Source organism: Mauremys reevesii, linkage group 2 (assembly GCF_016161935.1).
Source record: "Mauremys reevesii isolate NIE-2019 linkage group 2, ASM1616193v1, whole genome shotgun sequence".
In the NCBI taxonomy this organism is placed as follows: domain Eukaryota; kingdom Metazoa; phylum Chordata; order Testudines; family Geoemydidae; genus Mauremys; species Mauremys reevesii.
In genome coordinates this window covers 108,860,951-108,933,039 of record NC_052624.1, presented here as the reverse complement: position 1 = coordinate 108,933,039, position 72,089 = coordinate 108,860,951, and the positions used below count along the sequence as shown (strand labels likewise).

General features: G+C 46.2%; 1 long non-coding RNA gene across 1 annotated transcript; it reads right to left on the bottom strand.

The window, feature by feature from the left end:
- Positions 1–16,184: 16,184 nt before the first annotated feature.
- On the bottom strand, positions 16,185–48,220 carry LOC120398775. Its single transcript, XR_005594698.1, has 3 exons — positions 48,154–48,220; positions 17,440–17,552; positions 16,185–16,296 (listed from the first exon to the last, which is right to left on the bottom strand). It is a non-coding gene; the product is annotated as an uncharacterized LOC120398775 (long non-coding RNA).
- Between the last annotated feature and the right edge of the window lie 23,869 nt (positions 48,221–72,089).

Genomic DNA, 72,089 nt, shown 5'->3' with positions numbered 1-72,089 from the left:
GGCCTGTTGGTAAACGACACCAAGTCCACATTAGTCCTGGTGCAGTGCATAAAGTTCATTGAGGCAATTCTGTACATGACATTGGCCAGGGCCTCCCTCCCATTGGACAGATTTGAAACCCTAAGGGAGCTCATCAGCACAGTCACAAGGTTCCCCATGACCACAGCCAGAACGTGCTTCCAGCTCCTGGGTCATATGTCGGCGTGCACAAATGTGGTTCACCACTCCAGACTCAGGATGCTGCCCCTCCAGCTCTGGTTGGCCTCGGTATTCTCCCAATCCAGAGACAGGATGGACAAAGTCCTCACTGTGCCCGAACTGGTGATCGCCTCTCTGCAGTGGTGGACCTCCCTGGGGAACATACTCCAAGGGGTCCCATTCAGGGGCTGACCCCTGTCCGTGAAACTGGTGTCCGACACGTCAGACCTGGGGTGAGTAGCCCATGTGGGGAATGTTCAGACCCAAGGCCTGTGGTCTGCACAGGACCTTGCCCTGCATATAAACGTCAAGGAGCTCAGAGTGGTCCATATGGCTTGCGTGGCCTTCCGCTCGCACCTGGAGGGCAGAGCGCTCAGGGTTCTCACGGACAAAACGACTTCGATGTTCTACATCAACAGGCAAGGCGGGGCCCATTCCTCAGCCCTCTGCCAGGAGCCCTCAGGCTGTGGGACTTACGTATAGCCCACGATATTTGCCTGGAAGCCCACCACTTGCTGGGCACCCAGAATTCTCAGATGGATCACCTGAGCTGAGACTTCTCTCAGTGTGAGTGGTTACTACACCCAGAACTGGTGCACAGGATTTTCTAAACATGGAGCACTCCCCAGGTGGACCTGTTTGTGACACAGCAGAACTGCCAGTGTCCCCACTCCTGCTCCAGGGGTGGGTTGGGCGTGATCTCCGATGCCTTCCTTCTGTCCTGGTCGGGCCAGCTTTTCTATGCCTTTCCCTCGATCCCGTTGATCGGCAAGGTCTTAGACAGAGCCAGGGTCCTCCTGATCACCCCAGCCTGGCAGTCACCCTGCCATGGCCGTTGCCATCCCGCCAGGACCTGCTCTCCCAGGACCAGGGCCGCCGCCTCCACCCCAACCTAGCAGCACTTCACCTCACAGCGTGACTGCTCAATGGTTAGACAGGGAGGAGAGGACTTGCTCGGAAGGGGTTCAGCATGTCCTCCTAGAAAGCAGATGGCCCTCCACACATTGGGCCTACCTAGCAAATGGTCTTGGTTTTCCTGGTGGGCAGCTGATCAGGGCCTGTGGCTGCTCTGATTCAGCTTATATTAGACTACCTCCTTCACCTTAGAGCCCAAGGCCTAGCGCCCTCGTCTGTCAAGGTGCACTTGGTGGCTTTCCACCCACTGGTGTAGGGCCACACAGTGCTCCCCAGGCCATGACTGGCCGATTTCTTAAGGGGTTGGATCACCTTTTCCCATCTGTTAGGCCCCCAGTCCCGCAGTGGGACGTGAACTTGGTGCTGACCAAGTTGACAGGTCCCCCATTTGAACCACTATATGCTCCTGCTTGCACCTCTTGTGGAAGGTAGCCTTCCTGGTGGTTATCATGTCCCCTAGACGAGTCTCTGAGCTCTGGGCCCGACCTCAGAACCCCCATACACAGTGTTCCATAAGGATAAGGTCCAGCTCCCACCACATCCTTTGTTTCTCCCCAAGGTGGTCTCCACCTACCATATGGGTCAGGACATTTTCCTGCTGGTGCTCTGCCCCAAACCCCATGCATCCAGTGAGGAGCGCCGCCTCCACATGCTGGATGTGAAACAGGCTCCAGCTTTTATCCTGGAACATACAAAACTGTTCAGGAAGTCCTCGCAGCTGTTCATCGCCTCATCCAAATGCATGAGGGGGTCAGCCGATCTCCATTCAGCAGCTCTCCAACTGGATCACCTCATATATTCATACCTGTTACGACCTGATGGGAGTCCCCCCACCGCCGATTGTGAGGGCACACTCGACTAGGGTGCAAGCCTTGTCAGCTGCCTTTCTGGGCTATGTCCCCATGCAGGACATTTGTAGGGCTGCCACATGGTCTTCAGTTCACATATTCATCTAGCGTTATGTGATCATCTCCCAGACCAGGGAGGATGCCGGGTTCAGCAGGGCTGTACTCCGTCCTGAGTGTCTGTGAACTCCTACCCACCTCCAACAGACATAGCTTGGAATCAACTATTGTGGAATACACATGAGCAATCACTCAAAGAAGAAAAGACAGTTACCTTTTCTGTAACTGTTCTTCAAGATGTGTTGCTCATGTCTATTCCACAACCCACCCTCTTTCCCCTCTGTCAGAGTTGTCTGGCAAGAAGGAACTGAGGGTGGAGGGAGCACGCAGTGCCCCTTATACCGTGCCATAGAGGCCACACTCCAGAGGTCGCTAGGGGCACTCCTCTATGGGTACTGCTAGGGGAAAAACATCTGGCACCAGTGCACATGGTGAGCACGCACACCTACTGTGGAATGGGCATGAGCAACACATCTCAAAGAACACCAGTTACGGAAAAGATAACTGTCTTTTCTAGTTCTGAAGTTGTAACTCAGATTCAAATCAGCTGAACCAAGTTTCTGAATTGGTAGTATGTGTTCAGAGCACTACAGTGTAGTGTCACATCAGAAAAGTTGTGATGACTTGAAGCTAATCATTCCAGGCTCTATTTCCATATGTGCGTATACACCATGGTCTACGTGTGCCTAGGCAGGCATGGGTTTGCAGCATGTTTTGACCTGTTCCTTTATTGCAACAAACGATGAAAAGACACCTACATAAACTACGTACATGACTAGGGTAATGCAGTGAGAGGTTTCGTAACAAATCATTAGTCATTAAACTAATCCTAACTGACTTGCAGAGAAGTCATAATGAATCAGTGTTTGCGGTATTGTAGCTGTGTTGATCCCAGAGTATGAGAGAAACAAGGTGGATGAGGTAATATCTTTTATTGGAACAACTTCTGTTGGAGGAAGAGAAAACCTTTGATCTTCACTTTGTTTTTTGTTCTGGTTCAGATGAATCAGTAGCATTTACTAATGGCCATAAATGTTCGCATTGAGCAAAACTTGTTTGTGTGGCCTGGTAAAATTTATTAGACTTCGAAGATTTTTTTGTTTGTTTGTAAGGAAAACTCCCAATTGTCAACACGTGCTCACTTGGAGTTCAGCCTCTGTGATTACAGTGTATCAAGTAACTTCAGCTAATCCCCTACCACCCCCATGTAAGACTTCAATACATGGATAGGAATCTAAAGAGGGTTAATGATACTATTAACTGGGACAACACTCAGTTCAATTATGAGGAAGAGGAGGCAAGTTTTCCAAGCCAAAGAAAATTGCATGGTTGAACTTTGTTTCCAGAGATACAGCTGTTCTGCACCCATTCAACCCTTCTCCCAGCTGTCCTAACCAACGGACTGGTGATAAATTACAGAATGAGGGACAGAACAATTTCTCCTGGGAAATTACTATAGTTCTCAATCCTACAGGTGATTGACAGCTAAACAGAAGCCATTATAATTGCCAATTAACTACTCTAAATTACGGAAGCCCTAAAGGGCTGTATAATGGGCCTCTGTGGGCAAGGAGGCCTAGTCACTGTGCTCCTTGGGTTGTTGGTTTACCATCAAGGCTCTCTGATGCTTTTTAACCAATCCCATCACTCAAAGCCCTTCCCTCGCTGACACAGTTTTCTCCCCGCCAGGCATTGGGCTGCTTCTCACACTGACCCACTTTTATAAAAAAAACAAACAAAAAAAAACCCAACCCACTTTGGACCCTCGATCTTGCTGCAAGCAGGCATCTCTTCCCATTCTTTGTTCTCCCCAGTCTTCTGCTTCGAGAGCTTTAGCAGTAAGGGTATGTTTTCCAAAGGAAAGCCAAGAGCTTTATTAGGATTGGTGTCACCTTTCCAACTGGAGACAGGTCTATGGTGGAGTTAGTGTGCTTCCACAAATGGCCCTTTCCCTGGCAATCTTGTTAATCTACTTTTACAGCTTTAATTCAAGCCTGGTTCACACGCTGTAACACGAATCAGCATTTTTCTGGACAAGCTGAGCCTAGAGTTTGCCAGCTGGTGAGCAGCTTATTTGACTTCTCTACTCTTTAAGCATTGTGATGTAAGGGTGGGGAGGCTAGACAAAACCTTAGCAAATAAATATAGATACAGGTATAAAATCGATCTCAATATTTTCCTCATGGTATCCCCCAAATAATCTCTTAATATGGTAAATGTAAAATTTAGCTGATTCTTGACTCAGTCCAGAAAATCCCAACATGTTCATGGATCTCTTTCTAATAATCCATTGCCCCACCGTTTGTCTAGTCTTACTCCAACTTCAGTAAGAAACTGATAGCTAATAGATACTTCTAAAGCATTTAGTTAGTGTGTGTTGATCAAAGGATTTCAAAAAAGCAAACTTGAATAAAAATCAGAGAATGGGTAGATTAAGTCCCATAAGAACAAAATCTAAGAGAAAAAGGAATTCAGGAGAGCTGGCGGTTTGTCCAAGAGACAATATTAAAGATGCAATAGCAAACTATCCCAATGCAAATAAAAGATAGAAAAAATAATAAGAGGTCAATATGGCTGCATTAGGAGCTCTTTAATGATCTGAAACTCGAAAAGGAATTCCACAAAAAGTGGACATGTGAACATCTTACTACAGAAGAGTACAAAAGACTAGCGCAAGCATGTAGGGATAACATCAGAATGGCTACACAATAAGGTTACACTTAGTAAGGGACATAAAAGGCAATAATAATAGGATCTATAAATACGCTAGGAGCAAGAGAAAGACGAAAAGGTGTAGGTCCACAATTTACTAGGGAAGGAGAGCTAATTACAGATGCCATCAAGAGGGCCCATATGTTTAATGCCTACTTTGCTTCCGTCTTCACGAAAAAGGTTAATTGTGACTAGATGCTTAACATGATTAATATTAACAACAAAGGAGAAGGCATGCAAGCCAAAACAGGGAAAGAACGGGTTAAGGAATATTTAGATAAGTTAGATGCATGTATTCATATTGGCAGGCATTGATAACATCTATCATTGGGTATTTAAGGAACTAGCTGATGCAATATTATAACCACTAGCAATAATCTTCAGGAACTCATGGAGGATGGGTGAGGTTTCAGAGAACTGGAGAGGGGGAACAAAGAGGATCTGGGGAATTATACACCAGTCAACCTAATTTAGGTACCTGCAAAGATATTGGAACAAATTATTAAACAATCAGTTTGTAAGCTCCTAAAAGGATAATAGCATAAGTAATAGCTCACATGGATTTGTCAAGAACAAATCATACCATACCAATCTAATGTTGTTCTTTGACAGGGTTACTTGCCTAGTGGATGGGGGAAAGCAGTAGACCTGATATATCTTGATTTTAGTAAGGCTTTGGACAAAGTCCCATGTGACATTCTCACAAACAAACTAGGGAAATGCAGTCTAGATGAAATTGCTATAAGGTGCTTCATAACTGGTTAAAAGGCTACTCAGAGTAGTTATCAATGGTTTGCTGTCAAGAATGGATGGATCTAGTAGGGGTTCTGCAGTAGTATGTTCTGGGTCTGGTACTAGTAAATACTTTTATTAATGCTTTGGATAATGGAATGGAGATTATTCTCATAAAAAATTGTGGCTGACACAAAGCTGGGAAGAGTCACAAGCACTTTCAAGGACAAGATTAGAATTCAAACCAATGTTCAATTTGTCAAGAATTGGCCTGAGATCAACAAGATGAAATAAAATAAAGACAAGTGAAAAGTACTACACTTAGGCAGGAACAATCAAAGGCACAACTACAAAATAAAGAATAACTAGCTAGGCAATAGTACTGTAAAAAAGAATCTGAGGGTTATTGTGGAGCCCAAACTGAATATGAGCCTACAATGTGGTGCAGTTATGAAAAAAGGCTTATATTCCCAGGGTGTATTAACATGAGTGTCATATGTGGGAGGTGATCGTTCCACTCTATTCAGCACTTGTGAGGCCTCAGTTGGAGTACTGTGTCCAGCTTAAGAAAGATGTGAACAAATCGTGAAGAGTCCAGAGGAGACCAAAAGAAAATGATAAAAGGTCAGGGCCGGTGCAACCATTTAGGTGACCTAGGCGGTCGCCTAGGGCACTGGCATTTGGGGGACGCCATTTTCTTCAGCAGCAAACACGGTGGCCAGATCTTCAGCCACTCTGGTCACCGCCGGCATTTAGGCGGAGGGAGCTGGGGCAGAGGGGCCGCCTTCAGCAAGTAAGGAGGGGGAGGGCCGCACGCAGGGGAACTCCCCGCCCCAGCTCACCCCTGCCCTGCCTCCTCCTCGAGCACGCCATGGCTGCTTCACTTCTCCCACCTCCCAGGCTTGCGGTGCCTAAGCTGATTGGCACTGCAAGCCTGGGAGGGAGGCGGGAGAAGTGAAGCAGCCACCGTGTGCTCGGGGAGGAGGCAGAGCAGGGGTGAGCTGCTTCACTTCTCCCGCCTCCCAGGCTTGCGGCTCCAATCAGCTGCTGCCGGGGGGGGGTGCCTCAGGGTGGAGTGGGGGAGCTGCCACGGGGGGGGGGGAGGTGCTTAAGGCAAGGGCTCCGGGACGGGGGAGGGCGCAAGGTGGAAGTTTCGCCTAGAGCGCGAAACATCCTTGCACCAACCCTGTAAAAGGTTTAGATCACTTGACCTGTGATGTTAGGTTGAAAAGTTGGGCATGTTTAATCTTGAGAAAAGAAAATGGGGTGGGGGTGTCCTAACAACGGCCTTCAAATATGTTAAGGGCTTTTATGAAGAGGACAGTAATCAATTGTTCTTCATCGAGTAGTGCCCGTATGGGTGCTCCACTTCAATTGTGATGTGCCTCATGCACCTTTGATAGGAGACTTTAATCAGCAGGATCCATTCGGCACATGCATGAGCCCTACACAGCCTTGTGCCTTGAGTGGCGGTTATACAGGGCTGTGCAGGTAAACTGCCCGCAGTTCCTTCTCAACTCCCTTGATTTGAGATGGAGCTTTAGTGTGTCCACTTCCAACAGGCCGTGTCTTATTAGAATCTTTTCTTCACATTAGTTTAGCTTAAGAAGCTGTCAGTTAGCTTTTAGTGACAGAAGTGCCTATTTCCCTCTCTTCTCCAGTCAGGGAGACTTGCCTTCCTCCAGACAGCATGCCTGGCAATCTGGGCTTCAAATGATGCTGCACTTGTCAGGAGCTGTCACGGTTAGCGATGGCCACTCTGAGTGCGTCCACTGTCTTGGACAGCGGAACCCCCTGCAGAAGTGTAACTTCCATTTAGCCCTGAAATCTAGGGCCAGGTAGAACCATAAGATCAAAATGGGGCTTCTTACCGTGGAGCTCTCCCTTCGCCCCATGTCAGAACCAGGTCAGGAGAATCCATCTGTATATTGGTTTCCAGGCACATCTAGTGCCCCTTAAACCATGGCCCATCACTTCCCCATGAAAGGGAAGGCCTCACCGACCTCTTAAAGCCCCAGGAAGAGGAGCTATGAATTTTTTTTGTAAGGAGTCTGAGCCAAAGAGACCTCAGGTTTCCTGTGAGTCAGTGGTCTCTGAATCATTGACTTCTAGATCCGGTCCTGTGCATAGGTGCTGGGGTGCACCAGCACCCCCTGTCTTGAAGTGGTTTCCATCATCTACAGTTTGGGTTTACAGTTTGGATCAGTGGCTCTCAGCACCTCCCCTGTTCCAGCACTCCTGCGCTACTGTGGGGACTGCAGGCTTCTCTAGTGCTGTTGGAAGCTGGAAAACTAAAAAGCTCCTCCAAGAGTGAGCAAACAGCTCTGAGTGAGCTTGGTACTGACCAGGCATGACAGGGTCAGCAAGGAGAGAGATGCCTCCAGACTGGTTCCGTCAGATGCACCTCTGCCACTGGTACTGCCTTCGTCAGGTCTATTGGTACCATACAAATTAAATCATCTATCCTCAGTGCCCTCATCAGAACATTCTAGACCCTTGGTACCAACAACTTCCAGAGATACTGTTGCATTAGTACCAATGCTGCATTTAGGTACCACAAGAATTTCAGTACTTGAAGGACTTAACTGTAGTGGAGGAAACACAGACTCCATTGATAATGGACACTGAGAGTCCCTCGGTACTGAGACTAGTTCGGTCTCTGGACTTCCATTAATCACTTGTACCATTGGTTTCACCATTTTCAGTTGGGGCTCCTTCATTGTTCTATGAGAAGGATGAAGAGAACTTTCACTTAGTATATTCAGCCTCTTCAATCTTGGCATAGGGTTCTCTTACCCATCCCTATAGGAATCCTTTTTATGTGGGCAAAGAGATAGGGAGGAGTCCAGGAGAATATATCACAAGTGGTGAGAACAACCCTGCATGCCACCCCCCTCCTGTACGGATTCCCCCAATGATCATACTGGGATCCCTGGGCTGCTTACCATCAGCAATTTGCTAATCCACCAGGTTGAGAAGGAGCCAGTCTACCAACTGCCCGGCATGGGAGAGACATTTGAGGAACAGAAACCTAGAGCAGATGGGGATGCTACTTCTCAAGCCACTATTTCCTTGTCGTCACCTGACAAAGCAGTGATGATACCTCCTCCACCATCAATGGAGGAGGAGGTATCAATCAATTCCAAAACCTCATCAAATGTATGGCAGACTCCTTTCAAATACCACTCAAAGAGGTCAAGGAGTCACAGCACAGCAACACTGAGGAGAGTCACCCTTCTGATTAACAAAGCCATCTTGCATCATGAAAGGACAGTTTGGCAGACCCCAGCAACAGTGCTACCAACTTGCAAAAGGTGTGATAAGAAATACTATGTTCCCACCAAGGACTTTGAATTTGTTTTCCCATCTCTCTCCTAATTTTCTGGTTGTGAGGGCAGTAAATGAGCTTGGAAAACAGCATCAGGCCAAGGCAACCCCGAATGACAAGGACCAGAAGCGTCTTGATCTTTTTGGATGGAAGTCTCATTCATCAGTGATGATACAATTTTGGATAGCTAATTACCCGGCACTCGTGTTCAAATACAATCACATGAACTATGCAAAATGTAATGCATTTATTCAGCAAATTCCTCTGGGACAAAGAGCAATTTCAAGCTGTCACTGTGAGAGGGCAGTTATTAGCCTGGACATCCTTTCAAGCATCCTTGGATGCTGCAGACACCGTAGCCTGTTGCACCTGAATGGTAATAGTCATGCACTGGGCATCATGGCTTCACTTGTCTGGTTTCCAAAGGGAGGTCCAGAATATTGTGGAGGACCTTCCCTTTGATGGGCTTAAGTTGTTTTCAAAGAACATGAACAAGTCCCTCCATATGCTGAAATACTCCAGAGCCACTCTGCAATCCCTGAGAATCTATACCCCTGCAAGAAGGAGATGGTTTAGTAAATTGCACACTGCCCAGAAACCCACTGAACCCCCTAGAAAGCAGCACAGGTTCCAGAGAGAGAACCACAAACCCATCATCCTTTAGTATGCAAAGTTTCATCATCAAAGCACGGCCTGTCCCACCTCTACTTGGGGGGAAGGGTTTCTACTCGAGGTACTTCCTAGTACCAAAGGAAAATGGAGGGTGGAGACCAATTTTAGATCTAAGACTCCTAAACAATTTGTGAATTCCCAAAAATTCAGAATGGTGACGGTCAGCAATAACAACAAGGAGTCCGGTGGCACCTAAGAGACTAACAGATTTATTTGGGCATAAGCTTTTGTTGGTAAAAAAAACAACCACCCACTTCTTCAGATGCATTGAGTGAAAATTACAGCTGCAAGTATTATTATACTGACATGTGAAGAGAAGGGAGTTACCTCACAAGTGGAGAACCAGTGTTGACAGGGCCAATTCGATCAGGGTGGATGTGGTCCATTCCCAATAATTGATGAGGAGGTGTCAATTCCAGGACAGGGAAAGTTGCTTCTGTAGTGAGCCAGCCACTCCCAGTCCCTATTTAAGCCCAAATTAATGGTGTTAAATTTACAAATGAATTTTAGTTCTGCTGTTTCTCTTTGAAGTCTGTTTCTGAAGGTTTTTTTGTTCAAGGATGGCTACTTTTAAATCTGTTAGAGAATGACCAGAAAAACTGAAGTGTTCTCCTACCGGCTTTTGTATGTTACCATTCCTGATGTCCGATTTGTGTCCATTTATTCTTTAGTTAGAGCGCCTGGGCCGGGGCATGCCCCACACCCTGGATTTTAAGTCATGCTGCATTTGTAGGCAATCTATGCCACTGAGTGATCCACACGCGGACTGTCTGCGCTGTTTGGGGGAAATCCATCTTAGCAATTGCTGCAAGATTTGGAAGTCATTTAAGCCTTGGACCAGGAGAGAAAGGGACATTAGGCTCCGGGCTATTCTGATGGAGTCGGCGCTGACCCTGGCTCTGGCCCGCTGCTCCGAGTCGGCACTGGGCACCGTGGTGTTGGTGCGCGGCAACATCAACTGGTCGGCACCACTCCCTTTCCACGGGGCATGCCAAGAAGGCTAGGAAGAGGCCTTTTTTGCCGCGGCACTAGAGTAAACCCGGGACAGAGACTAGACCCACGTTGGGCAGTCCTCGATCCGCACCGGCCTCTAGGCCTCCGACTCAAGTCAAGCAGAATAGCCCGGCCCATTTGGAGCAGGCCTCTCTGGATGTCCGGATGCCCTCCGTGCTGGAGGCCCTGCAGGCTGCCTGGGATGTTATGTCAATGCCGGTACCAGGAGCACTGCTGATGTCGGCCCCACACTCCAAAGACAAGCCACCACTGGGATCTCCGCAGTCACGCCCGGCTCAGTACAGGTCTTGGTCGAGGGAATGTTCCCAACACTGTTCGCCATCCAGTGTCTGTTCAGGGTAAAGTCCATGTGGATCGCCCTCGATGCCCACCAGACTGTCTGGCTGGGTTCCCTCCAACTGAGACTCTTGGCACTGCTCTGCCTCAAGGAGCGAACACCGGGACTGAGACAGACGTCGCCAAAGGTCCTTGTCTTGGAAGGAATATCACAGCCAGTCATAGCATGGATGTCAGTGTTGTTCCCATTTGGCATCCTGCTCCAGGACCCCGCCACAGCACCGCCTCCACAGCCCTGGGTGTCAATCGCCGGCATCTTGCAGTCGCGGGTCCACCTGTCTGAGCTGATCATGGAGCAGCTGTTACCGATAGTACCGGTCCTCCATGTCGGGATTGTGGTCCCGTGGTCGGCATCGCTCCTGGCACCACCGCTCCTCCTGGTCCGGGGACAGAGAAAGGTCATATGTCAGCCCAGCCTCCCTTCGTAGTTGTCCATCGATGGGCCAGGCCAGTCAGGATGAACAACCGGCTCCACCGGTGACACAGCAGGTGCAGTAGCACTGGGCTCCATGGCCGGCCCAATGGTACCAGTGGGCACCATGGCCCCCGATGCAGCCTCCCTCAGAAGGACCATTTGCCTCCCTCTCCAGACCTCCGAGGAAGGAGTCGATGGGACGTACATCCTTGGCACCATGCCCGGAGACCGACCAGGTGGTGGACCCTCCGGTGCCAGTGGACGCTCAAAATAACGTGCTGGCCTCCTCGCCCTCCCCAGATGAGGTGATTACAGCCCCACCTCCCTCCCTCCCGCAGGAGGACTGTAGGGCCCACCAAGAACTCTTAAAAAGGTTGGCATCAAGCTTCCTCCAAGCAGAGGAGATGGAGGAGCCCTCAGACTCCCTGTTTAATGTGTGGTCCTCCTTGGCACTGGGCAGGGTGGCCTTTCCACAAAGGAGTGGCAAAAATTTCAAATGCATGAAGGGTCGTCTGATCTCCACTCAGCAGTTCTCCAACTGGATCACTTCGTGCATCCATACCTGTTATGGCCTGGCGGGAATCCCGCCGCCACCAATTATGAAGGCGCACGCAACTTGAGCACAGGCCTCTTTGGCTGCCTTTTTGGCCCATGTCCCCATTCTGGACATTTGTAGGGCTGCCACATGGTTTTCAGTTCACACGTTCATCTCGCGCTATGCGATCAGCCCCCAGACCAGGGATGACACTGGGTTTGGCAGGGCTGTTCTCCGTCCCAAGAATTTGTGAACTCCTACCCACCTCCAACAGATATAGTTTGGAATCACCTATTGTGGAATACACATGAGCAATCACTCGAAGAAGAAAAGACAGTTACCTTTCCATAACTGGGTGTTCTTCGAGATGTATTGCTCATGTCCATTCCATATCCTGTCCTCCTTCCCTCTATCGGAATTGTCTGGCAAGAAGGAACTGGGGGAGGGGTGTGTGCACAGTGCCCCTTATACCATGCCGCAGAGGCGCCACTCCAGGGGTCGCTATGGCGCTCCCCTACGGGTACTGCTAGGGGAAAAACTTCCAGCACTCGTGCATGTGGCGAGTACACACACCTATTGTGGAATAGACATGAGCAACATAATTACATCAGTTATAGAAAAGGTAACTGTCTTTTCTCCACATGTGAGGTAACTCCTTTCTCTTCATGAGTCAGTATAATAATGCCTGGATCTGTAATTTTCACTCCATGCATCTGAAGAAGTGGGTTTTTTACCCACAAAAGCTTATGCCCAAATAAATCTGTTAGTCTTCAAGGTGCCACTGGACTCCTCGTTGTTTTTGTGGATACAGACTAATATGGCTACCCCCTGATACCTGTCAGCAATAATTCTTTCATTAGCCTCAAGTGATCAGTTTTCAGCCCTCAGCCTATAAGTTACATGTTTCCATATTGTGATACACCCCACTCACAGAAGATACTTGCATTTTGTGATGCAGGCATAGAGTTCATCTGTTCTGCAGAGGTACAGCAGGTGTTATTAAACAGCAGGAAGGATTCTACCCATAGTGCTTACTTTCAGAAATGGAAAAGATTTAGTTATTGGTGTGAATACCAGCAAATTGCACCTGAATCTTCCTAACGTTTTACTTATTCCAGATTGCCTGAAACAACTGAAGGAAACAGTAGATTTATTTTATCAAGCGATTAAGATTGATCTGGCTGCAATAACCACCTTCCATTCTCCAATATTCTCTCACTCCACACCCATAACAATCATTAAAGGACTGTGGAACCTCTTCTCTCAAATAGAAGTCCTCACTCTGGGCTGGGATCTGATCTTGTTCTCAGAGCTCTCACAAGACCTCCTTTGGAACTATAGCGATCTGCTCATTATTGTACCTATCCATGAACATGGTCTTTTAAATGGTCATTACATTGGTTCAAAGAGTTGGGGAATTCAGGGCCTTGATGGTGGATCCTCCCATTAAAGTATTTTTCAATGATAAAGTTTTCCTTTCCCAAATGCCTTCCTAAGATACAGGAAAGTGAAGCAGTAAGCAGCGCAGCGCGCCCCGCGCGCGCCGCCTCCGCCCGGGTCCGGCGTCCCCTCTCGCCGGGTTGGTTGAGCGGCGCCTGGCCTGCGCCTGGTCCACACGGGACGAGCCGGGAGCGGACCTGCTGCGCCGGTCATGCGAGCGGGAGCTCAGCGGGAAGGCGGGAAGGGACCCCGCGCGCCCAGTGTCCTGCGGCAGGTCCGCCCGTCCCGGCTCCCGTACCTGCCGCAGCATGCGGGCGTGAGCTCAAGCCAAAAATGCGCCCCCCGAAACGGCCGCCTAAGCGCTGCTGCGGCGCTGGTGTCTAGAGCCGCCCCTGCTAAGATATCTGAGTTTCATCTGAACCAGACCATACATTTACTGTTTCTCCCTCCCCACCGACCCGAAAAAAATCACATAACTCGGGTCAGGAAGCTTCGTTCCATACCTTAGATGGCAGAAGAGAATTAGCTGTCTATCTCGATAGGCCCCCACTGTTTTGAAACTAGACTATTTGTCTCCATTGCAAAGAGATCTATGGCTTGCACTATTTCTATCCAGAGGCTATGAAGGTGGATTCTAGGATGGATTATTGCTTGGTTGCCAATGCACAACCTCCTGTTTATAGTTTTGGCCTACTCCACTAAGTCGCAATCAACATCTATCTCTAGATCTGGCGTGGTATTGGGCAGTACAGTTCTGTCTTCTGTACCAGACTTAAGTCTGAAGCTTCCTCCTCCTGGGGATACTGCTCAGAAGTCACCTGAAGTGGAGCACCCATAAGGATGCTACTCGAAGAAGGAAAAGTTACTCACCCTGGGCATTGACTGTAGTACTTCAAGATGTTCTCCACTATGTGGCCTCCTCACCGTCTGCTTTGGGGTTTTCTTGGTGAGATTTTGCAGTAGAGAAGGAACTGTGGGCAGCTCACCCATGCAGCCCTGTATCGCCTCAGCGCAGGGCATGAGGATGTGTAGGATGAACACATGTTGTTAACGAAAGTCTCTGATTGAACATGTGGGGCACGTGTGCACCTGAAGAGGAGCAATCAGCCATAGGGACACTGATCTGGAAGAACTACAGTTACTGTGCAGGATGAGTGACGTTCTTCCTCTGTGTCCGCTGAAAGTAGGACAAGAAATAATTGGCTTAATAGGCAGAAAAGGAAATTTAGGTTAGATATTGGTGAAAAATGTTTTAACCAAGGGTAGTTAAGAATGGGAGAAATTTACCAAGGGAGGTAACTGTCCCTGGAATTTTTTAAAACCAGGTTAGACAACTATTTGTCAGGGATGAGCTTGGTATACTTGGTCCTGCCAAGGAGGCTGGACTAGATGACCCCACTTCAACTTTCCTTTGAAACCTTTCCTTCAGGAAAAACACTTAGTTTGGTTTAATATACTGGTGCTGGTGACCTGTGCAGGAGGTCAGCTCAGATGATGATGTGGTTCCTTCTGGCCCTAAACTCTGACATTGTTTTAAACATTCTTCTATGATATGACAACCACTGAAGTCTGCATAAATCAGCAACAAGAATTAACATGGCTTTTTTTCTATGGCTTATATATATTTTTTTTATGTGCAGAGTCAGCTGATTGTCCATTGGTGTGTGTATGCAAAGTATTTTTTTGAAACATTTATAACTGAGCAATCACAATTAATACTTGTCAGATGATCAAATGGCCCACCTGACAATACCCTCCCAAATGTTAGGTTTCTACCACTGAGCCACTAATTGTTTTTTTTAAAATGCCAAAAGTGTGTAAGTTCCCCCACCACCTCATTATCTTAATTCTCAAAAAATGGGGGGACCACTACTACTCAACTTACAAAGAAAATTTTGTTCTTGGGCTTAAGAACAAATGTGCCAAATGTCATCCTGGTTATGTTAACTCAGTACAGGTTATTTCAACAGGGAGCTATAGATTTAACCACAAACCCCCACACTACAGATCTGTTCCCCCTCACGTATCTATCATCTGGGGTGATTGACACTCTACAAACACTAAGGAGGCAGGTATAAAGTACGAACAGAATAAGAATTTATTTAACAGGACTCCCAACAAGAATAATAAACAAGATATATACAACACAAAGCACTTGGCTGTTAACCCCACAGGCTGGCTTGAAGCCAAGGACCCCAAAATAACACTGGTAGATATACAAATAAACCAAGGAGATTAATACATGACCATGTCTGATGCTTTTACAGAAGGACCACCCATAGGTTTGGGAGCACAGCAGGGCCCACAGGAAATGCCAGGAGACAGGCACACAAGCACAGGAACAATGCAAGGGACCAGGAACACCATACCACAGGATCAGGAACAACAGGTAAACAGCTCTTCTCTTGACCTATGGTCTCGGCTAGGACATAATAGGCACTGGGCTGCCACTGGGGCAGACAGTGCTGTGCGCGTGGTCCTTAAATAGAGTCTTGTCTCCAGGCAGATTACACAGATCACATGACCCTGTTCCTGCCTTAGGTTGCCCGCCTTGAACAGAAAAGGGCACCAACTGGCAAACAAGAAGGGGTAACAATATGGAGGGCAATCCACAACTTAGACAAACAAAATGGCAAATTGGAAAATTAACCTTACAGTATGTAAAAGATGAACAAAGTTCTAGGCAACTGGAAATGACCCTTTGCAATGGAAATGTTTACACAGTTTTCATTATAGGCATTGGTGCTAGACAAGAACAAACATTAAAGCTAGTGGGCCAAATTGAACTCTAGTGCAAATGTATGCAGACCTATCATTGGAAGTAATCTGCTTACACCAGGGTTGAATTTGATCCATTGGTCTTTATTGACTTTGAAATAGCAATACTCCTTTGCACAGCTGAAGCCGTAAACATTCTATTCTGTGAAGATCAGGATCAGCTAGAAAACTTTCAAAAATTGCTTTGCAGGGTAAATGTCACAGACAGTTTGTTGAATTATTTAAAAAATGAATTCACATGCAGCAGTGACCTTTCCCTGTGTTCCACACATATTACTGTGTCTTTATGCTCCTATTGGGTCTTTCATGTGGTGGCCTGTAAAAAGAATTAATGGTAAATTTTAATAGAAGAGGCACCTAAAATTCAGTGGAAGTGCAATGCTGCCACTTCTGGGTTGGGGCGAGGGAAGGGAATCCAAACAGATGAGAACCTGGAATCGGTGAACAGTCCCATTTTCACCACAACTTCCTGCTGCAAAGGCCTGCCCATCGGATTCCATAGCTTCTACAGAAGACTCTCCAGACTGCATGTATTATTAATAAATCATTTTTCAGAACACCACACAGTAGCTTTCCTTGGGTTTAATCTTGAGAGTTTACTGAGCACCTGTAGCGGCGCCCACTGTATGTTGGAGTTGAGGATGCGCAGCACCTTCAAGATCGGACCCGGATTCTGGAGGATGAAACCTCTGATCTCATCTTGTCCTGACTGTCCCTGCTGGAATGGCCTGGCACCCACAGAGGAAGAGAACTACGCTGCCCCAGATGGTACTCAGACACTGAAATGACAAACCACTGTGCCTGTACTTCTCTGGTAAACAGGGCTCATCACAGCCTAATCTCTGTATCTAGCACATTTCATACTTGGAGCCCCATGTGCTCCTGCAGGAACCTACGTATTCAAATTAGAAATGACTAAGCCCTCTTAATGGACAGATTATGAACAGCTCTGCTCGCCTAGAGGACAACCTCTCGTCCTGGCACAAAATGCAGCTGGCTGAGCATCAGCTTCAGTTTGTGGGACTTGGTGTCAGAGGTGGAGCAAGCTCCCTTGCCAGACAAGAGTCAGAGGGTCTGTAGAAACATGCACAATAGCTATAAGAATGTTCACATTGGTTGAGAAATCTAATGAGCTGAAGCCCGAGGTGCTTTAAAAAGGTTTATCATCTTGCATCACTAGAATTGCAACATCCTTCTTTCTGACATGCAATCTTGACCCACCCATATCCATTCCCAATAGTGCTGCAAAGGTCATTTTCCTAGCGCACTTCTTTAATCACATCACTCCTCAGTTTGTACCCCTCCATTGGCTCCCCTTTCTGTACCACAGCAAGCATAAGCTTCCTGGCCTCACTTTCAAGGCCCATCTCCACCGTGCCTATCACCTCTCATTTAGCACTGAGAATCCTCCCACCCCACACTCTGTCAAATTCCAAAATGTATGTATAGAAAACCCTACCTAACCAAAAGGAGTAGAAGAATCACTGAAGCTCTTAGATCCATTCCCTGGCTTCCGCCAAGGATGCTATATTCAAAACACCTTCTCCCTCCAAATGATGGTTGTCAGACCACCTGCAAAACACCAAGAATCAAGGAAGCAAAGTCTAGCATCAGAAGTGGAAAACACAATCTGTTCATACTTAACTCCAAGAACTTTTTGCAGGTCCATGCCACTGTGTGAACATCGGCCGAAGTGGCAGCAGTACACAGACACCCACCTTACAGCTTTATATTGTTTCTTCTTTCTGAGGTTTGCTCAGCTTGGATGACAGTGAACCTGAATTGGTTGGTTTCACTTTTCATTTACAATCACTTGCATTTTCTGCTTCGCTTGCGCCAGCACAAAGCGATTGTTTCAGTTTCTTCCCTTTTTTGAAAATTAAAAATTAAATATAAAATGGCATGAAAATTTCTCTGTATGTGAGGGTTTATGGAAATTTTTTTTAAGCAAAACCTAAAATGTATGGATCTAAACTACCGGACAGTGTCAATTGAAACAATTATCTTTTTTAAAATTAAAACAAATTTTCATTTTTCACTTCGCCTTTCCCCTCACTGTACCCCTCACGCTCCATGCTCTTTCCATTCTGAATCTGAGTCCTGGCACTTACCAGGAGGCCAAGAGAACAGTCCTAGAAAACGCATCAGGATCCGAATAAAAACTTTGATTGTCTTGTGGCACAATCCCCCCCATATTTGCTGTGACGTAAAGGTATGTTAATCTGTTTTTAAAAAGTCCGAGTACAAAGGATGTTTTTTTTTCTCATTTTCACTAAAGTGAAAAAGCAAAATGAATTTATTTCAGATTAAAATCCAGATGTGTTCACAGGGTTCTAGTAAGTATAATTCTGCAGCAGAAAGGTAGCTGGAGAATAACCTTCCTGTTACTTACTAGTGCACAGGCATAAACTGATATGTTATGTGATGCAAGGGTTGGATGCTCAGTGGAAGGATGCATTTATTATAAATTTACCTGTAATCTGTTCAGTTATTTGCTAATCAATATTCTGAATACAGATGGGCCGACAAGGCAGTGTTCTGATTTGGATTAGATTTATTAAGGGTGGGGGTAAGAATTAAGGTTTGATACCAAATTAAGTCGAATGTTTATATTCAATGGGGCAGGACTTGAGACTTCCATCAGCCTGAATTGTGGCCATCTTCCACATTCAGCAGCACTCATGCAGTTTCTGCCATCGGGAGCTGGACTCCATGGGTGGCAGTTATAATAGGCCAGGGGAAGCTAAGCCTTCCCTGGTGCAGCCAGCGCTGACGCCCCTGCTGGATGCCTGTGCCGTGGCGGCCCCGCCTCTTCCCCTCCCTGCTAGGAGTGCGCTTCCACCAGAAGTTTTTGGTTATTTATTATGTGCCATGCAGGTTCCCAGGCGGTTGAGGAGGTGGTTCCCGGTCCCTTGGATTCCCCAGGTAGATTACTGATGAACCCAGGAAGCTGAGTGGCAGCTGTTGCTGCCTGGCTGCTCCACCCCCAGTCTCCGGAGATCCCCGCTGATGCTCGCCAGTTCCTCCTCGCCTCCCCACTCAGCCCCCGCACTGCTGCTTGAGCATGAAGGTGGGGGAAGGAGAGGAGGGATGGACGCATTGAGCTTGGGGGAGGGAGGATCGAGTGGGGAAGGGGTGGGCCCTGGGGTGGACGGGGGTGGGACCTGGAGCAGTGCTGGGGTGGAGTGTGGGCGGGTCCACAGGCCGAAGAGGTGGGACAGCTAGCCTCCCCAAGGGAAAGCTTCACTCGCTGCCCATGCTGAACTCTCTTTAGAGCAGGAGTGGGAAAACTTTTTGGCCTGAGGGCTACATTTGGGTAGGGGAAATTGTGTGGTGGGGCATGAATGCTCACAAAATTGGGAGTTGTGGTGTGCGAGTGGGTGAGGGCTCTGGCTGGGGGTGCGGGGTATGAGGTAGGGCCAGAAATGAGTTCAGGGTGCAGGAGGGTGCTCAGGGCTGGGACTGAGGGGTTCAGAAGGTGGGAGGGGGATCAGGACTGGGGCAGGCAGTTGGGGCATGGGAGGGGGCCAGAGATGCAGGCTCCGGGTGCCACTTACCTCAAGCAGCGGAGGCACGGCAAGGCGGCTCTGTGTGCTGCCTTGTCCACAGGTGCCACCCCTGCAACTCCCATTGGCCATGGTTCCTGGCCAATGGGAGCTGCGGGGGCAGTGCTTGGGGTGGGGGCAGCATGCGGAGCCCCCTGGCTGCCCCTATGCGTAGGAGCCAGAGGGTGGACATTCCACTGCTTCTGGGAGCCATGTGGAGCGGGGCAAGCCCCAAACCCCGCACCCTGGTTGGAGCGTCAGAGCAGGGCAAGCCCTGGATCCCACTCCCCAGCAGGAGGTTGAGGGCCTGATTAAAATTCCTGGAGGGTCGGATGCAGCCCTCAGGCCATAGTTTGCCCACCCCTGCTTTAGAGTGATGTTTTAAGATTTTGGCCACAACCTAACTGGAAGAAGAAGAAGGAAAAAAAGGCTCCTTCTAGTTTGGAGCTGAAATGGAAACAACTGTAGGTACAATTTCAGAGTTGAAGTTGAACATTCCCACCCCCCTGAACTGTGAAGGAGTTGGATATGTGGTTCTGGTTTTGGCCTCCTCTAATTTTTCCCCCAGATGAATATAATGGAAGTTTGCTGTCTGGCTCACTGGCTGGAAACATTCTCTAGGTAAGTGTCTGAGATTTCTTCCAGCAAGAGTTAAGGATCTATGTTATCTCTAGCCCAGTGAGCTTGAGTTATAAAAACCTATCCTCCCATTATGTTTCTGGTTATGTAGCACTATTAAGGGATCAAAGTAACTGCTCTCTCAGCTATTAAAGAATAAAGGTGAAAAGGGTTGTGACCAGCACTTCCCCCCACAATACTGTTTAATTGAAGCTCAGAAAAGATTCTTACAATATAAGATAATTTATATATAAAGCATAGTTCCATTTACTGTCATTCGACCACTTTTGAAGCACTTGTCATTACTTTAACTGGGCCCTGCTTTATAGAATGGGGTCACAGGGATTATACCATGGGACAGAAGCACATTTCAGCTTTGTTTCAAAAGTGACACACCCATTAAATAGGTGGCGCTGAAGGGAGTAGGTCACTCAAACGATTGTTAAAGGAACGTGGAGCATCTCACTTGAACGTCATCAGTGTGGAAAAAAGTTGTTACAAGCTGATGACTGATCCATGGCATATGGAAAATGACTTGTCTTGGTGCAGATGTCCACATCCCACTGAGCACCCTGAACATCAGATGCTGTTGGGAAATCTCAGCACCTCTCAGTCTGAGAAGAGGCCCAGAACTGAATGAGCTGAGCCATCCCCTTGTTCTTGCAGGCAGATCTACTTGGTTACATAACTGAGGCACATTTATAGGGAAATGTGCTGGTATTGTCCATACTGTATCTGACTTAGGGCTCTCAGAGGACTTCAGCTTCCTGCATCTCAATGTGGCACTACTTTGACCTCAGCAGAGCAAACAGCCTCATCCACCTCACCCATCCATGGCTTTGGCTTTACTGGTAACTCAAAAACAATAGCACAACATAGTCTTCAATTTATTCCCTGAGTTTGACCATTCCTAGAGTTTCCCTCCAAAGCCATGTTTGGATTAGCCCTCTCCTTCCTTCGGGACCCAAAGAGAAACCACTCCTCCCTTTGCAGCCTGGCTGAAGCTAATTGGACCCACTGGAAAGCATGACTCAGCAGTGGAATTCTACATTCCTATTGTTGTGCGGTTGGGTTGGGTGAAACCTCATTGAAGCTGGTGGGCATCACTGCCACCCTTCATCTAGGACAAGTAAGAATCAAGCACCTTTCTGGAACCAGATAGCTGAACCAATAGGAGCCCCCGTCCAAAACACAGGCACAACCTGACTCTATCAGCAATTGTTCCTCCTAACAAAACCAACCCCCCAGACCCCAAATTTTGGCTCACCGCTCACATCAGAAAGGGATAATGTTCTACAGAGTACAGGCTATGCCAGTCTGCTACAAGTCTGAGAGACACTGGAATTGAAATGAAAATGGAGCTACTTCACCAGGGTTTGCATTTGTGTTAAAAACTGAGTTGGATACAAAAGAGAAACTCTGGAAAGACTGAAGATAATCATAAGGGAAAGATTGAATAGCTGAAGTGCCTGCTCTCTTAGTGAATGTCCTCTCTTTAAACTAGCCTTACCAAAGAGAATGTGAAAATTGCAGCTCAGTCTGGAAATGGGGAGGGATATTGCTCGAGGTTAATCATGTAGACTTGGAGGAGAAAGACAAGAAGCCAGACATGACATCATGATAAACTGAATGTAATAAGGGTTTCCGTTGGTATTAATGTAAGACAGCAATGTCCAAGCTCAGCTGGTAATTGGATCTGACAGCTGGTAGGGCTGGTCACATTGCATACATCAGTAATGTTGATCTGTTGATATTTTTTTCTAAATGTAGTGCAGATGTTTCTTTGTCGCTCTGATTTTGCCTATAATGGCCCGAATGACCACTCTCCTTTACAGGTAAAAAGTTCAGCCTTCTACCTGTCCTCTAATGATGGACTCAGATTATTTCAGTTGCTCCAGACTCTGTTTTATTTCTTACCTGTAGCATTTAGCCCACAGCTGTAAAACACCAAACATCAGGATGTGTAATCAGGATTTTATTGCCTTAATGTATTTTAAAAGCAGGAAATCTATAAGCAGGTTCAGTGCAGACAAAGCAAGGCTTTGAGAGCGCTGCACATTGGTGCACCCTCACAAATGTACCTTTCACTTCAAGGGTGTCCCCAGTACAATTCTAGCTCAATCCCTGGGAGTTGGGGCTGGGAACATATTAAAAATCACCTTCTCAGTGCTCTGGGACACCCATGCATTTTGAGATGCCACGTGATGGTTCGCAGTTTCAGTGCCCAACAGGAGGTGTGTAATAGAAGGACCTCACCACATGATCAGTGTTGGATGGCGAACTGAGATTACACCGCACTATCATTTACTGTTTCAGTAGTGCCTAGGAACCCCAGCGTGGTAGGTGCTGTACAAGCACCCTGAAAGACAGCCCCTGCCCCAAATTGCTTTCAGTCTAAATAGGCCAGACAAATGGTGGGAGGAGAAACAGGCACAGAATGATGATGTGACTTGCCCCAGGTCACACAGCTTGTCACTGGCAGAGCCAGGATTTAGACCCTGGGTCTCCTGACTCCCATCCTGTGCCAATTTGCTAGTCCATGCTAGCTCAAGTCACAAAATTTAATACCCCCCCTCCCCCGCAAGTGTAGGGATGTGTAGGGCTGGGTGAATTGACTCAGCACATTTTAAAAAGAAGGGTGACCTGTAAAATATGGATCTGGGTTCTGATTATCAAGTACCCCAAATTTGGGGCTGTTTGGGCTCCGAGTTTTGGTTCTGGCAAACATCCAGTTTAAACAACTGGAGAAACAATGGGACCAGTTTTGCCTTCTGCTATGGCCCTGCTCTACATTGTGTGGGGGTCAGGCCTAGATTTCCAAGGGAGCAAAGAAAGGCAGAATAAAGCCACCTTTGTATTCCACCGGCCTCAGCTGTGCCTTCTGTGCTGTGTCTCCTGTGAGGTGCAGCCCAGAATCTCGTCCTGTATGTTTATGGACAAACTGCTGTCATTTATATTCATGCAACCCCCACCTATGTCAACAGGGTTTGGATGGAGGTGATTGAGGCCTATTATCTTCAAAGATTTGTAGGAGGAAGGGAGAGGACAGAGGGTACATCCAGACTACCCGCCGTATTGGCAGGTAGCGATCGATTTATCAGGGATCAATATATTGCTTCTCATCAAGACGCGATATATGGATCACCGAACACACTTTCCGTCGACTCCGGAACTCCACCAGAGCGAGTGGGGGTAGCGGAGTCGATGGGGGAGCCGTGGCCATCGATCCCGCGCCATGAGGACGGGAGGTAAGTCGGAATAAGATACGTCGACTTCAGCTATGGTATTCCCATGTCAAAATGAAAGCATGTGTTTGTGGGAGTGCCCCATTCTATATAACTTCCAGGTCTAGGTTCACAATTGTTTTATAGAAATGGCAGGTACTGCCAGGAACTATCACTCCATCTCTGTCGGGCTTCAGCAAAAGTGATGGTGTCAGAGGGTGTGACATTGATCTTGTCACTAAGAGTGAAAAAGCTTAACCTAAATATGTGACTAGCTAATGCAAAACCCATGTTTGATACCTGGACTCCCTAATTATTATAAGCTAGTGAAGCTAGTTTATTATCTGATGATAATGATACAGTTGTGATTCTCAGAGGGGAGTCTGCGGCTCTGAAGGCTCTGAGCAGGTTTCAGGGGGTCTGCCAAAATAAACCAGAGAGCAGGGCTGGTGTTAGACTCACTGGGGCCCAGCACAGAGTCCAAGCCCGAGCCCCACCACATGGGTTTGAAGGCCAAGCCTGAGCCCAGCCAGGATGAACAGTAACCATGACGTGCGCGTATGCGTCTCGAAGAAATCCCCACGTCTCGGCAGAATTGTTGAGCAGCACCAGGAACACGTTTCATGCTGAGTAAGTAAAACAAAAATAAGATTGTGTTTTTATTTTTGTGCCTATATTATATTAGGTAGGTGTGTGTGTGTAACTGTGGAGCTATCCATTTAATGCAGCGTTTAATTTACTGGCTATGCAGTACAACAGTTGTGGCACAGGTGGGCTGTGGAGTTTTATAGCATGTTGGGGGAGTCTCAGAAAGAAAAAAGGTTGAGAACAGCTGATGGACATCAGCATTAACACCTTCAGAATTTCTTAACCTTGAAGATCTGGGTGAGCCCCCATCTCGCGGCAGACCCAGGACTGTCCAGCATCCAATGATATGGATATCATACCCGTGTAGTTGAGTGGATATCAAAACACTGCCTTGCGCCAAGACACGCTCCAGAGCTAAGATACTTAAGAGCCCCACCCTGCAAACACTTGCACACGTGAATCATATGACTTGCACGTGTAATCTCATTAGAGATAGACGGGGTAGCTCATATGCATACGGTTACTCGTGTGCATAAGTGTTTCAAGGATGGGTGCCTAAGTGGGAGCTTTTCGAAGGCAGAAAGGCCTGCAGCTCTCACTGAAAGATAATGGGATTTGAGCCTCTCTTCCCATTTGGGCCTTTGAACCCTCCTCCTTCTCCAGATGTGAATGTGTAGGAGGGAGCTTTGAATATAATGGGTTAATTTTCAGAGCTATTAACCCTTCCTCTTTCTTCACACCGGTTATAGCTGTAAATGGTAATGATTACTGAGTGTCTGTGGCAATTGTAGTATATCTACATAGGCCCTCTTCTTTTCTTTCCTTCTCAACCTTGTTGTAGCCATTCTGCATGGGGAAAACTATTACAGGAAAGATGATACAAAAATATTTCAAAACTAGGGCTGCTGGAAGAGCGAAAGAGAGAGAGTTGGAATCCAAATGCTAGATTTCTGAATACAAATGGAAGAGGTGACAGAGGCTAATGCAGTGAAATGAACTGCAACAGAGTCATGTTGGGAATTATTTAGCTATTCGCAACCATTTCTGTAAAAAAAAATAAAAAAATAAAAAAATAAAATTGTAATTGGGAAATGAGGTGAGTGTCAAATAATATGTCACTTGACTTGAGGCCTTGCAAGGAGGGGGTAAAAAAAAGAAAACTGCATAAACATGTCACCCTCCTAGACATGCTCTGAAATAGTTCCCTGCTTTTTCAATTAGCACCCAGGACATACTGTCATGTAGCGTTTTATATTTCCATGCAGAGTACATTTCTCCTTAAGAGAAATTAAAATGACGGGAAAGCTGGTGTGTCACATTCAATAACATCACAAACTTTTCTGCTTCAGTGGTTGGGGAGAAGGGAGAAAGAAAATACTCTGATGTAATCCAAGAAAGTGACTGTTAGGGAAATAAGTTTATAACTCAGCATTCCAGTCTCTTACCTGGAGGAGTGATAATTACATCAGTCTAAGAAACAATACAGGCTTCCTGACAGGGGCTCATGGATAGGAATACATATTGTTTGCCTGTGTGGACACATGACATATGTCACAATTATAAAATATTTTGTGTCTCTGCACTGCATGAATGCTACATTCCAGTACAAATGGTTTTCCATTACAATAAACTGAATAGAGAAGGTTGTCTTGTCTTTCAAAATATCATCATCAGAGACCCATCTCCTAACCCGCCCTGATTCTCCTCCCAGTTTTGTTTTTATTGTCTGATTTTTCCTTAGGCAAAAATCCTACTCCTGACAGCACCTCTCTATTTGCATTGCTTTTTGCTTCTCACCATTACTTGGCCCAAGCCTCAGCACTAACTGGCCTTATTTTGTATTCCTCAGTGTGTCTGCAGTGCAGCCCCAAGGTGCCCAGGGTCTGTAGAAATGGCAGGCCAAGAACTAGGCCTCACTTCATGAGCAGCAGAGGCAGGAAAATAATGGCTTTGAAATATGTTATGAATGTTTGAAGAATGTGTTACTGGCCACTGAAAATTCTGCAGTGTTAATCTGAACAAGCTGCGCACACATACAACTTCCTTGTTCTGTTTTCTTTATTAAATGTTAAACCTTCTGGTATTACTGTTTAGCAATGCATACTCTTGGAATTGCACGGCTGACTTCTTGAGAAAAGGAGGAGGAGATGGACTTATGGCTGAAGCATCAGAAGCGGTGGGGCCAGGAAATCTGGCTTCTGATTTCAGTTAGATGGCATTTGTTTGCGACCTTGCATGAGTCACTATCTCACCTCCCAGGCTACAATCGTCTTTTTTTAAGAAAAGGGATATTACATCCTACCTCCCATGGTTTTTAGGGTTAATCAATTAATATTTGTAAAGTGCTTTGAGATACTCAGATGGAAGGTGCTATAGAAATACAAGCACGTGGTTGCCAATTTTGTTGGACTTAATTCTGGAGGGTTCATTAAATGACATAATCTTTTAAATTAAAGATTAACCTTTAATTCCTGGAGACTCCAGGACAATCCTGTAGAGTTGGCAACCCTAGGTACAAAGCTCAGATCCCTCTTCCATGGAAATGTAGAATTGTTCAAACTTCCTTTAATAATATCAGTCGCTGAGTGTCATTTGTGCTGTTATCTGTACAATAGTTGATAGAAAAACACTGACCGTTTCCTTGAAAGAGCTTCCTTGCTCTTTTCTTCTCCTGGTGTTATCCTGAAAGTCCCAGCTGATCTGGGCTACTCAGATCTTCCTTTCAGCTACTTATTGCTTTAGTGCTGCTCTCTCACCTTTGCTGGGGTGTGTAACATGGAAAATTATGGTATCTCAGACACGGCCCTTTGATAGTAATGGTTGGTAAATGAAGTATTTCCAACCCAGAAGGTAAAATCATGAGTCAGACCCCACCCCCTAAATCATGAGACTGGTCTAAAAATGATGAGGTTTTTAAAAACAATAAATTTGGAATTCTTTTCATTTGCCTTTTGTTATTGAATCTTAAGGGGTTGTATTTTCCAGCTTTTCAGCAGTCGTCAGGGCTAGAAACTTATTTTTTCCCCAATGAAATAAGACCTGAGATTCTCACACATTCACTTGATTCTACCGGGGGAAAAAAAAAGTATTGCAAGACTCACAATAAAATCGGGACAGCTGGCAACACCATGTCCTGTTAACTGGAGCATCTGTCTGGCTAAACATTTTTAGTGCCCACATCACCATGATACTTAGGCATGAATGACAAGCAGCTGGAAAGGGAACTCTTGGTAACAACATTTGCAAGGGCCAGACAGAAAAGAATGTATATTCTAAATGCAAACGATGTAAGGGGTAATGGAACTTTTATTGCATAGTTGAAAAATAACATATAGTAAACCTAGAGATAAATCCTTCCCAGAAGAACTGCTGCAGAAAAACTAACACTTAAAACCATTCCCATGCCCCAGTCTTCACCACAGCACCAAGGGGGACTGTGCTATTTGCCGCCATCTACTATTTCTAGATACTGTGGTACCACACTGAGATTTTGAAACCGACTTGGTCCTTGAGTGTACAATAAACTGTGGTCTTTAAATGTACTGCTAGAGTCGCCCTCTAACACAGCCTGCCTTTCAAGCCAAACCAAATGAAAAGCTTATGCAAATATAGAGCCATGAAAGAATAAGGCCATATTTTCAATATGGGTGTTCAGGGCGCATACAGAGATTATTTTTATCCTAGGAACATGTTTAAAGCACTGCTAAACAACAGGTTTAGCGCAGTTAAAATTGGAGGTGTAATTCCACACTGAACCATGAAGGGGAGCGCTTCATTGTGACTGCTGCCAGCAGCACTCTGAGACTTATGGGTGGGCGGGGCTCGAAAGTAGATTGGGGGATGGAGGGAAAGAGAGTCAGATGTGGGCTGGTGAGGATGTGGGGAGGTGATGGCTCCGTCTTTACGACAGGAGCTTATCTCCTTTTTGTTGGTTAAACTGTTGGCCAAACAGAGAAGCCCAGCCCAAAGGGGGTTAAGAGTAAACCAAGCTTTGGAAGAGCTCTGTACACAGAAAAGCCCTGCCCAGGGAAGTTAAGGAACCCCAGGAGAACTTCTAGAATATGTCTGTTTCAGTCTTAGTGCAGCAAATTCTACACAGCTTCTCAAGGGAGCCTTTCAGGGTCTGTATGTGTCTCCCAGCCCTCCCTCCATTCAGAAGGGGACCTAAACACTGCAAATAGACCATCAACTCACTCTTGCTCCCATTACAGTCAATGGAATTTGGCTTTTCTGACTTCTGGGGGAGCAGGACTAGGCCCCAGGACTCCTGAAGTCCTAATCATAATTATTATGTTTTCCTTAGTGTGTGTAGAGTTCACTGAGAAATGGAACATTTGCAGTCATTGTGGTTTGCTCTCTAATCTAAATTATTAGTGGTGCTAGTAACAAAAATTCTTTTAGATGAGCCCTTAAGAATCAAAGGTTTGTCTGCTGTAAAGAGACAATGGCTTTTGTTGTTGTTTCTCTGCATCATTAATCAAACTTTTCCCTGCACCTGCTGTTGCATAGCCCACCACTGCTGCTCTCCAACCCAGAAGTGGCTGAAGTTTGGTCATGCCACATGTTATATAAGGTCACATAAGTCATCTGAGATCCAATAGGATGAAAATGGTAAAAATCAATGCCAAATGTTTATAGTCTGTGCAGTTTGATTCGTGGTATTATTATTATATAATCAGTAACTTTTTCTTAGAGATGTTCCTTGACAGTACTAGTCAGCTTTCACTGTCTAAGCTGTTTAAATAGAAGCTGAATCTTATTATGAAATGGAAGAGCAAGTTGGAGAAGCTTTTACACTGTAGTTTTGCTGTGGAATAGCATTTATTTCTTTCCTAAATGTGTGTGTTTTGGGTTTTTTTTTTTTAATTTCAGAGCATTATAAAGTCACTTGAGTAGCACTTTTTCTGGTACACTACACTTAGTTATTTCTTCAAAGGTTATTCTTCAGTCAAACTCTTTCCTTTCTGGATTCATTTGGCTGGCAGAATAACTTGCCATATACATAGCATATGGCATTTGATGTCACTGTAATATATAGCTAAGCTTGAATTAGGTTAGCAATGGGTTACATCCAGTTTTAACTGCAGTATAAAGAGCAAAAAAAAAAAAATCTTATAGGACCAAACCTTTTGGCAGCCTCATTCCTATATCATATACTCTTGTGAATTGGCATCAATTTAAAACGTTACTGTAATCCCCTCTAGCAATATGTCATATATTATTGTGAATTTTTGGAAGAAATTGCTCCCTTCTTCATTTAAATATGGTTTTACAATAACAGAGTAGCTATAATATTTTACATTTATACATAACATATTCCAGCCAGGGAGCCCAAATGTTTAAAACATTCATAATTTATCTTATAACCCTCCCTGTAAAGTAAATCAGCATTATCCCTATTTTAAAGATAATGGAAAGAAGTCAGAAAAAAACTGAGTGAATTGCCGAAAGTCCTACAGGGAATCAGTGGTAGACTAGGACCTGGTCTACACTAAGAAGGGGGGTCGAACTAGGGTACGCAAATTCAGCTACGTGAATAGCGTAGCTGAATTCTAAGTACCCTAGTTCAACCTACTCACCTGTCCAGACGCGGCGGGGTCAAACTCCACGGCTCCCCCGTCGACTCCGCCACCGCCATTTGCAGTGGTGGAGTACCGGAGTCGACCGCAGCGCTTCCGGAGTTCGAACTATCGCGTCTAGATCAGACGCGATAGTTCGAACTCTGAGAAGTCGAACTCACCGCGTCGACCCGGAAGGTAAGTGTAAACCTACCCTAGGGGATTAAACCCAGGTCCTTTGGACTCCTAGTTCTGTGCTATGCAATTGTCCTTCCTTTCCAAACGTCAGCTTGTAACGTAAAAGCATATTACAGCACTGAATCTCAATACATTTGTTACCAAATGTGAACAATTAGAATTCTGGAAATGTAACAGTACAGCAATGACTTTGATGCTCATTATATTTTGAAATGAACTGATTGGTCAGAACGCGATTCAGGACCAATGTACCATTATTTCATCCTGTGCACAGTGAGGGTAAAATGCTAATCTACCTGAATGGGCATCTTCTACATTCACTGTGTGCAGGGGTTAATGACTGCACAAGGCAGTTGCCAGGCATCTGGCATCAGCCTTTGAGCTGAAAATATCCTCTGTGTGGTGGTGGTAAGGTGATAGATTGATGACTCTGGGGATATAAGTCCTCTCTCGAGCTTCAGAACAAGCTAAAGCCCAGGTTTTCAAGCTGGGGGTCATGACCTCCAGGGAAGTCGCAAGTAGTTTGCAAGGTTTTTTTTTCTGTAATATGGGGGTCATGGTATGGCAAAGGTGGAGGACCACTGAGTTGGGAGATCAGGTGTAAAAGCATTGGGTCTAAATGGAATTAGTTTACAGAGAGAGCCTAGGATCAGGCATTTCTGAGGGGATCCCCAAATCCCTAACACTTTGGTCTTTCTGCTAAAATCAGTCCAAGAAGGTGGAGAAATTAAAAAGCAAACCCTCTTCTTTGTTGACAGGGCAGGATTCTAAAAAGAAGAACTATTGGTAGAAGGTTTAACAAGATGAGAAGCCTTGCACAAAGATGCACTTTTAAACTTTTGGAAAGGGAACAGCGTGGGCAGCCACAGAGTAAATTTCCCTACACTGCCTCACATCACTGCTTCTATGCTGACCTGTCAGCCCTATGACCCCTGACCTGATCTTACAAAAGGTCGTTATACAAGATTAAACTATATCTCAGGTGGTAAGACATACTAAAATGCTTTAAGGGGTGATAATCAAAGCAATTAAAGATATAATGTTGCTAGTAGGGAAAATAAAAGGTGGCATTTTTTTTTAAAAGGCTTTGCAATAAATATAAGGCCTAACCAGATAACAGAAGGCCTAAGCAGCTAGCATAAAGCCTATATAGTTAGCTTAATGTGCTTGACCTAGGATTATAAAAAAAACAAAACCAAACCCACAAAGGGTCAATTTAAGCTTGAAATAATGGATTTGTATGGAACTTTTGGTACATGTAACCAGGAAGTGAAATAGCATTCACATATTGAAACCATTGTGAAGTGTAATAGTGTAATTCTAGTTCCCCTGGAATGACAAACACACCTAAATCAGATATGGTGCCAGATGGGGGTGTGGGGGATGTAAGGAGAGGATATAAAAACATGATCAGCCCAATCCCTGGTTGGGACACCCAGGGGAAGTCAGAATGGCAGGAGCCTGAGTATAACCAAGACCTCTTGTGGTGGCCTCTGCTTACTTTTTTTCTATCTTTGCTGTTACTGGTCTCCACAATGTAGTAAATATGTCAGCATTGGGGGATTGCTTTCTCTTGTATCAGCCTAAGACTGGAAGTATTCACAGTCCAGGGGATGTTTTGTTACATGTATCTGGTTTTATGCTGATGCTTGGATTTCTTTCTAATTTAAGTTTCTAGTTTTGTGATTCACAAGTACCGTATTTTCCGGCGTATAAGGCGACTGGGCATATAAGACGACCCCTTAATTTTACAGTTAAAACATAGGTTTTGGCCTATACTCGCCGTATAAGACGACCCCCCCCCTTCCGAGGTGGGGAGCCCAGAGCCTTTTAAATCCCAGCCGCGGCTGGGAATCAGAGGGCTCTGGGCTGCCCGCTGCGGCGGGGAACCCAGAGCCTTTTAAATCCCAGCCGCGGCCGGGAATCAGAGGGCTCTGGGCTGCCCGCTGCGGCGGGGAGCCCAGAGCCTTTTAAATCCCAGCTGCGGCCGGGAGTCAGAGGGCTCTGGGCTGCCCGCTGCGGCGGGGAGCCCAGAGCCTTTTAAATCCCAGCCGCGGTGGGGAGTCAGAGGGCTCTGGGCTGCCCGCTGTTTATACCCGGCATATAAGACGACCCCCGATTTTTGGGGGTTGTTTTTTAGTATAGAAAGTCGTCTTATATGCCGGAAAATACGGTAATTTTATGTAGCTGCTGAGTAAAAAACCTGTTGTTAGTGACAAATGCAATTTGCACCCTAAACTTATCCAAAGCTACACTGGGAGGGACAACATATATAAGATGATATACACAAGAAGCTACGACAGTCCAAGTTCTCATTCAGACCTTAGCGTCTGTGGAAGCAGCTAATAAGGCTGCCCCATGTGACGATGTCTTTTGGTGATGTACAACCACCAACTCATTTCACACAGGCCACTCAACTGCCAGGTGATAGGAATTTTTTCTCACCACTGTCCTCCTGGGTTTGAGCCAGTGATCTAGAATAAAAGACTCTATATGGCTTCAGAACCAGTCAGTCCATATGATATACTGCCAAAGATGGACCCGAGCTGTAAAGTCTGGAATGGGCCCCTGAACTTCACCCATTTTGAGTATTTGATTCGGAGCTTTGTTTGTGCCCATCTTTCCTAGGAAGCAAGATACAAAGAAACCATCCCTGCATCCCCTGTGCTGAATGTGGGACTCAGTGCTTCTGGGAGTCAGTAGTGTCCAGTATTTCTAAAGCGCTTCTGCAGGGGAAAGAGTCAAGAGTGCTGGGCTGCCTGGTGCAGGACCGCTCCAGTGACCAGCCTGACCTACACAGTCAGGCGTGCGGCAGGGGGTGCGCTATGGAAGATGGGCATCTGGTGCTCGGAGTCCAGTTCTGTGAGTTTCTGAGAATGGGAAAAATGCTATTTTGTGCTCTGAAAGAAACACCCCACAGGTAGTGGTGAACCTGAGAGTAACAGAGCGGAATCTGGTGAGTACAGTAGTGCATTGTTCTGCTACTGAATAGCTCTATTCACTGCCTCTGTGGTGAATGAGACTTGCAATAGCAAAAAAACTGGTGTTCTGCTCCGGTTCATATATTATCTGCTACAGTAGTTCTGCTTTCACAAAGCATGAAAAAAGAAATCAGTCCTGTAATTGCTTTTTCATCGCCTTCTTCCCCTCCCCCTCCCTCTCTCTGAGGTAATCTTTCTGTCTAAAATCCTGTATCTTTTCAATATGATCCTGATGCAAGCAGATCCCACCTTGTGTTATATCAGACAGCTCACCTTTCAGAGAGAGGAGTAGAGACTAAAAAGATTAATTGAAAGGTAATGAAAATAGTTAGAGGAGGTATCCCAGGACTACTCTATGATGTGAGTTTGCAAACATGAAGGAACTTGACTGAGCCATTCAAAATTATGAAGGGACCCATTATACCAAACACGAAGGGTTAACCTGGTGAAGTTAAAGAGCAGATAATGCAGAACAAATCAAAGGAAAATCTACTTTATTGCCTACATAGTACCCCAAATGTGTTAGGTGCTTTTCAAGCAAATAAGACTTTGTCCTTGCCCTGAATAGCTAATAACCTAAGTTAAATGAAACACAATATATTTGCAAGTAGGAGGTCTGTGGGTAATGAAAGGGAGGATAAAGGTCGTTTACAAAGAGAACATGTGGTTGTTTTGTTTTGCTCTGCATACTTTTTAGATCTTCTTTACGCAGAGCATACTGTGGAACTTACTTATGCAGGAAGTCACTGAGCACGAATACGGTGGCTGAATATTTAAAAAGGCTTGATAATTCTTATGACTACTGTGGCAAATTCAGGCCAATTAGCTACCTGGAGAGGGGCAACAATTAGCTCGGAAGGCTTAGCCAGCAAAATAAGGTTCAGCTGGGGCAGGGGTTAGGAAGAAACTAATCAGGTTCAGCTGGCCCCAGTTGCTAGAGACCTTTTTAAACCCTCCCTGACAAGGAAGCCAGGGGGGGGAAGGAGGATGAGAGAAGCAGGGCAGCTGCCAGCAAGGAGGGACAGCTGAACTCTGAGACTCGCTGCAGGACGGAGGGCATTCTCCCCAAGGGGGGGGGGGGAAAGAAACTAGAACTAGGGGGCTGGCTGAGAAGGAATCAGCTCGGCCTTGTGAGATTGAGAAGGGTTTTTTTTTCCCTTGTGCCCTAGCCTGTGCCTCTGAGGCTGGGACGGACTGAGCTAACAAACAGAGGGGCAGGGGTTTTGCCACACGTGGTGTCAGGAGTGGGATCGCCTAGTGGGTGAGGCTCCATGGCAAGCCGTAACTGGGCAGGGTGAAGACCACCAAAAAAAAAAATTTTTTTTCTAAAATGGAGGATGTGCTGAAGGCACTGATACAGGCCACTGCGGCCCAACAAGAGGCTACCAGAGTGCAGGTGGCTGCCCAGCGGGAGTCCGTACGGGTACAACAGGAGACCAACCAGCTGTTGATGAGCCAGGCAGCCCAAGATCGAGCAAACCTGACCGAGGTAGTGAATCAGTTGAAGGCCCTGACCACAATGACGCAGGGGGCCCAGGGGACCCGACCGCTACGGGCAAGCAACTACTTGCAGAAGATGATACCAGAAGACGATGTAGAGGCCTATCTCCTTGCGTTCGAGAGGACGGCCCGGCGGGAGGCCTGGCCACAGGACCAGTGGGCCGGTCTGCTGGCTCCATTTCTATGCGGGGAGGCCCAAAAAGCCTACTTTGACATGGCCGCGGAAGCAGCCATGGATTACTCTCGGCTGAAGGCGGAGATCCTGGCAAGGGCAGGCCTGACGCCTGCCATAAGGGCCCAGCGCTTCCACGAGTGGAAGTATCGGGAGGACAAACCCCCGAGGTCCCAGCTATTCGATCTGATACACCTTGCTCGGAAGTGGCTCCGCCCCGAGGCCCATGGGCCGGAGAAGGTATTAGAACTCCTGGTATTGGACAGATACATGAGAGGGTTGCCGCCGGACATACAGGGGTGGGTCTGCCAAAACGACCCCTCCTCTTATGATGATCTGGTTGCTCTCGTGGAGAGACACTTGGCAGCCCAAGAACTATCTCAGACCCCCGGGGGAGGGAGGCGCCAATATCGGAGGCCAGCCTCTACACCGAGGCCCCCGTTCGCCCTAGCCCCGGGCCGGAAAATGGAGGGGAGGCAGGAGGTGAAGGAACCACCGGCAGTCCCGGAAAGACTGGAGGACTGGGGAAGAAGGGCTCCGGGAATGCGTCCCAGCAGCCCGAAAAATAGGGGGCTGCCCAAGGGGGGGTACCGATGTTATGCCTGTGGTGAACTAGGGCACATTGCTGCCCAATGCCCTAACCTTGGGGAGCCTATGCAGTGCGAACTAGGGGAAATAGGGGAACCGTGCGGGCTAATCAGTCTGGTCGGGGGCACGATGGTCCCTCATAGATACACCCGGCCCATTAAGTTGAACGGGATAGGGACCACAGCATTAATAGACTCGGGCAGTGCGATTACGCTGGTCTCTGGGAAGCTGGTCAGGCCAGGCCAACTATCCCAGGCCAAGCGCTCGGGAATATCCTGTGTACATGGGGATATCGGCTACTACCCGACCGTCCCTGTACGCATTGAGGTGCTCGGAAACCCCACCGAGGTGACGGTAGGAGTCGTTCCGAAGCTCCCTTACCCTGTCCTTATCGGACGAGACTTCCCGGGATTTGATGGCCTACTCCCTGGGAAAGAGGAGGAAGGGTGGGAGAACCCTGGGGCCCCAGGGGCGGCCCAGATGGGGGACCCTCTCCCCGCTTTCCACGAGTTTGGCCAGGACGTGTTCTCCCCACCGGGGAAGCCCAGGAAACCTCGGAGGGAATGGAGGGCCGACAAAAGGAGGGGGACGAGAATCCTGACCCGGTACCTGACGCCTACATTGGCGGGGGAAAGAAGGGGCGCAGCTGACAGCGGGGCCAGGCCAGCCGACTCCAGCCCATTTGTTGGGCCAGGTTCCCCGAAGGCTATCTCTGAGGGGGAGGGGGAGGAGGACCCCCCCAAAATGGGGCCCATAGGGGCCGCACGTGGGACTTTTGGTCAGGATCAGGCCAATGATCCCCTATACCACAACATTTTTAAAGAAGTAGTCGAGGTGAATGGGGTCCCGGTGGAGGGAAGAGCTAAGGGACCAGGACCGTATTACATGATTAAAAAGGATTTGCTGTATAGAGTAGTCCGGGTCCAAGAGCGAGTCATCGAACAACTCTTGGTCCCCCGGAAGCATCAAAGGGCGGTAATGGACCTGGCCCACAGTCATCTGTTCGGGGCCCATCTAGGGATGGATAAGACCCTCGACCGGGTTCTACAGAGGTTTTTTTGGCCTGGCATTTATGCAGCCGTCCGGCAGTATTGTTCCTCCTGTCCGGAGTGCCAACTACATGGGCCCCGACCATACTTACGGGCCCCTCTGGTCCCTCTACCGATTATTGAGGTCCCGTTCGAGCGTATAGCTATGGACATAGTGGGACCATTAGAAAAGTCAGCCCGGGGCCATCGGTACATCCTAGTAGTATTGGATTATGCCACCCGATACCCCGAGGCCATCCCCTTGCGGAATACCCTGTCCAAGTCCATAGCCAAAGAATTAGTCCAGATATTCTCCAGAGTAGGGATACCTAGATCCTGACAGACCAAGGGACCCCCTTTGTTTCCAAGCTGATGAAGGACTTGTGTGACCTGCTCCACATACGGACCCTCCGAACGTCGGTCTACCACCCCCAGACCGATGGCCTCGTTGAACGCTTTAACAAGACGTTGAAAAACATGTTGCGGAAGGTGATCAGCTGCGATGGAAAAGACTGGGACACCCTGCTACCATACGTGCTGTTTGCCGTCCGGGAAGTTCCTCAGGCCTCCACGGGATTCTCCCCCTTCGAGCTGTTATATGGTCGGCACCCCAGGGGCATACTGGACCTGGCTAAAGAAGACTGGGAAGAGCAGCCAAACCCAGGGAGAAACATTGTGCAACATGTGCTACAAATGAGAGACCGAATCGCCAGGGTCACCCCCCTAGTACGCGAACACATGGAGAAGGCCCAAGGGGCACAACGGACCTACTACAACCGTCAAGCAAAGGCCCGGAAGTTCCAGGTAGGGGACCGGGTGATGGTGCTCATACCCACGGCAGAGAGCAAGCTCCTGGCCAGATGGCAGGGACCCTATGAGGTAATTGAGGCAGTAGGGGAAGTTAACTACAAGGTCCGGCAGCCAGGCCGCCGGAAGCTGGAGCAGATCTATCACATAAATCTGCTGAAACCCTGGTGGGATAGAGAAACCCTGGTAACGGTGTTGGGGGCGCCACCCCCTAAAGACGATCAGCCCAACCAGGTGGGAATATCCCTGGAGCTGACCCCAGAACAACGATCCGAGGCGGTCAGCCTGGTCAAACGCAACCAAGACGTGTTCTCGGAGAAACCCGGTAGAACTACGGAAGTTCACCATCACATCTTCACAGAGCCCGGGGTGAAGGTGCACGTCAAGCCATACTGGATCCCGGAGGCCAAAAGAGAGGAAATTCGGAAAGAGGTCAGGAAGATGCTGGCCCTAGGGGTTATTGAAGAGTCTCATAGCCAGTGGTCCAGTCCCGTGGTTCTGGTGCCAAAGCCAGATGGCAGTATGAGGTTCTGCAACGACTTCCGCAAGCTGAACGAGGTATCTCGATTTGACGCCTACCCCTTACCCAGGATCGACGAACTGATCGACAGATTGGGAAAGGCCCGGTTCATGTCTACCCTGGACCTTACCAAGGGCTATTGGCAGATCCCCCTGGCGAAGACCGACAAGGAGAAGACGGCCTTTGCAACCCCGGAAGGACTATATCAATACACCGTTCTTCCCTTTGGATTACATGGGGCCCCCGCTACCTTCCAGCGGCTAATGGATAAGCTGTTACGGACCCATAGGGAGTACGCTGCTGCCTATCTTGATGATGTCATCATATATAGCCCCGACTGGGAGACGCATCTCAGAAAGGTAGAGGCAGTACTAGATACCCTGAGAAAGGCCGGACTGACCGCGAATCCCTCCAAGTGTTCGATCGGGTTAGCTGAAGCCAAATACCTGGGGTATGTAGTGGGGAGGGGCGTGGTGAGGCCCCAACTCAACAAGCTAGATGCCATATTGAAGTGGCCCCGGCCACTGCGGAAAAAGCAGGTCCGAGCATTCCTGGGACTCGTGGGGTACTATAGGCGGTTCATTCCCCATTTTGCCACCAGGGCATGCCCCTTAACGGACCTGACCAGGGCTCGGGGCCCGGACATAGTGAAATGGTCTGCTGCGGCCGAAGCCGCTTTTGTGGATCTACGAACGGCCCTCTGCACGGACCCTGTCCTAGTAGCCCCAGACTGGGGGCAGGAGTTCGTCCTACAGACGGACGCCTCGGAAGTAGGCCTGGGGGCGGTGCTTTCCCAAATGGTCGGAGATGACGAACACCCCGTCCTCTACCTCAGTAGAAAGCTCCTGCCTAGAGAACGGAAGTACGCCATCGTGGAGAAGGAATGTCTGGCGGTAAAGTGGGCCGTAGAAAGCCTCCGCTATTATTTACTGGGACGGAGATTTGCCCTAGTCACGGACCATGCCCCGTTGCAATGGATGCACCAGAACAAGGACAAGAACGCGCGAGTGACGAGATGGTTCCTGTCGCTTCAGCCCTTCCACTTCACGGTTCGGCACCGGTCCGGGACTCAACATGGCAATGCGGATGGCCTGTCAAGGGTACATTGTTTTCCGACCCAAGTGGCCCAACCCCATAGTGTTGAGCGGGGGGGGGGGGGATATGTGGCAAATTCAGGCCAATTAGCTACCTGGAGAGGGGCAACAATTAGCCCAGAAGGCTTAGCCAGCAAAATAAGGTTCAGCTGGGGCAGGGGTTAGGAAGAAACTAATCAGGTTCAGCTGGCCCCAGTTGCTAGAGACCTTTTTAAACCCTCCCTGACAAGGAAGCCGGGGGGGGGAAGGAGGATGAGAGAAGCAGGGCAGCTGCCAGCAAGGAGGGACAGCTGAACTCTGAGACTCGCTGCAGGACGGAGGGCATTCTCCCCGGGGGGGGGGGGTGAAAGAAACTAGAACTAGGGGGCTGGCTGAGAAGGAATCAGCTCGGCCTTGTGAGATTGAGAAGGGTTTTTTTTTTCCCTTGTGCCCTAGCCTGTGCCTCTGAGGCTGGGATGGACTGAGCTAACAAACAGAGGGGCAGGGGTTTTGCCACACTACTTAGAACCCAACCCAGAACTGTGACTCTGAAAACCTTCCTCCTCCCATGAATATAGGACAATCCATTGGAGACCGATTCTGTACTAGATCCAAATTTCACGAGCCCTTCTTGCATATAAACACACACACGAAGGGGGAGAATAATGAGAAAATTATTCAAGAACACCTCAGTGATTCCTCAATTAGATTGTGTTTGCATTCCTTCTTTGCTTTTTGTGAGCAAAACAGTGTTCATAAGATTCTTGGTGAAATTAGAGCTCATAGCTGAGACGAGTTTAATCACACATTAAGGGTACGTCTACACTACGGGACTATTCTGAATTTGCATAAACCGGTTTTGTAAAACAGATTGTATAAAATCGAGTGCGCGCGGCCACACTAAACACATTAAATCGGTGGTGTGCATCCACGGTCCGAGGCTAGCATCGACTTCTGGAGCGTTGCACTGTGGGTAGCTATTCCGTAGCTATCCCATAGTTCCCGCAGCCTCCCCCGCCCCTTGGAATTTCCGGGTTGAGATCCCAGTGTCTGATGGGGCAATAATCATTGTCGCGGATGGTTCTGGGTAAATGTCGTCAGTCACTCCTTCCTCTGGGAAAGCAACGGCAGACAAGCATTTCGCGCCTTTTTTCCCTGGATTGCCCTGGCAGATGCCATAGCATGGCAATCATGGAGCCTGTTTTGCCTTTTGTGACTGTCACCGTATGTGTACTAGATGCCGCTGACAGAGGCGATTCAGCAGCGCTACACAGCAGCATGCTTTTGCTTTTGCATGACAGCAGAGATGGTTATCAGCCATACTGTACCATCTACCAATCCATAAATTGGTAATAAGATGATCATGGCTACCAGTTCTTTTGCACTGTTCCATTTGCTGCTGTCATAAGTGCCCCTGGCTGCTCTTAGCCAGGGGCGCAAAAGCCAAAATTGGGAATGACTCCCTGAGTCAATCCCTCCTTTTTGGTATCTAAAAATAGAATCAGTCCTGCCTAGAATATGGGCAAGTGTACTAGAGAACCACTGTATCAGAGAACCAGAGAGCACAGCTGCTCTGTGTCAGGTCCTGCAGAAATTATGAGCTGTATGCTATTCATAGGGGGTGCTCCTGCAACAACTGCACCTGTTCATTCCGTTCTTCCCCCAGCCTTCCTGGGCTACCGTAGCATTGTCCCCCCACTTGTGTGATGAAGTAATAAAGAATGCAGGAATAAGACACAGTGACTTGTTAGTGAGATATGAGTGGAAGGCAGCCTCCAGCTGCTATGATAGTCCAGACAGGACAGTAAGGAGTGTGTAGGAGAGGAGCCCAGCATCCCTCTGCTAGTTCAGGGGCACTTGAATCTTTTCTTTACACATGAAGGGTGGGGGCTGATGGAGCTCAGCCCCCTGTTGCTATGACGATGATGGTTATCAGCCATACTGTACCATCTACCAGGAAAAATTAGGACCAGGCGCCCTTGATCGACCTAACAGATGCTAGTCAGCATGGTTATCAGTCCTTTTGCACTGCCCCATGTGCCAATAGGCTGATGACGAGGACGGGTACCAGTCGTATTGTACCATCAGCCAGCCATAGCGTGGGGGGAGCAAGGATGTTGGTGTTGAGTGCTGCACCATCGCGTCTATCTGCAGCATTCAGTAAAGATAGGGTGACATGTAAAAGAGTCGAGAGGATTGTTTTCCCTTTCACTTCTGGGGGTGGGTGGGGGGGTGCGTAAATTGCCGAGCTATGCCCTGACCCACCGCGGACACTGTTTTTGACCCTGGAAGCATTTGGAGCTCAGCCAAGAATGCAAATGCTTTTCAGAGACTGCAGGAACTGTGGGATAGCTTGAGTCCTCCAGTCCATGAGCGTCCATTTGATTCTTTGGCTTTCCGTTACGCTTGTCACGCAGCAGTGCGCTGAGATGGCATCTGTCTGGAGATATTTAAAAAATGATTTTGAATTTCGTCTTCTGTAACGGAGCGCTGATAGAACAGATTTGCCTGCCCTTACAGCGATCACGTCCGCATGGTCCATGCGGGAGCTCTTTCTTTATTTTGATTTTTAACTGCATCACCACCCGTGCTGATCAGAGCTCCATGCTGGGCAAACAGGAAATATTCAAAAGTTCGCGGGGCTTTTCCTGTCTACCTGGCCACTGCATCCGAGTTCAGATTGCTGTCCAGAGCGGTCAGTGGTGCACTGTGGGATACCGCCCGGAGGCCAATACCATCGATCTGCGGCCACACTAACCCCAATCCGATATGGTAATACCGATATTAGCCCTACTCCTCTCGTTAGGGAGGAGTACAGAAACCGGTTTAAAGAGCCCTTTATACCGATATAAAGGGCCTCTTAGTGTGGACGGTTGTGGCATTAAATCGGTTTTACGCTCCTAAAACCGGTTTAAACGCGTAGTGTAGACCAGGCCTAAGATAAGTTTTATGACAGAAGAGTTTGTTTGGGGCAAATTCAAAAGTAGTTTGTGAAAGTAGATCATACAAGTAACAGAAACAGTTCCATGTGTACAGTAAGAAATTTGCCCTGATGGAAGTTAGCACTAGTGTAATTACAAAGTAGATGCACTACACTGGTGCAAAACTAGACTTGCAGTGAGGCCGCTTTCTTTTAATAAATTAGGGCAATTTTTTTTTAAAATCTGCGCAAGTCCTTAGGTGATCAATCTCACAGCTCAAATCTCTAGCTAAAATGGTAAACTACTCAAAGGAATACGCTTTAGCAAATAAATCACATGTGGTCAGTAGGTTGATATTTGTATGCACAAAAATTCACTAAGCATGTTTGGATACTTAACAAATTCCATGAAACTTTGTCTGACACCACCCCATCCCTCCCCCCCACCTAATTCGCAAACACGAAAAAACCCTAACTGCACTGGTTACGTTGTTTGTTTTGAATTATTTGCCTGGCTCTAAGCTTTCTACAAAGTAAGAGTGTTAAGAATAATCAAATCCCATGCCTCTAAGAATCAAGAAAATTTCCCCCTTCTGCCCCCCCTCACCTCCCATGTAATTACTGTGTTATAGGAACATGGTAGAGTTTTTCCTCTTCTTCTGAAGCATCAGTTAATAGATACAACTGTTGGTGTCACTAGTTTGCTCTAGTACACCATATCTTCTATACCTTAAGAAATAAATATTTATTAAATACTGTGAAAATGAAACTGAATTCAGAGTACATGAACAGAACAAATTAACTTTGCATCTGGCTGTTTCGTAGAGGTTGGCCCTGATTTCATGCAGATATAATCATCTTGTTTGCTGATCAACATTGTGGGGAAGGGTTATTTGACTTATTATTAGTTCTCTTTGCTGTGTTTGATGTTTCTCTGTTAATATTGATATTGCACATGTTGATAACAGATTGCTCTGTACTTCGCATGAGAGTAGGAACCTCCCATCACAAAATCCCCCCCACTCCACACACACACATTTCAGTGATGCTTGTGGTGGGTGGTGGTCTTCATGGCTTATCCAGATCCATCATGCAATGTTATAAAACAGCTGCTGTTTTTCACTCTAGAAGTGGTTGCATTTTACTTGTGGGATTGGTCAAGTGCTTTGAAACCTTGGTGATGACAGGCACTATATCACTGTAAAATATTGTCGTTGTAATAATTTGCTAGGATTGTTTGCCTTCCTGGCCTCTCAAACACTGCCCTCTATTCACAGACTTGCAGAATTTAAGGTCAGAAGTGACCATCATGATCATCTAGTCTGATCTCCTGCACATTGCAGGTCACAGAACCTCACCCACCCACTCCAGTAATAGACCCGTAACCTCTGGCTGAGTCACTAAAGTCCTCAAATCATGATTTAAAGACTTCAAGTTATAGAAAATCCCTCAGAGGAAGGCAAAAAACTCCCAAGGTGTCTGCCAATCTGACAGGGAGGAACATTCCTTCCGAACCCCAAATATGGTGATCAGTTAGACCCTGAGATTGTGGCCAAGATCCACCAGCCAGACATCTGGGAAAGAATTCTCTGTAGTAACTCAAAGCCCGCCCCACCTAGTATCCCATCAGCAGCCATTAGAGATATTTGCTGCTAGCAGTCACAAATTGTACTTGGAGGATTGTCATTGCCAGTGGACCTCAAAGGGAAGTAACTAGTGGCTGCCACCTACAAAGAGGATAAGTCACAGGGAAGGAAAATAAGTGAGAGAGAAGGAGGAGAAATATTAAGGGGGAGAAAAAGGGGAAATGAGGGTTGGAGAGGAGGAAGAGGAGTAGGCATCAGCCCAGGCAGCAGATGAAGAAGGAGCAAACCTCTTTTAGCTTGTCACCCTTTTTTAGCAGTGTTGTCATCAGCACCAAGTCCACTGTGTGGCACATTTCCAGAGCAGGGACAAGGGTGGCTTTAGATAGGCTGCAAGCAGATGGGCATCTTTGTAGGGTTGAGCCTTTTCAGTGGTGTCCTATGGGCAGGCACATTCTAGTACTTCAGGTCTAATAGTACAGATTAATTGCTCATGTCACTACATGTTGTCTAGGCTCTGCCCAAATCCCTTTCACCAGCACCACCCAATGCCTCCTCTTTAGTGCTTAGTCAGCTATAAATGTGCCAGCATAGTGCCTGAACCTGCTCCCACTAAAACATCTCTCTGGGTACGTCTACACTACGGGACTATTCCGAATTTGCATAAGCCGGTTTTGTAAAACAGATTTTATAAAATCGAGTGCGCGCGGCCACACTAAACACATTAAATCGGTGGTGTGCGTCCATGGTCCGAGGCTAGCGTCGATTTCTGGAGAGTTGCACTGTGGGTAGCTATCCCGTAGCTGTCCCATAGTTCCCGCAGCCTCCCCCGCCCCTTGGCATTTCCGGGTTGAGATCCCAGTGCCTGATGGGGCAATAATCATTGTCGCGGGTGGTTCTGGGTAAATGTCGTCAGTCACTCCTTCCTCTGGGAAAGCAACGGCAGACAAGCATTTCGCGCCTTTTTTCCCTGGATTGCCCTGGCAGATGCCATAGCATGGCAATCATGGAGCCTGTTTTGCCTTTTGTGACTGTCACCGTATGTGTACTAGATGCCGCTGACAGAGGCGATTCAGCAGCGCTACACAGCAGCATGCTTTTGCTTTTGCATGACAGCAGAGATGGTTATCAGCCATACTGTACCATCTACCAATCCATAAATTGGTAATAAGGTGATCGTGGCTACCAGTCCTTTTGCACTGTTCCATTTGCTGCTGTCATAAGTGCCCCTGGCTGCTCTTAGCCAGGGGCGCAAAAGCCAAAATTGGGAATGACTCCCTGAGTCAATCCCTCCTTTTTGGTATCTAAAAATAGAATCAGTCCTGCCTAGAATATGGGCAAGTGTACTAGAGAACCACTGTATCAGAGAACCAGAGAGCACAGCTGCTCTGTGTCAGATCCTGCAGAAATTATGAGCTGTATTCTATTCACGGGGGTGCTCCTGCAACAACCCCACCTGTTGATTCCGTTCTTCCCTCAGCCTTCCTGGGCTACCGTAGCATTGTCCCCCCACTTGTGTGATGAAGTAATAAAGAATGCAGGAATAGACACAGTGACTTGTTAGTGAGATATGAGTGGAAGGCAGCCTCCAGCTGCTATGATAGTCCAGACAGGACAGTAAGGAGTGTGTAGGAGAGGAGCCCAGCATCCCTCTGCTAGTTCAGGGGCACTTGAATCTTTTCTTTACACATGAAGGGTGGGGGCTGATGGAGCTCAGCCCCCTGTTGCTATGACGACGATGGTTATCAGCCATACTGTACCATCTACCAGGAAAAATTAGGACCAGGCGCCCTTGATCGACCTAACAGATGCTAGTCAGCATGGTTACCAGTCCTTTTGCACTGCCCCATGTGCCAATAGGCTGATGACGAGAACAGATACCAGTTGTATTGTACCATCAGCCAGCCATAGCGTGGGGGGAGCAAGGATGTTGGTGTTGAGTGCTGCACCATCGCATCTATCTGCAGCATTCAGTAAAGATAGGGTGACATATAAAAGAGTCAAGAGAGGATTGTTTTCCCTTTCACTACTGGGGGTGGGTGGGGGGGTGCGTAAATTGCCGAGCTATGCCCTGACCCACCGCGGACACTGTTTTTGACCCTAGAAGCATTTGGAGCTCAGCCAAGAATGCAAATGCTTTTCAGAGACTGCAGGAACTGTGGGATAGCTTGAGTCCTCCAGTCCATGAGCGTCCATTTGATTCTTTGGCTTTCCATTACGCTTGTCACGCAGCAGTGCGCTGAGTCCCTGCTATGGCATCTGTCTGGAGATATTTAAAAAATGATTTTGAATTTCGTCTTCTGTAACGGAGCGCTGATAGAACAGATTTGCCTGCCCTTACAGCGATCACGTCCACATGGTCCATGCGGGAGCTCTTTCTTTATTTTGATTTTTAACTGCATCACCACCCGTGCTGATCAGAGCTCCACGCTGGGCAAACAGGAAATATTCAAAAGTTCGCGGGGCTTTTCCTGTCTACCTGGCCACTGCATCCGAGTTCAGATTGCTGTCCAGAGCGGTCAGTGGTGCACTGTGGGATACTGCCCGGAGGCCAATACCGTCGATCTGCGGCCACACTAACCCCAATCCGATATGGTAATACTGATATTAGCCCTACTCCTCTCGTTAGGGAGGAGTACAGAAACCGGTTTAAAGAGCCCTTTATACCGATATAAAGGGCCTCTTAGTGTGGACGGTTGTGGCATTAAATCGGTTTTACGCTCCTAAAACCGGTTTAAACGCGTAGTGTAGACCAGGCCTCTGATGTCAGCAGAGGTAGGAATGGGCCCATTTCTGGCATTGAATGTTCAGTGTGTAATGCTGAAAATTTGGCTAGTCCAGACACTGCGCCATTGTAATCAATTAATGTGGACTTAACACTATTTCCCAATGCAACCTCCCCACAATTTTCCTTAGCTCCTTTCCTAAAAGCATTTTTTGACAATATGAAGCTGAAATGTGGGAATCAGGCTCAGGTAATAGGGTGCAGAGTGTTTTTCCTTGAGGACTCTGGTTCCAAACCCAGCTCAGGTCACTAATGAATGAAACTTGTAACCATCTGAAGGCGGTTTGTTTTCTGTGTGAAACTAGTTGACTATCTCAATCTGTTTCCTAGTAGATAAGGCTTCACATTGCAGTTAGCACTGATTAGATTTGTTACCCTTTTATAAAGAGACTTAGGTCTAAGTGGTCATGGATGCTGGCTAACATCTCATCCAGAAGGGATCTTGCTAGGAAAGATGGGAATGTGGGAAGTCCACACTTCCATTAGGGTGGGAAGGAAGATCTCATGCATAGGGCACTGACTGGGACTTGGATAGGGTCATGGGAATTAAATTCCTGTCTCAGCCATGGACTTTCTGTGTATATGGACAAGTAATCTGATCTATCTGTTACCTCAATTCCCCATCTGTAACATGAGGATAATACTTCCCATCCTCACAGAGTGTTGAGGATAAAATCCATGCATGAGGGTGAGGTGCTCAGATACTACAGTAATGAAGGGCCATATAAGTACCTAAAGAGAGTCCAGACTCTGTCCTGCAGATTTACTGTCCAGTGCCTTTCATCAGCTAAATGAACTGTAATTTTTTTAATGAGAAATTAAAACCAAAGCAGAAAGAATGTCTCCATGTTGATGCTTGCTGCATTCAGGTTGTGTAACTCTGAATGAAAGTATGTTTATGATGCACATGGCATGAGACATCTTGTTCTAATATAGCCCAATGGATCGTATGCACTGGTGAAACAGAGCTCCGCTCTGGATCAGGGGAAAATGTGTTGTCATAGTTTATTCATTGCAACAATTTGTCCCATACAGTGTGTGTGGGAACTGAGAGGAAGGCAGTTCATTTGAAAAAAAAAATCAGTCACCTCTAAAAAGTAGAGAAAGCAGCTCTAGTTCCAGACAGTGGTACTGGGAACACAAGGGCTATATGTCTTTGTGTGCATGCTCCTAAAATATCACTCTTAGGCTACGTCTATACTACCCGCCCAGGTCGGCGGGTAGCGTTCGACTTCTCGGAGTTCGATATATCGCGTCTCATCTAGACGCGATATATCGAACTCCAAACGCGCTCCCGTCGACTCCGGAACTCCTCCACCGCGAACGGCGGTGGCGGAGTGGACGGGGGAGCCATGGACTTCGATCCTGCGGCTTCTGGACAGGTGAGTAGTTCGAAATAAGGTAGTTCGAGTTCAGCGTAGCTGAACTTGCATACTTTAGTTCGACCCCGCCTCCCCAGTGTAGACCAGGCCTTAGTTTTAATTTTTTTCACTCCATATTTTCTTGCACTGCACAATTTTTAGCCCTTGCTCAAGGTGTATGTGTGTTCTGTTCACCAAATTTTGGTTACAAATAATTAAATGATAAGCAGAACACATTTTTGATATCAGCACCACCCAAGATCCCATGAGCACTTAACCAGAGAAAAGAAAATATTTAGTCTGTGTCGTAGCCCCCGTGTGTCTAGCAGGTTTATTCTCTCTATGTTGTCAGGAAAGCTCTGCATATTTGTTTGTGGAAGGAGTTTTATTGCAGCACTTCCAGGGGCATGTAATTTAAATTCTTTAACCTAGACCACTCCAGCAAGCTGGAACTAACTCAGAATAAAATATACTTTCCCATCAGCACCTTCTGTTCACTGGCTGTAACTGGAAATACAGCCTGCTTTTTGGTTTGTATAGAATTAGCTTGATCTTTTACTCCCATCCAGTGGCTTTTAGTAGAATTGCACGGTTCTATTCACAATACAAGGCATGCTACAAACAGCAAAACATCAGTAGGGTAGGGCATATCCAGGCTCAATTTCAGATGGGCATAAAAATCCCCTCCATTTGCCTGCCACTCTTGTAGAGGTAAAAATCCTAAGGCCATCTTGGATCTTCTAAAGGACAACTAGGCATCCATTTTGTAAGCCCTTCTTGTCCCCTCCTTTCTTTGATTTTGGCACCTTTTTATGTTTAGGCGGGAAAAGATAGTTACTGTCAATCAACTAATCTGCCTAGCGACCCCATGTCTATATAAGGCAGTGCACAGATTAAATCAGGGCTGCCCGCCCGAGTGGCAGAGTCTTGTTACTGTCTGTTTGTAGTGGAACAAGTAGCTGAGGGTTAATAGGGTAGGCCATTCACCCCACAAGGGTCATCTAAGCAAGGGATATACTTACCTACACACACCCAATTCATCTTCTATAATGTCCGCTTGCTCCACGCACAACGACACAGGTGAAGGGGGGTGGGATTCAATCTCTTGAACACTCTCATCTTACCTGAGAAGACACTCATCTGATCCTGTCTCGAAGTTCTATTTCCATCTGAGGAATCCAGCTGTCCTGTCGTGCTGCGCCATCCTGAGGAGGAGAAGGCACCATTGAATCAAGCTGCCAGAAATGGTATTGTCACTGTCATTTTGATCTTTGTGATAAATCCCCATTGATACAGCCTGCCTTGTTTTATTATATGTTTTACCTTGTTATCTGGGGAGTCCTTACCACCCATTAATAAATTTGTTGCACCTTTATCCTTTTTGAGTCATATTTGAGAACACAGACCCCCGGTGATAAATACAGGAAAGGAGGTGAACCTGAGATGGAGACTTCTGGCCATTGTTAATTTTAGCTCCTGTTAGGGTCAACACTCTCAATGGTGAAAAAGTTCTTTAAGAAGAAGATTCTTGCTTGTTTTTAGTGACAGAGAAAAGACCTGCTCAGAGTGGGCCTGATTTTCATATAGTGTGCTTGGAATAGGGAACTGGCTACTTATGCTCAGTTGAAATGGTCTTTCTAGGTGTCCCTTGCTTTTTAACCTGCACGTATTATTAATAAATATAGATGGGTTTAAGTGATTACTCTGATATATGAAAGTGTTCCATGATATCTGTTCAGTGCGTGTAAGCTGGAGTTATGAGATTTTCTGGATGAAATCCCAAATGAGGTGAAACTCACCCTGTTTCTGGTTTATTTCACACTCAAAATTCAGGCCAGGTTCCTTGAAAATTTGCTGATGTTCACCTTTAAAGCTAATGTGGATTGTGCGTTATCTTTGAAGTGCACCGCTCTGCATGATTTAGACTTAGTTGAAACCCACCATGTTTCACCCAAAGTGTCCGAGGGAGAATCCAAGTTTGTTTGATCCCAAACAGTAAAATAAAACTCCGAGGAGGTGGTGTGAAATGGGAGGAAACTTTGACATGCTCCCATGCAAAGTGAAATCACAGACACACACGGCTCTACTGTACTGAACAAATCTGCACAACTCTCAAGTCAGCAGAATAAAGGTCAGAAGTGGACATACACAGGGGCGGCTCTACAAATTTGGCCGCCCCAAGCAATCATGCCTGGGAGGCGCCCCCGAACCGCGGGAGCAGCAGGGCTGCCGCGGGCATGACTGCGGAGGGTCCGCTGGTCGCGTGGCTCAGCTGGACCTCCCGCAGCTGCGGGCGGTTCGCTGGTCCGGCGGCTCCGGTTGAGCTGCCGCAGTCATGCCTGCGGGAGGTCCAGCCGAGCCGCGGGACCAGCGAACCATACGCAGTCATGCCTGCGGCAGGTCCGGTCGTCCCGGGGCTCCGGTGGACCTCCCGCAGGCATGACTGCGGCAGGTCCACCGGACCAGCCTGCCGCCCCCCTGGGAAAGGGCCGCCCCAGGCGGGTGCTTGCCCCGCTGGGCTCTAGAGCCGCCCCTGGACATACAGAGGAAGACAACTTGCATCTCATACTAATTGTTACCGCTAGTGAGAGACCCAACCTGTGCAGATCTGGTTGTGAATCTTCCCAAAATCTGAGATTTTGGTCTGGATACAGCTCTAGTTTAGCACTAATAAACTGGATAGCAAATTCAAAGGATCTTAGGCACATACACAAGGAAGATTTTGGACAAGTGGTGGTACAACACAGCCGGGCTGGAGACTTGCTCCCCTTCAGCGTGGAGGGCTGTGCCTCATGTGGACCGTGCCTGGTGTGGGTCACAGCTGAGAATGTCCAATTCAGAGCAGACTGCAAGAAACAGGGCAGACACACTCCTAAACTGGTGGCTAGTCTAACATTAGAGTTCCCCAAACCAGTTAACAAAAGTGAGCTCTTCTATTACCACATTGGTTAACAAGGAGCTAAAAACAGTCTCCTTAGGCAATCCAGCCCCTATCATCATCCAGATATGGTATTTATGATGAGAGGTTACTGAAAACCAGATTCATCGTACATAAGGTTCTTCTAATACCAAAGGATCAGCCACTCCCCCAGATCAATATATATACACACTTTATATACACACTTTAGATCTTACCAAATACCATGCTTGTGGCCACTCCTTTAGTAACTAAAACCTAAAGGTTTATTAATATAAAAAGAACGGAGGAGAGTTAACTGGTTAAAGGAATCCTATACCTTACAAGTGCTGTTAAATCTGCTATCTTTTAATAAGTCACTCTGGTTCACCCATTAGATTGGGGCCATCAGTCCATTGCTCAAAGTTTTTCTTTGCTAAAAATCATCTCCAAAGATGGGGAGCAGGCATGAAGACAAAGCAGTGATGTCACAACTTGCAATTTATAGTGCAGCCTGTGTGCATGGAAAGTTACTGGTCAATATGGAGTCCAGGGTCACATGATCATGGAAGGTTATTGGTGAAAGATGGCATCTTAGATCACATGTCCTTACTTGCTTTGCTGAGTCATGAGGCATTCACTGAGTATGTGCTCCTTGAGGAGTTTTTGGGAGGGTCCCTGGAATAGTTGATTGTCCTTAATGGGACATCAAGCAGGCTGGCTAGTGTTGATGCAAATCTATTTGTGAATGTCATCCAGGAACACAACATATGTTTGAGATACAAATACATAGGAAATATGTATAACTTCAGATACAAAATGATGCATGCATGTAAACAGGATTATCATACTTAGCAAATCATAACTTTTCCATTGATATCTTACATGACATATTTTGTATCAGCTTTAGTGCAATTGTGCAACAGTGGTGATACATTAGTGATAATACATTACTGTACATCTGGTTATTCTTTCTATACCACATCACACTTCACGTCCAGTGATACATAGTCTTAACTACTTTAGCTCCTTTAGCACACACAAAGACTTGTATCAGTGTTACCTTAATAATATAACATGGATGGTTCTCTATATAATGTGAACATTTAAGTATATGAATATTTTATTGGTACAGCAGAGTATTGCATGTGTTTATATGCTGATCTGCTGCATGTCCACATTTGGGCCATACCGTAGAGTTTATATGTTTTGTTGTTTAATATATGCTACAATATATAATTCATAGCAGAATATGATAAAGTGCTTAGCACTTTCTGAAAATCAGGCCCTTTTCAGGCATCTCAAATTGGACACCAAAATGGAGCCCCATGCAATAACAACTCACTTTTGGAAGTTTGGGCTGCTATGTATTCATGTCCTGTAGTATGTGTTCCCTGATAGGAACTAGATCCCTAATTAATTCCATCTATTATGCCAATCATTGTAGAATTAAAATGCATTAATTACTACTATGTATATGACACTGAGGGAAAATGTGGCTTAATGGGAAAATACCTCTCCTTGGTAACCATTCTCCTCCCTCAAGTTCTATATCAGTTGCCAAAGTTTCTGCTTCAGCTAATGATTTTTTGCTTGAACCCCATAGGAAGTGCCAAATAACCATTTTGGATGGGAGCACATCAGCGTGGATTCTGCTTAATGCATACAAGAGCCTGGGCAGTGGATTCATATTAATAATGAAGGCAGGTATGAGCTTCTTAAATCTGAGGAAAGAGGTCATCAGGGGCAGGGCTGGATTAACTTTCTGTGGGCCCGGTGCCAAACACATTTGTGGGCCCCCATAGGGGCAATGGAGCATGGAGTTGGGGGGCCGGTCCCTGGAGCAAGGGGCTGGCCAGGGGCATGGCATGGCAGGGGTGGACCCACTCTGCCCAGCCCAGTGCCAGGCCACTATTTACAAACCGGCAGTTGCCAGATGCACAATGGCCCACCCGGCCCTGTGCTGCCAGCATGCCCCTTCCCCTCGCGGGGCAGGCCATGCCATGCCACACATCGCCCCCACCCAATGCCGGAACACTCGCCCTTCCCCCCCTGATTCCCTATGGCCAGAGCCCCCACGGACCCGCTATACCCAGTGCCCCCCCAGACCCTGCCACAAATGCACAGCACCCTGCATACCACCACCCCTGTCCAGTGCCCCACAGCCCCACCACAACTGCCCAGCTTCCCACACAGAACCCCTACACCCTAGTTCCCCATCACACAGATCTTCCCCGCTCCCTCACAGCCCAGCACCCCCGGTCCCCCAGAGACCCACTCCCCCATGCCCTGCCTCCTGGCCGCACTCACTGGCCCTGCTGGGAGGCAACTGTGTCTGCTGGGCTGAGCTGCCAGTGTCGCCAGGGCTGGTCCCGGGGTGGAGAATCACTCCAGCCCCCTGGGAGTGGCACAATCAGCCGGGCCAGGGCCTGCCCCTGCCAGCCTCCCTCAGGACCCACTTGCCTGGAGGGGCCCAGCCAAGCCCCCCACACTGCCCCTCATCAACTGGCTGAGACTGGCCAGGCTTCTGCACCAGTCCCAGGCAGCTCAGCTCCAGGGAGACAGGTGGGGCCCCACAGGTGGTGGGAAGCAGAGACTGCCCGGAGCTGGAGGTGCACTGAGGTCTGGCCAGGGGGCAGAGAGAATCATAGAATCTCAGGGTTGGAAGAGACCTCAGGAGGTTATCTAGTCCAGCCCCCTGCTCAAAGCAGGACCAACCCCAACAAAATCATCCCAGCCAGGGCTTTGTAAAGCCTGACCTTAAAAACCTCTATGGACGGAGATTCCACCACCTCCCTAGGTAACCCATTCCAGTGCTTCACCACCCACCTAGTGAAATAGTGTTTCCTAATGTCCAACCTGAACCTCCCCCACTGCAACTTGAGACCATTGCTCCTTGTTCTGTCATCTGCCACCAGTGAGAACAGCCGAGCTCCATCCTCTTTGGAACCCCCTTTCAGATAGTTGAAGGTTGCTATCAAATTCCCAACCCTTCTTTTCTGCAGACTAAATAAGCCCAGGTCCCTCAGCCTTGCCTCATAAGTCATGGACCCAGCCCCTTAATCATTTTCATTGCCCTCTGCTGGACTCTCTCCAATTTGTTCACATCCTTTCTGTAGCGGGGGGCCCAAAACTGGACACAATACTCCAGATGTGACCTCACCAGTGCCGAATAGAGGGGAATAATCACTTCCCTCAATCTCCTGGCAATGCTCCTACTAATGCAACCCAATATGCCGTTAGTCTTCTTGACAACAAGGGCACACTGCTGACTCATATCCAGCTTCTCGTCCACTGTAACCCCTAGGTACTTTTCTGCAGAACTGCCGCTTAGCCAGTCGGTCCCCAGCCTGTAGCAGTGCATGGGATTCTTCCATCCTAAGTGCAGGACTCTGCACTTGTCCTTGTTGAACCTCATCAGATTTCTTCTGGCCCAATCCTCCAATTTGTCTAAGTCACTCTGGACCCTATCCCTACCCTCCAGCATAACTACCTCTCCCCCCAGCTTAGTGTCATCCACAAACTTGCTGAGGGTACAATCCATCCCATCATCCAGATCATTAATGAAGATGTTGAACAAAACTGACCCCAGGACCTAAGTTCCCTGTGGCCGTGCAGCAGCCTATTTATCCCCACACAGGGGCCCAGGGAACCCGCCTGAGGACCTGCTGTGGCCGAGGACCTTCCGGGGGAGGAGCACTGCTAGCCAGGTTGCCAACCTGCCAAGGCCAGGGCGCCCCTCCCCTGGCCCCAACCTGCCATGCCTGGGGCGGCCTGGCCCAGCCTCAGCCGCGGCCTGGACCCAGGAGCAGCCCGGACCCAGGAGCAGCTCGGGGTGGCGCAGATCCAGGAGGGGCCCAGGCCAGCCCCAGGCATGGCCGAAGCAGGGTGGCCAGGCCCGGCCCTAGCCGCAGCCAGGGCGGTGCGGCCCAGCCCCAGGTCCAGCCCGGGCAGCACAGCCCGGACCCCTGTGCAGGTGGAATGCCCCTCCCCTGGCCTGAACCCAGCCCCAGCCCGGACCTGCTGGGGCTAGGGAAGGGGTGCCTATCCTGCAGCCCCAACCCCAGAGCTGCCGCAGCGGGAAGAGGCGTCTTTCCCTCACAGCCCAGGTGTTGATGCGGGGAGAGAGAGCTGGGGGGGAGTCCTCTCTCCCCACTGTAGCCCTGGAGCCCCCTCCTACGCCCCAAACCCCTCATCCTCAGCCCCCTCCCAGAGCCCGCACCCCCAGCTGGAGCCCTCACACCCCTCCACCCCAACCCTCATATATACCCTCCATATTGGTGCACATGAACAAAATTAATTCCACACATGGATGGGAAAAATTAGCAGGAACACTGCCCAGGACCAACCCCTGGGGCACTCCGCTTGAAACCGGCTGCCAACTAGACATTGAGCCATTGATCACTACCCGTTGAGCCCGACGAACTAGCCAACTTTCTATCCACCTGATAGTCCATTCATCCAGCCCATACTTCTTTAACTGGCTGGCAAGAAGCCGGTGGGTGGGGCCAGGAGGTGGAGAGGAGTCCTCGGCCAGCTGGTGGGCAGGCCAAGAGGAGCAAGTGGTGGGGGACCTGGCAGGGTCTCAGGGCACAGTGCAAACAGAGCAGGCTGAGGCCCCTTCTGAGCATAGGCCTGGCTCCATTGTAAACCTGGCACTGATCAGGGGACCTAGATTACCCTTAACCCTACTGAACCATCTCCTCAGCTGGTGTAGATCCATTGATTTCAGTGGTGTTCTGCTGATTTATACCTCTGTGTCTGGCTCATCATATTTAAAATTTTGGAGGCTTAACAAAGGGTCCACTCTTCCAAATGTTGTTTCAAGAGAGCAAGGCAGCATGTCAGATTTTGAACAGCCTAATCTAAATCCAGATAGAAGCTGGGTTCCGGATTCAAACCTTGAGCACAATACTTAGTTTTTACATCTCCACAGGGGGGATAAGGCTTCCCTCCCTCCCAGGCCTGTTCTGAGAATTTGATAGTGGGTAACATTTTTAAAAATTCCTGAATGAATTAGGAGTCTAAGTCCCACTGGTTTTCAGTGGATTTAGGGCTTGTCTAGATGGAGACTTAGTTCATGGCAAGCTTGGGGTGTAAATGTACAATGCACTAGCCTATTGCACACTCACTGGCTGTGTAGATACTACTGCCATGCACTAAAAGTTCCTAATGTGCTGTGACTGAGTGTCACTGACTGAGGAAACATGATAGTTAATAAGAAATCATGTAACATGCCTGACTACAGGTAAAAGTTAGTGAAGGTTGTGAGTTTGCTGTCACTTTATGCATTTCCTGCTGATGGCAGGTCATGCAGAATGACACTATCATTGTGTTTAAGGCACAGATTGAGAGATCATGTGAGACAGGCAATCCAGTAAGGTTGCGCCTTATCTTGAATGATGGTTTTTCTTTTGATAGAACCATTGACACAGTTAATTAAAAGCAGGTTAGATATTTGCCTGGAGGAGATGGCAAAGTTGAAGAATGGTACAGTGACCAGATAGAAAATGTGAAAAATAGGGATGGGGTGGGGGGGGGGGGGTAATAGGCGCCAATATAAGAAAAAAACCCAAATGATCAGGACTGTCCCTATAAAATTGGGATATCTGGTCACCCTAAAGAATGGGCAATTAGGCCAAAATCTTCAAACAGGTGCCACGGATCCCCTAAGAACAGCCTTTTGATTTGGCAGCCTTCCTATACAAACTGAATGTTATCCAACTTGAGGAAAAATTGGCATCATCCTCACTGAAGCTCCATTTCACAGATCTAAAGCCTGCTAATAATGCTCATATCTACTTCTCCAGCCCTGAGCTGAACCCCTCTGCCCAGGTTCATGTCTCCTCTCCAATGCCTCTTCGTGGATTAAGCTAAACATGGGATAATAGAACTTTCTGAGCTTTTCCTCCTGCTTTCTCCATCACTACTGACAGCTCTTCTAGTCTCAGAATCACTGAAGCTTGTAGCCTGGGATATATCAATTTCCATCCTTCCTTGCACTCAGACTCCTGCCAAGCTCCTTGGTTCTTCCTCTGTAACATTTCTCAGGGCCCCAGCTCCACACGCAGGTACCGGAAGACTGGAGAACTTCAGGCTGAGCCAGTGACCTCAGGGCTTCCGGGCTTCCTGCTCTGGAGCCTGGAAACTTTAGGATGAGCATCCAGGGCCTGCAGTTCCATGGCAGGCCTGCTATGCAGACTGTCCTGGGGCCAGAGATCCCAGGGCTTCCTGATTCCTGGGACAGCTGCCTCCTTGGGCTGCCTGACTCTCAGGGCACCTGCCTCCCCAGGCCACAGCTCCCGGAGTATGGAAACACTGAGGCCCCAGACCTGGGGCAGTCCACATGGCCTAGGGTGACCAGACAGTGTGAAAAATTGGGATGAGGGTGGGGGGTAATTGGCACCTATATAAGAAAAAGCCCCAAATATCAGGACTGTTCCTATAAAATTGGGATGTCTGGTTACCCTAACATAGCCAGGCTTCCCCAGATCTACCGACTGGGAGCCCTGGCAGCTGCTGAGTGAAATTGACAAGCTTGTCAGTTTCACTGGATGAACCCACAAGAAAGTTAATTTCAATCAGCAGCTAACATCCAGGAAGGAGATTTCATTTCAGAAACACCATGTGTCAGTGTTGCCAAAACAAAACTTTTGGTTCACAAGAAATTTTTAAAAATCTGGTTTCATTTTGAGTTGGAATGAAATCAAATTTCAAAATATCAAACTTTTTTGTGAACTGGAAATCCTGAATTTCAGCCAGCTGTATTTCTAAAGTCTGCCCCATCTTTTCTTTCCCTAGTGCCAATGCCTTGGTCCAGGCGATACTGTACCCTTGCACTCCCCTTACTCCAGTCCAGCCAACAGATAAAATGCTCCCCCTTTTTTTATGTGGCTGATGCGTTAATCATCTTCCTGAGAATCTTCGCTGGCTCCTCATCTCTTCCTTCCTAAAGTTCAAACTCCCCATCCTCAGTTGTCTTCCTCATCTCCTCTCATCTCATCTCCCGGTTTTCTCCTGCCCTTGCTCTGCTCTACCTCCACCACTATCAGCTTCATATCTTTTCTCATGCTGCTGTGTAGGCTGAAATGACATCCCTCTCCCTGCGCACACAGTGTCTGCCCTCTTCCAAATCCCTCCTGGATTCCTCCTTCTCTGACCTCCCTTGCCACAATCAACTTCCATTCCTGTGCTCCCTAGGCCTCTTTTTTTGCCCTAGCTCTGTCTCAACTTAAAAATATTGGGACTTATTTGATTGGCTTGCTATTTAAAGTGGCCTCTATGATTTATCTCCTTGCATGAAGCCTTGCCCCTCCTTTCTCCATGGTTAGCTTAACGTTATATGTCTAATTTGGACTCTAAGCCCTTCAGAGATGAGATTATGTTCTTTTAAATTTCTTCAGAGTCTCACGCTGTTTGCTGGCTTAATAACAAATACTGTTTTTTTGCAATACAATGAAAAAAATGGGTTTGCCCAGCAGCACATAAACCAATGCAAAGTGCTGTGCTACTTTAAAGCCAGCTGGGAAAATGAATCAGATGCACTGATTAACATTCTGCTGGAAAGGATCCCATGATAGACTGGCATGTCATTCTGTAGGTTTTGTTTTTAGCAGATGGGAAGAAAAAACAACATTTGGTCCAAAAGTCTATGTCTGTCTGAAATTTTGCTCATTTTGAGGCTGCATCTATTCTAGACATTAGAAACCTTATTTAATTAGCTCAGTAGGATCCTGCTTTGTCAGGACTTTTTGTGGTTAAATGTGCAAAACTGACCGAACTCAAAAGCCAATGCCCAGTCTGAAATATGCAAACAGAATAACTGATAAAATAATAGAAACGAAGGAGCTTTCATGTTGGACATGTCTCTCTCCCCTTTTTTTCAGAGTGAATTGAGTATCTATTGATTTATAGCCTCTAACAGATGGGGAGCGCTGAGAGAGTTCCGCCTCGCTTTGAAAAGCTGCAGTTTTTAGAGAGTTTGCTTTCATTAAGAAGTTATTTACTTTCTGATTTGATTCCATCTGTGCTGTGTACTTTTGGGTATTGATTGCACCAGGAGACAAACTGTGATTATGGATCTTGCAGAGCTGCCAAGGTCCTGCCATGCACTGGGAGACAGTGTCTTTTCTCTAAAAGCATGAGCTTGCCTAGGAATAGGAAGAAAAGCACATGTTCCATTAAGCAAAGTGGTGAGTGTCACTGCTAAAGTGGGAGGCATAGTCAGTCAGCCTAGACAATTACAGTGTCTTTTGTGCATATTTAAATACCATTGAAGAGGTCATATGCCAAATAAACCTCAAATGCTCATTGCTGCTTCACCGGAGAAGTCTGTGTCATCTTGAACAGATATTCAAGTGCAGGATGTGTTCAGAGCTTGTTTAAAACATGCTGTGCTGAGCAAATGTATACTCATGCCTATGGTGGGGTGAAAGTGTTAGCAGGGTTGGTCTATAGTATTTTAAATCTGATTTAAGAATTGGAAAATTGACATTTGCCACGTGAAGTCATGTTGATGACCATACTAGCGCTACATTGAAGGTGTATGTTGGAATTACAGCTGGTTGAGAATTTTTATCATTTTGACTCCCTATGTTTTTTTGCAATACAATGATTTTGATGCACCTCTGTTGTTTTTTGACCAGTTTACACAGTGGTCAAAAAATGTTAGAAAATTCAACCAAAATATTGGAATATTTTTATGAACATTTTCCTGCCCTTTTCAGCCAGCTCCAATTGGACTCTGAAATATTTGCACACTGTTTATTACTCCTGGGGGAATTCTGCACAAAAAAATAAAAAATTCTGTGCACACTATTTTAAAATTCTGCCAAATTCTGCCAATTTTGTTTGTCAAACTAAACTATAGAATCATGCTATTTTCAATTTTTTTCATAATTTATTTCAAAATACCTGTCAGCACGTATATCTGTAACAATACAGGCACACACAAAATTTACCCCAGGAGTAGAAAGTTAAAGAAACCCCTACGACAATCCAGTTCATGCTTCTCTGCCCCTTCCCCTGCCAGAGCCCAGCTGGGGGGCCAGACACTCACACCCCATCCCCCCTAGAGTCCAGCCGCAGGCCCCCTCCAGCCCAGACACTCACACCCCTTCCCCTCCTTCTCCTCCCCTGGTGCAGAATTCCCCAAGGAGTAGTTTATTGACACCACACACAATGTACATAACAGCAGGTATAAATCAACAGGGGTAGTATAATCAATGGTTGAGGAAGAAATTCTGTACTATTAACTGCATTGGTACGTGTGAACACTAGACAAAGTTTGGATAACATTATAGCAGTTCGTGAATCAGAGGAGAAGCTTACAAAACAAAACAAAAAAACCCTATTTAGTTATGTAGCTCTGTCTATTTTAGGTATTTCTATGGCGCCCATAATTTTATTGTCTGAGACGCTTTCAACCTTTTAATATACTTCTCCTTACAACACGCTGTGAGTTATGAGCGTGCTATTATCCTCATTGTATAGATGAGGAACAAGTGATTTGCCCAAAGTCACACACAGTCTGGTGGATCTGGGAAATGACCTGAGGTCTCCTGAGTGCCACAATAACCACTGGCCCATCCTCCTCTCCTTCCTAATTTAAAACTTGCATATGCGTGTGTGTATATTAAGCGACAAGGGTAGTAACAGCTATAGTTCAGGTTGCCTGACACTTCCTATTAAAAATCATGTTTTCAGAATTACAACACCATGAAATTGAAATTTCAATAGCTGAAATCATGACATTAATGATTTTTAAAATTCTATGACTCTGAAATTGACCAAAATGGACCATGAATTTGGTAGGCTGCACCAATAACCAAATCAACATGCAGAATTCACTGATAACTACACAGCAGCTATACTTGGCTCATTTGTTGTAGAAGTTGGAAGGTGTGAACAATTTGTAATACTGTGGCAGGCATAACTAAATGCCTGTGCCCATCTATTAAGGGGGAGGAATCGCTAAGCCCAGGCTACAATTGACTTCTGGGGACAACAAATGGAAAAAAATAGAAGTGGAAGTGAGGTTAAAGGTAAAACGCTGAAGATCAAGAGGGGGGCACTGAGCAGCGAATCCCTGACAGCGCTGATTACACCTCAAAGATGTCTAGAGAGTTAGTGGACACTGCCCAGAGGACCTCTGCCTGGAGACGTGACTGAACAAGGGAATGGAAATGGGTCCAACAGTGGCAGCTCACACCTCACTCCAGCTTCCTTCTCCTGGAGTGATGGACGGCCATCTTGGCCAGTGCCAGGAGGAGGCTGACAAGGAAGTCCCGTGACTCTGTGGAGCCACAGATGGGGTGTGCATAAATGAGCAGGCATGGGGAGAAGAACAACCAGACCTTCAGTAAGAGGTTCTGGGGTAGCTGGAAGAGGGGCTGTAACCTGGCACATCCTATACAGATGTGTGCCAGGGTCTCCCTCTCGCCACAAAAGGGACAGGTGTCAGGGGAGTAAATGTTCACAGTTGGCCACACTGGGTATGTCTACACTGCAAGCTTACTGTGTGTGGTTGCTTCTGAACAAGGATGTTCAGACTGGGGGAAGAGTGGGAAGGGAGGGCACAACAGGGGGTGGAGTCCCAGGAACAGCCATGGTGGTAGAAGCCCAGAGTCAGCTCATATGGCCAGTTGGGCTAGCAGGTCCTAGATCCATTTTCCAAAAATCTGTTTGAGGGGAGGACCAGGGATCAGCCTGGAGAGGAAGTGGCAGAGGACCAGGAATCAGATCCAGTGTGGTAAGTGGTGCTTGCCTTCTTATCATTACCACGGGGGAAAGTGTAGCCTAAGTGGGAGGGATTTCCAGGTTATGACCAATAAAATTATTGTTATGGAAGATATTATGTGCAATGGGGACGTGTTTAACTTCAATTGAGAGTGGAAACCACAACATTTCCTGGCCTCCCTTTCTTCCCCTTTCCTTCCACACCACTTATGATCCAAGATGGACCCCAAGGGGGGAAAATTAAACATGAACTAGTGATTCATTTTAACTATCTTTTCAGTTATTATTAAAAATATAAAGAAATTAAGGGTTACAGGATTAGCAAGCGTGAGTGCTTAGCTTTGCGCACATACTGTCCCCTTTGCAGCTCAGTCACCCTGGGAGAATGATATAGATTTATACCAGGTCCGTAACTACCATTGAAACATTGTCCCAGACAGTATGGGTTATAAGTCTGCATTAAGTGAAAAAGGCCTTTGTGGACCTCAGTGCATGGTCTCCTGGTCTTGTCTGTTTGTGGCAAGCTGTCTGGGCTGGGGAGGTGGGGGAAGTGGGAGGAAGAGGTGAAGTCAGTTCAGCTCTTAGCAAGCGTCTGCAACATGGGGGCACACACGGAATAAACTATTAATGATAATAATAATAAATAAATGACGTTTCTGTCATCATTCCCCTCCCTTCAGCCATGTCCACATCCTCTGTTATGTGCACTGGTTCCCTAAGCAGAATGTCATTTCTTTGAAGCATGGAGTGATGCAATACACCAGCAGAAAAATTCATTAGTGTTATGTCAGCATAATTGGCCTGATTCTTATCTCACTTACACTAGCATAAGACCTCACTTCAGGGTAGCGCTTAAGCATGTCACCTTATTTCTTTGTCTTTGTGCCTTTCTTGTGAGCTTGTTTGCCCCTGTGCTGCCACATACTGGCTCTCAGTCAGTGAGGCAGATAGCCCAGGTGCTAGGATACGAACCAGGGATTTGGGAGCTCAAGGTTCAATTCCAGACTCTCATACAGGCTTCCTGTGTGACCCTGTGCAATCACTCAATCTCCCTGTACCTCACCCTGCAATCTGTAAAATGGGGATAATAGGAGTTGTGAGGCAATGTTAAAGGCTGTGAGATGCTCAAATACAATGGTAATGGGGGATCTGCAAGTTCTTTATGTAGATCCTTCCATGGTGCTTTCATCAGGTAACACTCTACAAATGTTTACAAGCAGTCATAATGCCCCCGTGAGGTGAAGTATTTTTATCCCCATTTTATAGATGGAGAAATCGAGGCAGAGAAGTTTTGTGATTAGACCAAAAGTATTGAGGATGTCTTTCCCACTAGATCTATGTCTTTGCCACTAGTCCATAATGCTCTCTCACTAATGAACTGTCCCTTCCTGTTCCACCCACCTGTAGTCAGCAAGCAGCAAGCATCAACTGGCACTGTACTTACTGTTCATAGTAAAAGATCTTCACAGTGCTGCATTGGAAGCTATGGTGAGGCCATGGAACAAGGTATGTTATTTAAAGCACAACAATTATACAATATAATAACAGATGTTTTCATTTTACAATGTTTTATCATATGTTTAAGGGGTAATGTTTGCAGTGGAGGGGGGTTATACCAAGGGTAATAGATGGCTTTTGCAGGCAATTAAACAATGAAGCAAAGGTAAGGTATGTTAATAAATTTAACAGAGCTTTATTACTCTGTGCAGTTTACTACACCATGAGCATCATTCTTGTTACATCACACAAGGCAAAACATGGCAAACTGTACCATAATTATTTTGTAGGGCTGTTGATTAATCACAGTTAACTCATGTGATTAACTCAAAAAATTAATTGTGATTAATCACAGTTTTAATCGCACTGTTAAACAATAGAATACCAACTGAAATTTATTAAATATTTTGGATGTTTTTCTACATTTTCATATATATTGTATTCTGTGTTGTAACTGAAATCAAAGTCTATATTGTTGATTACAAAGATTTGCACTGTAAAAATAATAAACAAAAGAAATAGTATTTTTTTACATTCACTTCATACAAGTACTGTAGTACAATCTCTTTGTCATGAAAGTGCAACTTACAAATGCAGATTTTTTTGTTACATAACTGCACTCAAAACCAAAACAATGTAAAACTTCAGAGCCTACAAGTCCACTCAGTCCTACTACTTGTTCAGCCAATCACTAAGACAAACAAGTTTGTTTACATTTACAGGAGATAAGGCTGCTCTCTTCTTATTTACAATGTCTCCTGAAAGTGAGAACAGGCATTTGCACGGCACTTTTGTAGCCGGCATTGCAAGGTATTTGTGTGCCAGATATGATAAACATTCATATGCCCTTTCATACTTTGGCCACCATTCCAGAGGACATGCTTCCATGCTGATGACGCTCATTAAAAAAATGTGTTAATTAAATTTGTGACTGAAGTCTTGCGGGGGAATTGTATGTCTCCTGCTTTGTTTCACCTGCATTCTGCCATATATTTATTTCATGTTATAGCTGTCTCGGATGATGACCCAGCATATGTTGTTCATTTTAAGAACACTTTCACTGCAGATTTGACAAAACGCAAAGAAGGTACCAATGTGAGATTTCTAAAGATAGCTATAGCACTTGACCCAAGATTTAAGAATCTGAAGTGCCTTCCAAAATCTGAGAGGGACGAGGTGTGGAGCATGCTTTCAGAAGTCTTAAAAGAGCAACACTCAGATGCGGAAACTACAGAACCCAAACTACCAAAAAAGAAAGCCAACCTTCTGCTGGTGGCATCTGACTCAGATAATGAAAATGAACATGCGTCAGTCTGCACTGCTTTGAATTGTTATCGAGCAGAACCTGTCATCAGCATGGATGCATGTTCCCTGGAATGGTGGTTGAAGCATGAAGGGACATATGAATCTGTAGCGCGTCTGGCACGTAAATATCTTGTGACGCCATTTACAACAGTGCCATGTGAATGCCTGTTCTCACTTTCAGGTGACATTGTAAACAAGAAGAGGGCAGCATTATCTCCTGCAAATGTAAACAAACTTGTTTGTCTGAGCAATTGGCTGAACAAGAAGTAGGACTGAGTGGACTTGCAGGCTCTAAAATTTTACATTGTTTTATTTTTGAATGCAGTCTTTTTGTACATAATTCTACATTTGTAAGTTCAACTTTCATGATAAAGAGATTGCACTATGGTACTTGTATTAGGTGAACTGAAAAATACTATTTCTTTTTTTTTTACAGTGCAAATACTTGTAATAAAATAAATATAAAGTGAGCACTGTACACTTTATATTCTGTGTTGTAATTGAAATCAGTATATTTGAAAATGTAGAAAACATCTAAAAATATTTAAATAAATGGTGTTCTATTATTGTTTAACAGTGAGATTAATCATGTGATAATTTTTTTAATTGCTTGACAATCCTATTATTTTGTATTGTTTTGTGAGGATTTGAAAGGTCTTTGCTGCTGCTTTCTCTGACTTTTTAATTGACGTCACCCTGAAACTGAGTCTTTAATGACTAATAGTTGGAGAATGGAACTAAAAAGTGGCTCATTGTCTGGGGAAGCAGCAACCTGTGTGCAAAAGGAGTGATGTCATGTTAGACACAACAAACCAAATTTCACTGGAGTTACACCAGGGATGACTTTTGATCCATTGTCAGGCTGGATGTAAGGGTCTTTTCAGGTAATGTTACCTGTTTCTGGACACGTGTTCCCTGAGAGCCTCTTCATATTGTATAGTGTGAGAGGAAGGATGATCCAGTGGCTTAGACACTCCCATGGGACTTGGGTTCAATTCCCTGCTCTGCCAAGGCTCCCTTTGTGACCTTGGGCACATCAATCTCCGTGCCTCAGTTCCCCCAGCAGTACAACTGGGGTAATAGCCCTGCCCCACCTCACAGGGGTGCTATGAGAATAAATGTGTTAAAAGATGGTGAGGTGCTCAGATATTTTGGTTATAGGGGCCTGTGAGGTCCCAAACATTTTCTGTCCAATTTCTTTTGGACAGAAAATTGGGGTTTTGACTGAGCCCCCACTATCCAAAGTTCCTCCTGGAGGAGGCTGCTGTGATGATGCAGAACTGTGCTGCCATTCTGCAGTCTGTGGAGGGACAATTCCATCCTTCCCATGAGAGCCTCTGAGCACAGGGCAGTTAATTGGGTTCTGTGCATGGACCTACATTTGTTCATGGACCTACATAGTCCGTTGTGTTTTTACCAGAAAGGGAATTACAGGCTCCCCATATATATGGGGATGAATTATGAACAAGAGGTAAATCCTAATGAAGACAATTTCTTCCATGGAGTTTTTTGGGGGCTAGATAATAAATCAGCTTTGAATGTTACATTAGATACTGTATATTATCCTTGAAATTAGAAAGTGGTGCAGAATACATATCAGGTATGTTTGCATTAGTAATTGTGCCTTTGAGGTAAAATAAAGTATTAATAGGAAGGGAGTAATAGAATTTGCAGCAAATCTATTCACAGGGACATTACGTTTCCAAGTGCTGCAGCAGTTCTGTACCAAGGTCATTAAATGTCTCTCTCCTCATTTCTGTCTGCTGCAGTTGTCCCAGCAGTTGCCTTACAATGTTCTGAATTTTGAATTGCCAGCCAAATGTGTTGAAGGATGTTTTCAGTTTATTAGCTGGAAGTGGTGGCTTTCTCAACTGCTTTCCTTGAATCACCTTTTGAGGTTTTGTCTTTATGAGCTGTGAAGCTTTTGTCTATATTCAGTGGTTTTGATGAGCTTCTCAAAATTCTGTCATTTGAGTAAATTGTGCCAGGCCTTGGCTTGTCAAAGTATCCTCTCTGATGATTAGGCTGAATTCCATTATAGGTGTGATGTTCATAAAGGTGCAATAAAAAGCAACCCAAGAGGGGCTGGGAAAGACAATTGAGTGTCTGAGACAATGCAGCAGAGAGGTAGAGATTAATTCCCCCCTAGTCACTTACTCAGTGCAGTAAGGTACTTTGTCCATAGAATGTCATAAGTCTCTCAAAATACCACCAGCACAATTCGATCTTCTACCTTTAAGTGTAATGCGGAGTAGATTTAGGGGATTATGGGCAGCTCAGAGTGCTTTTAACCTCTCCCCCTGGGTCTTGATAATTCAAAGCAACTTCCCCTGGCAGCTGGTTTGGGCTAAGAAGGCCTGAGGTTGCAATCAGGGCACAGAGCAAATGGACTGTGTCGCTCCTCCTTCACAGACACTTTGAAAAGAAAACATGATTTCTTTCTGAAAGTGAAGGAAAACCACAAGTAACATCCCAACCTCCTTGTTCAGCTCAAATCCCAAATGAATTCAGTGAGGGTAAGGACTCAAGGAGTCTGTCCCTCCCTTATGTTGAGTAGCACTTTATGAGCTGGTTAGTCCTTTTGATGCCAGTGAGATTCCTTCTGTAATGAGGTATGGCTCACTGTGAGGAAGGTTGACAGAATCGGGCCCTACTGAATGAACTAAGATGATATATCACAAAGAGAATTAAAGAAATACTTCATATAAAAAACCCACATTTAATATCAGAGGCCAGTTTGGGGTTCCCTTTACTTGTGCATGGCCAAGAGTTGGACCCAAGATTTGTTCTAATTACTGGAAATAGCCAAGGACTAGGGGACACCAAGGGTCGTGGTGGATTTTCCATCACTGACCATTTTAAAATCAGGATTGGATGTTTTTCTAGAAAATCTGGTCTAGGAATTATTCCTAGATGATTCCTTCTGGCCTTGGAATCTAGGAATCTATGAAACACCCAGGCTATGCCACCACCTCCGTGAGAGAATTCTTGGCACTGACCCTTATGCTGGGAACCCTGCTGCAGCTGGCATAAAGCCAACATGCCGCCTCTTAAGTCTTCTGGGGACTTCTCCCTACACTGGAGGATAGCCTTTATGATAGTGTCACACCACCAGAGTGTACCTATGCCTCATGTACCTCTTATTTACTCAGGTGTAGCTCCATTGAGTTACTCTGGATTTACACCAACATCACAGAGCCAACCTCTGTGCCCAGTTACACTTGTACGACCTCAATTGAAATCGGTGACTTTGCCCTGGGTGTGTCTTAGAGTAGAATTTGGCCCTACGGGTCTGATTCTACTCATATATATTCCTGAGTTACATTGGTGTAACACCATTGGCGTTGATGGCATTTCTCTGTTTTACATATGAGAGAATAATTTAGCCTTTAGTCTTTTTCCGTCTCAGTTGTTTTTAATACACTGGCAAAACGTACAAGTAAAACCCTAAAGAGAAAAAGCGCTTTCCATAATGTTTTTCCCAAGCAAAATATTGATGGTAACAACTTTTATGTGTGTGAGAAAAGTAATAATCAAATCAGTCTGATTTCTTACTGAAGCAGAACAAATCTGTCTTTTGTTTTCTGAGCCATAAACAAAGGTAAACAGATTTAGGCCTTTGGGCATCTCCTTCCCGGCAGGAGGGATTATTGAAAAGCACCATAAGTAATGAAAATGTAAATGGGGCATAAAATACATTTTAGAAAAAGAAATTGTAAGCACTTTGCATCCTACTTTTTAAATTTAAGTGAAGAGCATTTCCTGTCACTCGTTTCATTACAAAAAGTAGAAAAGTGACTTTCATATGGGAGAACTTTAAAAAAAAAATAGAACATCCCGTGACATCTCATTTATTTCTTTTCCTGGCTGTGTTTGGTAGCTATTAAAATCATGTATATTTTAAAGGAGGGTTACGCTCACCTCGTATTTCATCTTTCCTTCTTTTCCCTCTGATTTTTTCATAGTACAGATGTCATCGTCTTAATCTTGAGATCCTTTCAGACCCACCTCCCCTCTTTTCCCCAGTTCTGATCTCATACCTTCTCTGTAGCAACCATAGTCCTCGCTTACATGAAAAAGTGCTATCAGGCCAGTATTGGGGACTGAAGTTGAAAATAAACTCCTCGTAATGGAGGGGATGCCACTGGTTGATTGTAGTGCTCATCCCACCTACAGCATTTGTTTGCATCTTGGCTACTCATTTCTCTTCCCTTGGTGCAGGGCTCTGTACTCATTAGTATCTCCCCTCATTACTTTGCAGCGCCAATCTCTCCTGGCCACTTGGAAGCTTGGTTCTGTTTTCCTTTGTTTTTGCTACTTCTCCAGTTCTGGTGCTGTCCACCAAGTTAATTGTGGTGGGATTTACACCAAAGAAGCACCAAGCAGGGTTACTGGCCTAGTGGATGTGTGTGTGGGGGGGAAGCAGTAGATTTAATACAGCATTATTTTAGTAAAGCTTTTAATGCAGTCCCATATGACAGTCTCATAAGCAAACTAGGAAAAAATGATCTAGATGAAATTACTATAAGGTGGGTGCAAAACTGGGTGAAAGACCATGCTCAAAGAGTAATTATTAATGCTTCACTGTCAGACTCAGGGGACATAATAAGTGGGTTCTTCCGGGGTCACTCCTGGATCCAGTACTAGTCAATATTTTCATTAATGACTTGGATAATGGAGTGGAGAGTATGTTTATAAAATTTGCAGATGAGACCAAGCTGTCTAGAGGACAGGATAAGAATTTGAAACAACCTTGAAAAATTGGAGAATTAGTCTGAAATCAACAAGATAAAATTCAGTAAAGACAAACACAAAGTACTTCACTTAGGAAGAAAAAAATCAAATGCATAACTACAAAATTGGGAATAACTGGCTCTGCTGAAAAGTGTCTGGGGGGTATAGTGGATCACAACTGAATATAAGAAAACAATGTGATGCAGTTGAAAAAAACCGCTAACATGATTCTGGGGTGTAATAACGGGAATGTTGTATGTCAGACTTGGGATACAACTGTCCCACTCTACTTGGCATTGGTGAGGCCTCAGCTGGAGTAGTGTGTCCAATTCTGAGAGTCATAATTTAAGAAAGAGGTGGACAAATTGGAGAATCCAGAGGAAAGCAACAAAAATGATAAAAAGTTTAGAAAACCTGACGTGTGAGGAAAAGTTTAATAAAAAACAACTGGGCATGTTTAGTTTTGAGAAAAGAAGACCGAGGGGGGACCTGATAAGTCTTCAAATATGTTAAGGGCTGTTATGAAGAGAACAGTGATCAGTTGTTCTCCATGTCCACTGAAGGTAGGACAAGAACTAATAGGCTTAGCCTGGAACAAGTGAGAATTAGGTTAGATATTAGGAAAAACTTTCTAACTATAAGGACAGGTAAGTATTGGAACAGGCTTCCAAGGAAGGTTGTGGACTCCCCATCACTGGAGATTTTTGAGAACAGATTATTGGACAAATAACGTGTCAGGGATGGTCTAGGTTTACTTGGTTCTGCTAGCTCAGGGGGGCTGGACTTGATGACTTCTTGAGGTCCTTTCCAGCCCTATGTTTCTATGGGTCTAAGCATGAAGACATGAAGCAACTGGGCAGGAATTTAAGAGAGTCCTGGAGAGGGCTACACTGAGGGGGAAGAGTGGCTGCCTGAAGGCTGAGAAGTGCATTACCATTGTGATGTAAGCAGCAATACAGGCAATGATTGGAATTACTCATATCGATTACGGTAGTGGCCATCATATACTAGATGCTTTGAAAATCCAGAGGAGCTACAATACCTGCCCTAAAGAGCATGATGTTTACATGCCTCCCAGTCATTTCCTCATCATATGGTTCCACTGAAGTATCTGGAGCAGAGGATGGTAAGATGGAAAGAAGATACATGTTAAGTCTTTGGCAATTATTGGGATATATAGACATCAACAGATGGCTTTATTATCATCATTCCTGTTTAATATGAATACTTCTTTGTGTATTATTTTTGTAGGGTTGCAATTGTTTATATTTCATGGGATGTAAGTAACACTTTCGGAAGTTGTTTAAAGTCAATACAAAACCTGTTATTGCATTTTCTTAACATGCCAGCAGATGGCCCTAGAGTTTTCATGAATCAGTCTTCTGTAATACAGGTGGCTGAAAATAATTGTAGAGCTTTGTAATAAGCTTCTTCCTATCAGATAAAACCATTCTAAATCTTCATACCTGGGGGTGTGTGTGTCTGTCTGCAGGTTTCCTTCTTCACAGTGAAATACAATGTGCGTCCCGTCACGATGGTACTTAAAACATCTCCTAATCCACTGTATAAAGAACTTTAAAGCCATATCACCGTTAGATCTGGTTAGGAAATGGAATTTGCATCCCATGTGAAGTTCTAAAGTTTTGAAATTTGTTTTCATTCTGAATCAGAACCAGCATTCAAAATTTCCCACAGAACGGAAAATCTAAAAGAAAATGATTTGGAAACATCAAACCATTTTGTTTTGATAATGTCAAAACTTTATAATATAAAATATTAAATACAATATTATATCTATTCATATATAACAGTAAAATGTACATTACAATATAATATAAAAGGCTAAACAAAATGTTGATGTTGAAATGAAACAGTCTTACCTTATTGAAACAAAACATTTTGACATCAATACCAAACGGGTGGAACAATTTGTTTCAACACTCTTCTGTTGAAAATTTAGTTGAAATTGACATGTTCCTGCAAACTGTTTGGATTTTGATGAAACTGTGTTTTTCAATTATACGCTTCCATGGAAAGTTTTACAACCAGCTCTAATCATGACATTAAGGTCAGCATGGAGCTAGATATGCACCCTGACAGGAACTGTAGAAGCAAGGTGCTGTCTCTGAAGGAGGCACAACGTCTCCTGTGGAACACAGCTGCTGCTCCACCCTATACAGGTGCATGTACAGTGCATTCCCCTATGTAGTTGGTAGCTCTGGCCAGTTCAGGCAGTGGAAGGGTTGGGACAATGACCTCTTTCCCTCCTCACCTCCTATAGATTTCCATGGGGAGGAAGAGCTCAGGAGCGTCGCAAATTAAAGCTGTTAGTGTTCACATTGGGGATTCTGGTTCCCATCCAACAAACATTTCTTAGTTAAATGAGTTTGGTAGCTAATAGCTCTGGCTTGTGGAATCGCAGTTCCAGTTAACAGCAAATGGGGTTCTGTAAACTTAGATTAAAATTCTAGGTAGACAGATGTGCTTTACTCAGTGCTGTCTCCTTACGTCAGGTTTAGAAGGAAGTGGGAGGAAAAGATTATTTTTATTAATAAGCATTTATTTCACACTGTAAATTTACATGCTACTTTGCAAACTTAGATAAGGCATGTTCCCTGCCCTACTGAGCTTATACAGCTAAGTAGTTCCTTCAGGGAAAATTCACTGAGCAAACTAAATTAATTATTGAAGGAAAAACAGTACTGCGGTTGGAATCATCTTACGCTAACCTTATAAGGGACGTTCCAGTTCTCAAACGAAGTGAGTTTGGAGGAATATGCTGACTTCTTATATCTATTGCTGGGTGAAAGTGCTGATCTTTAGTTTTACTACGATTTTCATTTTGCTGCAGAAGTCATCAGTTCCCTCTATTTACACCTGCTCTATGTGACTAGTGGGTTGTGCTGCTACTGTCTTTTTGTTACACAAAGAAAACCCCCTTTGTGCCATCACCTCATTACCAGTCAAACTGGGCACTTTATCTGGGTCTAACTCCTTCAGTCTCTGTTTCCCTTGTGGATGTTTTTTTCCAGGGAATATTTTCTATGTCTGGGTCTCTCCTTGCTCTGACTTGAAAGTGAAATGACTTTGTGGTCAGGGTCTAGACTGCAGCATTCTCCAGAAGCTCATATGTCCCTCTCCGTAACCCAGGGATTGGCAACTTTTGGCATGTGGCCCATCGTGGTAATCCTCTGGTTGGCTGCGAGACATTTTGTTTATGTTGACCGTCTTCAGGCACAGTCCACCGCAGCTCCCATTGGCCAGGAACGGTGAACCGTGGCCACTGAGTCAGGGCCTTGAGTCAGCAGTGGGGAAAGCCCAATTCCAGGCATGAAGTGTTGGAAGAGCAGGAAGACAGAGCCTCAGGGAGAAGGGGCTGGGCCTCACTGACACTGGGATGAAGACTGCGTATGCGAGAGTTCTATTCTGAAAGACTGTGTAGCACTTAACCAGCTGGACTGCAGAACTGGAATGTTTTGAATATCTGACATGCATAGACGGGCATGACCTTTGACAGTCATCCAAGCCTTTTGGAGTAGAACCCAGCCTGTCCTCACTGTGTTGATTGTTTGTATTACTGTAGTACCACAGACCAGGACACCATTGTCCTGGCATTGCCAGGTGCCAGGTTTTCTGCCCACTCTGTGTCACTTTTACTCCACACATCAGTAAAGAAACTACCATTTTTGCTGCAGCGAAAAAGTGATGGCTAAAGGAGAGCAGCCTGAATCAAATGGCTTGGCATTTTTCTCCTCTCAGCTTTGCCATACAGCAGGGGTCGGCAACCTTTCAGAAGTGATGTGCCGAGTCTTCATTTATTCACTCTAATTTAAGGTTTCGTGTGCCAGTAATACATTTTAACATTTTTAGAAGGTCTCTTTCTATAAGTCT